At 43.8% G+C, this 72,089-nt stretch overlaps 4 protein-coding genes across 4 annotated transcripts; all 4 read left to right on the top strand.

Annotated features, from left to right (window-relative positions):
* The first annotated feature begins 13,407 nt into the window (after positions 1-13,407).
* On the top strand, positions 13,408-14,580 carry LOC137012292 (zinc finger BED domain-containing protein 5-like). The gene has a single exon (XM_067375420.1). The coding sequence runs from the start codon at positions 13,408-13,410 to the stop codon at positions 14,578-14,580; it is 1,173 nt and encodes a 390-aa protein (XP_067231521.1).
* A 23,042-nt stretch (positions 14,581-37,622) lies between these two features.
* Positions 37,623-38,552, top strand: LOC137012630 (olfactory receptor 10H1-like). Its single transcript, XM_067375984.1, has one exon. The coding sequence runs from the start codon at positions 37,623-37,625 to the stop codon at positions 38,550-38,552; it is 930 nt and encodes a 309-aa protein (XP_067232085.1).
* Positions 38,553-54,701: 16,149 nt separating this feature from the next.
* Positions 54,702-56,735, top strand: LOC137012601 (olfactory receptor 10H1-like). The gene is made up of 2 exons (XM_067375938.1): positions 54,702-55,610; positions 56,703-56,735. Exons 1-2 carry the CDS (start codon positions 54,702-54,704, stop codon positions 56,733-56,735), a joined length of 942 nt encoding a protein of 313 aa, XP_067232039.1.
* Positions 56,736-63,691: 6,956 nt separating this feature from the next.
* On the top strand, positions 63,692-64,627 carry LOC137012593 (olfactory receptor 10H1-like). Its single transcript, XM_067375927.1, has one exon. It carries the CDS (start codon positions 63,698-63,700, stop codon positions 64,625-64,627), a length of 930 nt encoding a protein of 309 aa, XP_067232028.1. The 5' UTR covers positions 63,692-63,697.
* Positions 64,628-72,089: the final 7,462 nt, after the last annotated feature.

The following is a 72,089-nucleotide window of genomic DNA, read 5'->3' as shown; positions in this document are numbered from 1 at the left end:
AGCAAGTGGGTGGTCGAGGCCATCTCACTTGCCTATGAAGCGACCGGTCAGCCTTCTCCATTAAATATCCGGGCGCATTCTACCAGGGGTATGGCAGCATCTAAAGCCTTGATTTCATCAATGACATCTGTGATGCAACTGGATGGTCATGCCAGCACACGTTTGTCAGGTTTTATAACCTTGATGTTGGCCCCTCTTTGGGGTCTTCTGTCCTGTCAAGATAACTTTGACAAGTATTTGAAGCTACGTCACAGTTGGGATAGCGTTCCCAATGCGTCTCCACACAGCGTCGACAGTTCCCACGAAAGGGAATGTCTCAGGTTACAGATGTAACCCTGGTTCCCTGAGTAGGGAACGAGACGCTGCGTCTCTTGCCGTACCCCTGCATACTTGCGAGTGCTTGCTTCAGACTTATCCCAGAAGCTAGCATTCTCTGCATCCGGGTATGCTTTATAGTTTCCTGGTCCGTGACGTCACCCGTCTCTGATGTCTCCCTACGTGATTGGTTAGATACATGAGTGCTTCAGAGACGACATCACGCAGAAGGTTCCCAATGCGTCTCCATGCAGCGTCTCGTTCCCTACTCAGGGAACCGGGGTTACATTTGCAAACTGAGACGTTTTCACTGTACAGGGCAGATGGCAGACAGCGTGTATGGCATCGTGTGGGTGAGAGGTTTGCTGATGTCAACGTTGTGGATCGAGTGGCCCATGGTGGCGGTGGGGTTATGGTATGGGCAGGCGTATGTTATGGACAATGAACACAGGTGCATTTTATTAATGCGATTTTGAATGCACAGAGATATCGTGACGAGATCCTGAGGTCCAATATTGGTTTTTAGCAGTTTTTTGAAAATGGCCAAGGACTCCGCTGCTCTGATAGAGCGTGGCAGGTCATTCAACCAGCCAGGAACAGACCCAGAGAAGGTCCGTGAGAGTGATTTTGTGCCCCTTTGGCATGGCACAACAAGGCCCTGTTCACTTGCAGAGCGCAAGCTTCTGGAGGGCGCATAAGTCTGAAGTAGTGAGTTTAGGTATAGTGGTGCATAGCCAGTTGTTGTTCTGTAGGCAAACATCAGAGCCTTGAATTGAATGCGAGCAGTTATAGGCAGCCACTGCAAACTGATGAAGAGAGGTGTGACATGCGCTCTCTTCTGTTCGTTAAAGACCAGTCTTGCTGCAGCATTCTGGATCCGTTGTAGAGGCTTGACAGTGCATGCTGGAAGGCCAGCCAAGAGAGCATTACAATAGTCCAGTCTGGATAGAACAAGAGCTAGGACAATAATTTGTGTGGAATGCTCTGATAGGAAGGATCTAATCTTCCTAATGTTGTACAATGGAAATCAAAACAATGGAGTGCAGTTCCTGAGATGCCCTTCGACATGAGTGTTGACAGGAGGATCTGGTGGTTTACTGTGTGAAAAGCAGCAGACAGATCCAGCAAGATGAGTACTGATGATTTTGAAGTTGCTTGTGCCAGTCTCAAGGCTTCAGTGACTGAGAGCAGGGCAGTTTCAGTTGAGTAGCCACTCTTGAAGCCAGACTGGTGGTTGTCAAGGAGGTTGTTCTGAGTGAGATAAGTAGACAGTTGGTTGAACACAACTCTCTCAAGTGTCTTTGCAATAAATGGAAGAAGGCATACCGATCTGTAGTTTTCTAAAAGTGCTGGATTCAGAGTGGGTTTTTAAGCAGCGGGGTAATCCTAGCCTGCTTAAAAGCTGTGGGAAATGTACCAGTGTGAAGAGAAGATTGATAATGTGAGTGAGTGCAGGTACAATTGAGGAGGAGATGGCCTGAAGAAGATGAGTGGGGATAGGGTCTAGCAGACAGGTAGTAGGGTGATTGGAAAGGATGAGTTTGGAAATATCTGCCTCAGAGAGCATGGAGAAGAAGGGGAGAATTTGTGTGTTTTCCTTTAAGATGTTATTGTCAATATGTGGTGTGGAGAATTGGCCGCTGATGGTTGTTATTTTATGTGTGAAAAATGTGGCAAAGTCATCAGCAGTGAGAGCTGATGTGGGAGGGAGGTGAGGAGGGCAAAGAAGAGAAGGTTTTGAAAAATGTGTGGGAATCAGTAGAATTGTTAATTTTATTGCGATAGTATGTGGTTTTAGTATTGGAGACATTTGTAGAGAAAGAAGAATGGAGTGATTGATAGAAGCTAAGATCAGTAGGATCTTTGGATTTGCACCACCTCCTACCTGCAGCCCTGAGTCTAAACAGATGCAGAGAGCATCGGATAGCCAGGGGGCAGAGGGGCTGGCGCAGGCTGGCCTGGATGAAAGAGGGCAGAAGTCATCTAAGAAAGATGTTAGAGTGGTGCAAAGAGTGTCTGTAGCACTTTTAGTGTCAAGTGATGAGAACTGATTAAGGGGAGGAACTGTAGATGAGACCAAAGAGGTTAGATGGGATGGAGAGAGTGAGCGTAGGTTTCGCCGAAAGTAACATGTGTTGGGGTGTGTGTTGAGTTAGGGGTCAGGTTGAGATTAAAAGTGATGAGGTCCAATTGGTTACCTGATTTGTGGGTGCTGTGAGGCAAGCAGAGTGTGGAAGTCAGCAGCCTGAGGTTTCTCTAGATGGATGTTGAAATCTCCAAGTACTAGCAGAGGAGTACCATCCTCAGGGAAGGATTAAAGTAACACATCCAACTCCTCCAAGAAGTTACCTACCTGACCTGGGGAACGATAAACAACTACAACATGGATTTTATCAGGGTAGGTGATGTAATTGCATGTGATTCAAATGAGCTATTGTCACAGAGAGATGGTAAAGGATTGAACTTCCATTCATTGGACATAAGCAGACCAGTACCACCACCCCTCCCATTCTGGCGTGGGGTGTGAGAGAAAGTGAAATTAGAGGAGAGGGCTGCTGGTGTGGCAGTGTCCTCTGGTTTGATCCATGTCTCAGTCAGAGCCATGAGATGGAGACCTGAATGAGTAGCAATAGATGTAATGAAGTCTGCTTTGTTTACAGCAGATTGACAATTCCAGAGCCCAATAGAAATAGAAAGTAATGTACTAGATGACATGGGTAAAATATGCAGGTTGTTAGGATTGCACTGCCTCCAACGTGTAGCACACGATTATTACTAACACGAGTGTTATCATTAGTTCGCGGACAAGCTACGCAATATCGCGTTCATAACCACATGCGATTCATCTGCGATTATGAACGCAATATTGCGTAGCTTGTCCGCGAACTACGGCTCTGTATATTAAGTGCCGCTCCATTTGAAAGCAGGTGATGGACATTTACCGCTAATCACAGAAACGGCTTTACTGGCTAGTTTATTCTGATTATTGTCAATATACAAACCCGATTCCAAAAAAAGTTGGGACACTGTACAAATTGTGTTGGGGGTAACGAGTCACAAAGTAACGGATTACAGTAACTATATTACTTTTTTGGGTAACGAAGTAAAGTAACGCATTACACTAATAATATTGGCAACTACACTACTTTACTACAGGAACGTGCTTTCCTGTGTTACCCAAGCCGTGTTTGCCTGTGTGTAAAGTTCTGTCTGTTTAAGTGGTGCGTGCATGCGTGTGCCTGTATGTGTGCCGTTGCCATAAGGATCGATTTGACATAGCTGCTGGTGCAAAGGGGAGCGGGAAATGGAGATGGAGACGGAGACATGGAGTTTCGGCCACTGGCGATATTCACATTACTTTTAGCTCAAAAGGACAAAAATATTCGTGTGAAATGCACACTATGCCCAGGCGACAAATTTGTGACTTGGTATGTTACTGCCGCGGGAAGCCACATCAAAGACTATAGAATAACACAAGATGTGTCACTCGTATTGTTTTGAATGGGAGAAAGTGTAATGCGCAATATGGCGGCATAAGCCCTGCCAATCGCCGATTGGTAAAGTCATCGCGTCACTGCAGCGGCCGTTAGAAGCACCGGTTTCTATAGAAACAGTCAGACGTGCACCTCCAAAATGAGGCACTAGAGACACGCATTTAGGTCTGCGCATTAGCTTGATCCAGCCTTAAAAATACAGTTTTTTTGTAATGATTCGAGTATTTGGAAAAAAAAATGCCCGAGAGCCGTTTCAAAGATTGCCGCCGAGTAAAATGACTTGTCTTAAAGTGCATATTGCAGGTTAAACATTTTTTTCGAGATGAATATATAACCTTGTTACTTGAATCAATTTCAGCACTGATGAATACAAATTATGTACACATGCATACAGTCTCACACTTACAGAAAACAGTTCTGAATTATGTGCTGGTAATGTAAATATTCCAATTTAATTCATTCCATGTATATACAGTACTGTAAATGTACATATACATTCAAGTTCACACAACTAAATAATCACTTCTTATACATCCTCACACTATCAGTGAATGGGCATGGAATAATCTCATAACACAGAATTAATGAATAAAGGATAACATTACATGAAACACATACAGTAACACTACTTTGTCCGCCTGCGGGAGACATGATCACGGGTCCATCAGAAATGCAGCTCGATGAACACGTGAAGTCTTTTTTTAAATTATTATTATTTTTATTATTATTTCATTTGCTAACTACCAAATCAGTCGTGATGAGAAACCGTTATATCACGTAACTTTAGTGTGGACGGATATTAACGCGTGTGACATACGCCTGATCAAGGTTTATTCGATTCTGTTATTATTTCTATACATTAAATCACTGAAGCTCTATCCTGCAGTATGCCCTTTAAAGGGACTTTGGCCACATCTCCAGGAGGCAGAGGAGAGTGAGCTAAGGGGAAAATGGGGTGAGGGTTTTTGGGATGACATGAATTTTCTGTTTAATTAATTAATTAATTTTCTATTTCCTTTTTATGGGCTTAAGTGCATTTTAAATTAAGATTTATTTTTTATAGGCTAAAGTGACCTTTATTTTTATATTTTTCATTGACCAATTTGTTTTTTGTTATTGCCATGAATCTAATAAAAAGCTGGTTTTGTTATCAGGAGAAGAGTTCCCTTTCATGGGAACTATCGACGCTATGTCGAAACGACGTGATGGGAACCCTCTGCACATTGCGTTGTGAAGCACTTCTGTATCCAACCAATGATGAGACAGGACGTCAGAGGCAGGTGACGTCACGGACCAGGAAGCTATAAAGCACACCCAGAACAAAGAACGCTAGCTTCTGTTGTCTTCAGTAAGCGCTATCTGTATCTTGTGTGTCTTATTTGGTGTTGTTTGTCTACCACGTTGCTGATATCTTCGTCTGAGGACAAGATTCAGTTAAAAGCACATCACTATATATATATATTGATGGGTGGGACTCCAGTGCTGATCATGGGCTGCACCTGTGGCACTCCTATTTAAGAGGCTTATGGATTTGAGCTCTTTCTCTCTCATTTTTGTTTCTGTGTCTTTGTTTGAAGAGTGGGTTGATATTTTGGTGTTCCCATTTGTTTCCAAAACTCCACAAACCCCATTTCCAACAGTTATTTGATTTGATGTTTCTTTTGTTATTCTTTAACATTTTGACCCTAGACATTATTTGATTAACCTGAAATAAATTTATATTTTCTTTATTGAAACTTATGTTGTCAAGTGTCCTCTTTATGTTGTGACTTTGAGCCGGGTCGTAACAATATATATATATATATATATATATATATATATATATATATATATATATATATATTTCAGTGTACAATGGCGGAGAAACAAAAAGACACAGCTCAGGATAAGCAGATTTTCAGAAAGTGTGTGCATCCCTGCACTAGATTCATCTTGGGTGGGGACACACACGAGATGTGCGTTATCTGCTTGGGAGCCGAACACACACAGGCAGCTCTCGAGGGAGCTGTCTGTGTCCACTGTGAACGGCTCACGTTGAGAGTCCTGAGATCACGGCGAGCACTCTTCGAGGAGAGTGCTGCGTCCCGTGTTCCCCGCGGGTCCGGTCCCGCTGTTGCTGAGGCACAGCGAAGGCTGTGTTCGTGGGGTTCACAGATGGATCTGGTGGAGGGGGTTGAGACGGGCTCTGCCTCATCTCTTCCCTTACCTGCCAGACCCAGTGTCTCTTCTCCGGCGGTGGAAGCACGCTCTGCGGTTTCTTCCCCCCGGAGAGAGGCACCGGCGCTTAATATATCTTCCTCCGAGGAGGTAGATGTAGTAAGCGTCGACCCTGGTGATGAGGGACCGCCATTCTCATCACCAGCATATGAGGAGCTGTTGGAGTTAGTGACGCGGGTGGTCGATAAGCTCAAGATCGACTGGCCTGCGGAGAGAAGCGACACAAAACAGAAAAGCAAACTCGATGAGCGCTTTCTCCAAGCTAGGGCACTACCACAGCATCGGGGTCCGCCGTTTTTTCACGATCTCCACACCGAGGTGTCGAGGTCGTGGAATCGTCCAATATCGTGTTTTCAGCCCCCAAACATCCACATATAGTAATATTATGGGGCTGAAACACTACGGCTATGGGGCGATGCCTCAGGTAGAAGAGACGCTTGCGAGCTATCTCTCGCCTGAGTCAGCATCGTCCCTCAAGACCCCGACACTGCCCACTAAGCCCCTAAGAACAACATCGGGCTTGGTGGGCAAGGCTTATTCGGCGGCAGGTCAGGCGGTGGCTTGTTTACATACTATGTCAATATTACAAGCCTACCAAGCTGACCTGCTAGGGGAAATCGATGAGAGTGGGGAAGCAACATTTGAAACGGTTCAGGAAATCCGTAAAGCCACAGATCTTGCTCTCCGGGCCACCAAGGAGACGGCCAAGTCAATCGGCCGCTCTATGGCAGCCCTGGTGGCCACGGAAAGGCATCTGTGGCTGAATCTATCTGACATCAAGGATAAAGATAAAAATGTCCTCCTGGATGCGCCGCTGTCTCCTGTGGGCCTGTTCGGCGATGCTATGTCATCAGTCGTCGACAGGTTCCAGGAGACACGTAAACAGTCAGCGGCCTTCCAGAGATTCCTTCCCCGCCGCATTAATCCCCCTGAGACTGCTGGGCGGGAGCAGCCTCGGCCGGTAGCCAGCTCCTCTGCTCGTAGAGAGCAACAAAAAGCCAGCGTGGCCACCCGTGCTCCCCCGCAAAAAGCTTGGGGACCGGGGCGGTCAACGCAAGCGAGGCCTTCCAGAGGTAGAACGGATCTGAGGACCGTTATTATCTCTCGGAAGGCCTCGAAGAAATCCTGACGCCAGTCGTCCAGGGTTTCAGAGGGCAGTCCCCTCCGGAGAGGTCCTGATATTAAAACACCAAGTGTCAGCGCCTCTTCGGTGCCCTCAAGGGGCCGTTCTGCCAACCCTGCCACCCAGTGTGCGACGGTGCAGCGGTTCCCACCGATCCTCCGGGGGTCGGTCACTTGATTCGTTTGTCTACCGGTGCGCCGGTCCAGACCAACGAGCCAAGTGCTCAAAAAACACCAGAGGCCAGTCTCGAGAGACTGGTTCCCTTAGTAGAATTTATGGAAGAATGGAAACTTCTCCCGAATATTTTGAAATGGGTGCTGCTCATTATAGAACAGGGTTACAGAATATAGTTCGGTTCTCAACCGCCCAGGTTCAATGGGGTTCTTCCCACAGTTGTAACCCCAGAGCAGTCTCTGGTTATGGAACAAGAGGTTATGACACTTTTGCAAAAAGGGGCTATAGAAAGGGTTCCTCCTCCCAGCAAGCTGTCAGGGTTTTACAGCCGCTACTTTATCGTTCCAAAGAAGGATGGAGGGTTGCGTTCCATAATCGATTTACGAATACTAAATCGTTCTGTACAAAAACTAAAGTTCAAAATGCTTACACTCAGACAGATTGTCCCACAGATCAGGTCCGAGGACTGGTTTGTGGCGATAGATCTGACGGACGCATACTTCCACGTATCCATCCATCCTTCTCACAGGAAGTTCCTCAGGTTTGCTTTCAGGGGCGAAGCTTACCAATACAGGGTTCTTCCATTTGGCCTATCCTTATCACCCTGCACTTTCACGAAGTGCGTGGATGCAGCTCTGGCTCCATTGAGACTCCAGGGCATCCGCATACTGAATTACATCGACGATTGGTTGATATTAGCTCAAACGGAGCAGCTGGCAGCTCAGCATCGAGATGTTGTTCTGTCACACATGAAAACGCTTGGGCTGAGGCTCAACGCAAAGAAAAGTGCATTGGTTCCAAGTCAGGTTACCAACTATCTAAGGGTAGTTTGGGATTCCACCACGATGCAGGCTTATCTGTCACCTGCTCGTGTGAATTCCATTCTCGGAGCCGTGAATGGGGTAAAGATAGGCCAGTCACTCACTGTGAAACAGTTTCAGAGACTGTTGGGTCTGATGGCAGCTGCGTCCGATGTGATACCTTTTGGCCTGCTGCACATGAGACCCTTACAGTGGTGGCTCAAGACCAAGGGGTTTTCTCCGAGGAGAAACCCTCTCCACACGTTCAAAGTCTTGCGGCGATGCCTTCGAGCTCTGGCCGTGTGGAGGAAGCCTTGGTTCTTGTCCCAAGGTCCTGTGTTGGGGACTTCTCGTCGTCGCAGAATGCTTACGACAGATGCTTCCCTCACGGGCTGGGGAGCGATCATGAGTGGTCGCTCGGCTCGGGGTCTCTGGGAGGACCATCAACGTTCCTGGCACATAAATCGGCTGGAAATGATGGCGGTATTTCTTGCATTAAAATACTTCCTCCAAGACCTGAGAGACCATCACGTGTTGGTCCGCACGGACAACACGACGGTGGTCGCTTATATCAATCACCAGGGGGGTCTACAGTCTCGCCAACTATACTACTTGGCACGTCAGATCCTCTTGTGGTCCCAGGGGAAGTTCCTCTCGCTCAGAGCGGCATATATTCCAGGGAATCAGAATGTGGGGGCAGACGCCCTGTTGAGACAGGGGCCGAGGCCCGGGGAGTGGAGACTCCACACCGAGGTGGCGGAGCTCCTATGGCAGAAGTACTCCATCCTCGCCCGGAATTATGGAAACTGTGGGCCTGGCCTCTGAGGGGGCCAGGTTCATAGACTCTGGTCTCTCAACCGAGGTTGTGGAGACCATTCTCAACTCCAGAGCTCCCTCCACGAGGAAGTTATATCTATACAAATGGAAGTTGTTCGTTGCTTGGTGTAATCAACACAGAACGGACCCTGTCCACGCACCTGTAAATTTGGTGCTTCAGTTCCTCCAGGAAAAATTCTCGGAAGGGTTAACTCACTCAACACTAAAGGTTTATGATGCAGCTATTTCTGCATTTCATGTTCCTTTAGGGGGTTCCTCGGTGGGTCGAGACCCCCTAGTAATACGCTTCCTCCGTGGTACTCTAAGACTGAGACCTGTGGTACGTTCTAGGACTCCAGCCTGGGATTTGGCTGTAGTGTTAGAAGGGTTAGCTGAGGCACCTTTCGAACCACTAGAACAAGTTTCTGCAAAGTTCCTTACACTCAAGACCATATTTTTATTGGCAATCTCGTCTCTTAAAAGAATTGGAGACCTGCAGGCGTTATCAGTTTTGCCATCATGTTTGGAATTTGCACCAGAAATGGTGAAGGCATTCCTACACACTAGACCGGGCTATGTGCCCAAGGTCCCCACTAATGTTCCGGGTCCTATTGTACTTCAGGCCTTTTGTCCCCCTCCATTTAGGAGTGCGGATCAGGAAAAACTTAATCTGCTTTGCCCTGTCCGGGCCCTAGATTCTTATGTTCACAGAGCTACCCTGTGGTGTAAGACAGACCAATTGTTTGTATGTTATGGGTCCCCTAAGAAAGGGGGCTCAGCGTCTAAGCAGAGGATGAGCAAGTGGGTGGTCGAGGCCATTTCTCTTGCGTTTAAAGCAGCCGGACAACCATGTCCTTTGGTGGTCCGGGCTCATTCTACAAGGGGTATGGCGACCTCTAAGGCCCTGGTGTCAGGAGTTCCCATGTCGGATATTTGTGATGCAGCTGGATGGTCATCCCAGCACACTTTTATTAGATTTTACAATCTAGATATTAACTCCACTCCAGGTTCAGCGGTACTGTCAACAAGATAACAGACATGTATTTGGCTGTACGGCCTAGTTGGGATAGCGTTCCCATCACGTCGTTTCAACGTTGCATCGATAGTTCCGATGAAAGGGAACGTCTCGGGTTACTTGTGTAACCCTGGTTCCCTGAATAAGGGAACGAGACGATACGTCACGTTGCCGTACCCCCGGCATACCTATGAGCGCTTACTTCAGACATATTCCAGAAGCTAGCGTTCTTTGTTCTGGGTGTGCTTTATAGCTTCCTGGTCCGTGACGTCACCCGCCTCTGACGTCCCGTCTCATCATTGGTTGGATACAAAAGTGCTTCACGACGCAATGCCCAGAGGGTTCCCATCACATCGTTTCGACGTAGCGTCTCGTTCCCTTATTCAGGGAACCAGGGTTACACAAGTAACACGAGACGTTTTGTTCTCATGTTTCCCAAAGCCTGTGTTTTGAAACCATTTTAAAATGACCCCACCATAGCCCTCTTTATCCTGTTGTTTCTGGATTTTACGGTGAGGAATATTTCTTTGGAAAAAGGAAAGTAAAGTAACAAGTAGTGAAGTTACCTTTCAAATGCAGTTACTAGTAAAGTAATCTCATTAAAATGTACAGATGTAACTAGTAACTAGTAATTAATTACAGTCTTTGAGTAACTACCCCAACACTGCTTATCAAATGTGGAAAGTAAGATATTTTGAAATGTCATGCCAAATATTGGCTCATTTTGGATTTCATGAGAGCTACACATTCCAAAAAAGGCCGGAAAAGTTAAATGTACATATAAGGAAAAGCTGGAGGCTTATTAGGTCAATTGGCAACATGATTGGGTATAAAAAGAGCCTCTCAGAGTGGCAGTGTCTCTCAGAAGTCAAGGTGGGCAGAGGATTACCAATTCCCCCAATGCTGCGTCGAAAAATAGTGGAGCAATATCAGAAAGCAGTTTCTCAGAGAAAAATTGCAAAGAGTTTGAAGTTATCATCATCTACAGTGCATAATATCATCCAAAGATTCAGAGAATCTGGAACAATTTCTGTGCGTAAGGGTCAAGGCCGGAAAACCATACTAGATGCCCATGATCTTCGGGCCCTTAGACGGCACTGCATCCCATTCAGAAATGCTACTGTAATGGAAATCACAACATGGGCTCAGGAATACTTCCAGGAAACATTGTTGGTGAACACAATCCACCGTGCCATTCACACAATCCACCGTGCCGGCTAAAACTCTATAGGTCAAAAAAGAAGCCATATCTAAACATGATCCAGAAGTGCAGGCATTTTCTCTGGGCCAAGGCTCATTTTGAAATGGACTGTGGCAAAGTGGAAAACCGTTCTGTGGTCAGACAAATCAAAATTTGAAGTTCATTTTGGAAAACTGGGACGCCATGTCATCCGAACATCCAAAGGACAAGGACAGCCCAAGTTATTATCTGCGCTCAGTTCAGAAGCCTGCATCTCTGATGGTATGGGGGTTGCATGAGTGCATGTTGCATGGGCAGCTTACACATCTGGAAAGGCACCATCAATGCTGAAAGGTATATCAAAGCCCTTGCAGAGCTCCACCTGGAGACGGAGCATAGAGAGCAGTTGGAAAAAGAATTCAGAGAGGAACTAACTGGAAAAATCCAACAAGGTAAAGCTCTCCTAGCAAGAGCAGAGATTGAACTGAAAGAAAGGGACGCTAAAGCCAGGGCCTATGATAATCATATTAAACAGGCCCGGAATGAGACCCTTGCTCTGAAACAACAAAAGAACTATTTAAAAGATGAACTGGACACTGTTCACAGAGAACTAAAATATTCTTATAAAACTGCAAAGTGACTTGGGAGGGAAAACACACATCACACAGCTTCTCCTGGCCAGTGGGCCCAAGTGCCCCAGTCAAGAATCCCTAGTTCAAGAGGGGGTTGAGAGCCCACTGCCCAAGATGTCCAGCATTCAAAAACCTTCATCAGCAGCAAAGGGTTGGGAACCTCTCCAGAAAACCTGTGCCACCAGTAACGGCATGGCTCCCAAAGAGCTGGACAAGCTAGCGAGGAATATTCAAAGGAATTTTTCCTGCAGGAGGCCATGACGTGTGCGCATACCTGCAGGACATTGACTTTCTGTTGCAAAATGTGGCCAACATGAATGCATGGGACAGATTGTATCTACTCAGAATCACGTCCACACCTTGATTGCGCAGTTTCGGCAGAGAGAAGCTGTCAAATCAGACTACCAGCAGCTGTGACAGGCTTTGATCAAAGAGTTTTCTGACCCTGAATCGGACCAAGGGTTCCTTGCTGCCATGGACCTTAAACAGGGCTGACTGGAAACCCCACAAGCTTACTACAACCGACTACGAATGGAGGAAGATTTCAACTTCAGAACTCTGTTTCTCCGAAATCTGCATCCTGAGGTGAGTCACCACCTTGGAGTACTGGCCTGCCCATGCAGCATGTCCACTCAACAGCTGCGAGACTTAGTCCACTAAGCGTATTCTAAACAAAAGACTGCTTCGGAAAAGACTATTAAAAATCCAACCATTTACCCGGTCTCTGTTTACTGTTCAGAGCTGGCCTTAGAGGGTGCACACACACACCACAGTGACAGACCATTTAACAGACAGTCAATACCATTCCCAACCAGCTGAGGGCAGCCTCACACCCAAAGCAAACCAATCCACGTCATCACACTGACGACCAAGACTCTAAGGCAGTGTTTCTCAACCAGGGGTACGCGGACCCCTAGTGGTCCGTGGCATAATTGCAAGGGGTCCGTAGAATCATTACCAAAATAAATAAATAAATAAATAAATTTGTTTTCATAAACTGACACGTTATTTTATCGTATATTCACAGTAAAAATAAATATAAAAACCAGAAAGGTTTTTAATAACAGCTCGTCGAGAACGACGCATGCAGCCAATATGGAGAGGTGGCTTTAAAAACTTGATGGACCGTCTACCAGTGGAGCTGACACAAACCAAGAAAATTCCGGCCCACCAGAAAAGATGAGAAAAATGGACAACACAAAAACACGTCAATATCAAACCAATTATAAAATGTTCGGGTTTACAGCTACAACGACTGAGCCCCCACAACCACTATGTTTTCTGTGTGGTGAGGTCCTGTCTAACCATGCAATGAAACCATCCCATTTGCAGCGACATCTGACAACTAAACATTCCTCATGTGTAGGTAAGACGGCAGAATTTTTCCACAGAAAACATTCTGAATTCCAGAAAAGTCAAGAAAAATTAAAAGCGGCAACACAGATGTCCAGTTCTTCCCTGCTTGCATCATACGAGGTATCACTGCTAGTGGCTAAATCTAAAAAACCATATTCAATCGCAGAGGAGCTTATTGTGCCAGCCGCAGCGATCCTCGCTGAAACAATGTTGGACAAGAAAGCAGCAAAGGCAATTAAAACGGTGCCTTTATCTAATGACACTGTATGCCGTCGAACTGACGATATGGCTGAAGATATCGTTACGCAGGTGGTGGAAAAGTTAAAACAGGCTACAAGTTTTGCTTTACAATTAGATGAGTCAACTGACATTAGTGGCGAATCACAATTAGTTGCATTTGTTCGCTATAAGGACAAGGATGAGATCGACGAACATATACTTTTCTGTAAGCCAATGCTGGGCAAAACCACCGGTGAGGATATTTTTAATGCTGTGGACTCGTTTTTCACGGAGCACTCATTGGACTGGCTGTGCTGCTTACACATATGCACGAACGGTGCAGCATCAATGACGGGGCGGATCCGTGGATTCGTCTCACACGTGAAACAGGTACACCCCGACATTAAAACAATACACTGCGTGATTCACAGGGAGGCGCTAGCTTCAAAACGAATGAGCCCCAAATTACACGAAGTCCTTAATGACGCGGTTAAAATAATTAATTTCGTCAAATCCCGACCGCTGAATGCCAGGCTATTCAAAAAACTGTGTGGCTCTGAGCACCAGCAATTACTGTTACATACTGATGTACGCTGGCTCTCGAGAGGAAAAACGCTTCAGAGACTGTTTGAGTTACGGGAGCAAGTCTGTGATTTTCTTTCTGAGCACTTGCATCCAAGCGCAGCACTGCTGAAGGACTACAACTGGCTGGCCCACTTAGCTTACTTGGCGGATGTTTTCAGCAGGCTTAATGACTTGAACTTGGAATTGCAAGGTAAAGACACATCTGTCCTACACCTGTATGATCGAGTTTCCAGTTTCATGAAGAAAATTGACCTCTGGGGTAGGAAATGTCAGGATGGGGATGTCAGTAGTTTCCCTCAGCTGAACATGTACATTTTAAATGGTGGAGCTGATAAAGTCGGCATTCTGCAGACAGTACAGACACACGTGAACAAACTTTCCTCTGAGTTTAAACCATACTTTCCAGACATTGAGGTTCAGAATCCTGAACTTGACTGGATATGGAATCCTTTTGCACCTACCAGCATCCAGACCGCTCCTGCTAGTCTCCAGGAAAGACTTATAGATTTGTCCTCAGATAGGGGTTTGAGACTTATGTTTTCAGAGACATCACTGACACAGTTTTGGTGCAATGCTGAGAAGGAGTACCCGATATTGGAAAATGTGCTCTGTATGAACTGCTACCCTTTGGGTCAACCTATTTGTGTGAGGTAACTTTTCAGCCATGACACACATAAAGACAAAACAGAGAAACAGACTCAGCCTGGAGAGAAGTCTTGTTGCTGCTGTTGCCACACTTCACCCCAGAATGCAAAACCTTATTTGTGATAAACAAGTGCAAATTTCACATTGAAAATAAAATTAATAAAGTAACAATCAGATAGAAATTTATAAAATATCTGTAATAAACTGACATTTCCAGCTATTAAAATTGAAAGTAGTATGACAGTGTAATAACTCCATTTCATGTTGTTAAAATATTGATCTGTAACAACAGCAACATGTGTAACATAAATCTGGGTTGATCAATTAATGCAAACTAGAATAAATGGTGTGTTTAATACCATTCTATATATAAATGTGTTTAAATCAAAGTTATTGTGTAATTCTAATGCAAATTAAATCAAATGACAAGATTAATGTATTAACATGTTATTTTAGTTGACAAAATTTATTAAATTGAACAATTATAAAATAAAATAAAAATCCATGAATTTGTAATCTAAAAAATGTTTGAAATGGGGATGAAAAATAGGTATGTGAAAAAGGTATGTGTAATGTTGTTGACCAATTAATGCAAACTAGGATAAATGCAGTAAAGTGTGTTTAATACTGTTCTATGTATTAAATTGTTGAAAAACATTAAAAAGAAAACAAGTATACATTTTTTGGGACTCCTTGAATTTGTAATCTTGAAAATGTTTGTGATGGGGATGGGGGTCCATGAGAATGGTTTGAGATGTGATGGGGGTCCAGTACTCAGAAAAGGTTGAGAACCACTGCTCTAAGGTACCAGAAAGTGCTGTTTTGGTTGTCTGCCTCCCTAACGAACCACATGAGACCAGCCCCATTTGCCGACCGGTCAGCACCCAAGCCCCGGTACCAAGACACCTGATCGAAAATGGGGTGGTCCAAAGACTGTACCTAGCCATCATTGTGGAAAATGACATGAGAATTGAAGCCCTGGTAGACACCAGAGCAGATCATCAGCCAACTCTTATGTCATCTGACCTTTTTTAAAAACTCAGAGCTGAAGCTAAGAGACAAAATCGAACTCTTATATCACAAAGATGTGAGCTAAATGTGTAATCGTACACCCAAAATGAGGTCCAACTGAGTCCAATGAGCTTGGTACACCCCGTGTACATTTCACAAATGGACCCATTTCCCCTGCTCATTGGTAAAGACTTGCTAGATTGCTTTGAGCCCTTATTGGACTTCAGACAGCTGAAAATTTGGGCTCAAGCGCGAGAACCTCTGTCCCTCCAGTCACTCAGATCACTGAGCCAGACTGTCAGGTAACAGAGGTCACGGGAAATTTCGCAGCTAGCCACAGGAACACCATCTCAGCACCAGAGCAAAGTTCAAGTTCGCTATTCTGCACTCTTCAACTCACCACAGACTCCTACTCCTTCTGGGTCTACTCATTGGTTCCCGGGGCATTGAACTGCAGTCCAGCCACATCCAAGCTATTCAAAACATCAAGCCTCCCACCAATGTCTCAGGGCTGTGCAGTTTTCTAGGTGTGCGCAACTACTCATGGCATTTCATAAAGAACTACTCTGACATTGCAAGACCTGTAACTGCTCTGCTGAAAAGGACTGCCCATTTGTCTGGACAGAAGCTCAAACAAATGCCATGAACGAACTAAAATGACAGAAGGAGTTCTACTTGGAAGCTGGATTCTCCAATGACTACCTGAGTGCTGGTCTTTACCAACGGTATGACTAAGACAAAAGAGTCATAGCACATGCCAGCAATACACTTCTGTCACCAGAGTGTAAAAACTCAGATTGAAAAGGCTTTGCTTTGTACTGTATGGACCATCCAAAGATTCTCCAACTACATCAGAGCACAAAAGATTATTATAGAGACCTGTCACCAGCTTGTCAAGTCAAGTCAAGTCACCTTTATTTATATAGTGCTTTTTACAATGTAGATTGTGTCAAAGCAGCTTTACAGTGATAACTGGTACATAATTTTGGCTGCACAGCAGTTCTTAAAGAAAATGGTGTCAATACAGGCAGATCAAAACACTGTTGAATATCAAAATTCAAGTCAAATGTCAAGTGTCCCCAACCAAGCAAGCCAAAGGCGACAGCAGCAAGGAACCCAAAGCTATTCTCATAACCCTTCAAATTGCCTCAGCCCATAACATCAGAGAACTTGCACAGAATTTGCACAGACTCAAACTATGCCAGACTCAGTTTCACATGCCACCTTCTGGGCTGGAAACAAAATGGTTTCAAGACCACAAACAACAAGCCGGTCCTGTTCCAAGCATGTAATGACATCACTCAAACACACAACATGATTGGTAACTGAAAAAAGGTGAAAGGACACTCAAAGCAACAAGGCCTTGACAAAGACTTGAATGACCAAACTGATGCCCTTGCCAAGACTGCCGCACTACATGGTAATCTATTGTCACCCCCAGGCACGTCCTGAAATTGGATAGGATGACAAAGGATGATAGGATGATAGGATTATTGATGCCACACTAAGGGGTGGGTGAGTGGGCTGTTGGTGGCATAACCTGATTTTGCTGCGTTCACCATGTTTCTGGGTCAACATATTTTGTTGATCCTGGAATAACATTCTAGTCTGAAAATTTAGTCTTAACTCTATTCCTACCCCTAAACCTAACCCTACCCATAAGTTATCCCAAAAATCAGAGGGAAATGATAGATGAATAACACTGATGTAGAAACACCAATTCACGATTTTAAGCCTAAACTTGACATAATCTGTAAACTTGTCCCTCAAATCTGATTGGTTTATTTGAGTGTTGTTCGAGGATCAACAAAATATGTTGACCCAGGAACATGTTGAACTCAGCAAATAAAAGTGAGTCAGCCCACTCACCCACCCCTTAGTGTGGCATCAATAATCATAAATTATGCACCAGATTCACGTGGTGATTGGCCAGTCAAAATGTGAACATGAACAATCGTGTCTTCATGAGGAGCTTGCTTTTACTTTGTTTCCCATTTCTTTTTCTTTTGACCAATCTTCATTTGTCCGCCCTAACTATCTTCCTTGGACCTGTGAGACGGACTTCTTCTTTCTTATTTTCCCAGCCATCTTATTTTTGAGTTAAACCTTGTTTGAACATCCCGCCGAAGATCCAGCTTGGTATGCACTGAAACCTCTGCAGAACGACGTGCATCTTTTGAACTACAGCATCCAAAATTGCCTATGCAAGTATAAGAAATATTACATTTGCTGAACTGATTCCGTGCTGGCTTTCAAAGGTTTTAACTGTTTGTAATTTGTCATTTCTTTGATCCCTTCTGTTTTTTTTTTCTTTACTTTCGCTTTATTCTATGTATGTTCCTTTGTTATGTTTTAGTCATATATTCATAGTTCGTATCTATTAATCCCATTATAGTTAAACTTTTATTGTCTCTGTTGCTGTTCATTTAAAAACCAAGACCCTTCCACATTTGATTTCGCTTGTGTTTTTGTTAGTACTCAGATCTGAAATTCCCTTTCGAAAGGGAACTCAACACTTTGAAAACGCTTATAGGGAATGCCATCACATGAAATGAAAGCAATTGTCAAATTTCACCAATCCTATTGGCCCGACAACAGGAGCACCTAGAGAACCAGTCAGTATCTCATCGTCTTCAGGGACTGCTTTGTCTGATTGTGATTACTTCGAATCTAGTAAAAGAATTTAATATGTCTGACAAACATTTCAGGAAGTGTTGTGCATCTGAGTCCCATAGTGTTGACATCTGATCACACACATAACTTTAACGTTGTATTTTAAGAGAACAAAAGAGCATGTACAGGCAATTCTTGTGGGATCTGTCTGTTTGTTATTGTAAGTGTGTTTGACTTGTAAAATGCTCCACTCTCTTCTGGTCATTTCCTCAAGAGGAGAAGGACCGGCATCTGCACCAAATGGTTCGGGTCTTACTCTTGCTGAAGCAGAGTAGAGACTAGATCATGAGGTTTTAGCAGGAGCTTGTTGAAGAGTTGAAGGGGTGAAATTCCCTGTGACCTTCAACTGCTGATGGGAGAGAGCTGTATGATGATGATGTGTTGTCTATGACATCATTAGATTCAGCAGCAGTTGCTCTTCTTGTTCTAAGCCAAAGAAAAAAAGAGAGCAGGAGATGGCTGATGAGGATGAAGATGGTGAGCAATGTTCCCTCTAAGCTGTGCGCGCGTGGCCTCGCACTTCTGATGCCGCAGCTGTGCAGAAAGAATAATTGCTGCACAGAGGATATCAGGCATGAAATCGTGTGGGGAAATAAATTAGATTTTAGTTTAAATGAGAAATAATTGCAGTGCTCTGGTCAACTGCTATAGAGTTAGAATCGGTGAATGCGGTTTACGGGTTTCATAGAAAGAGAATGATGTGAGCGCGTGTGAGCTGGTGCGGGATTGAGCCAAATCAATCGCGGTATGAATACTGTCGTCATGTTTGCGGACTAAATAGCTCAATACAAGAGGCAACGCAAAATGAAAATAAGTGTGAAATAAAACGTCATGTTTTAATGAAAAGTGGCGGAAATAATAGATGATGGGCACAGAATGCTAACAAAACTCTGAGACATTTACAATCACACACCCACCACAGGTGTAGCTTGCAAACTTAAAATACATCAGTTATATACCTCCGTTTAAATAGATTTTTGTGTGTGGTGGTGGTGGTGTGGGTTAGAGGGATGTTTAGATAACTATAAAAGAGTTAACATGTTCACTTTTCTATTAATATTTAGCTATCAGATCTGTTTAAATGCTTCAGTTTGTTTTCATATTATAATATATTAAAACAAATTGAAGCATTTAAACTGATAAAATACTGGATATCAGTTTAAATCCTTCAGGATTATATTATATTTTATTATATTATATTATAATGTAAGCCTAATAAAAAAAATGATCTCAAGGGGATTGTTTATGGCTCATTGCCACTAAAAATCTTGAAACCTCCTGGTACAGAAAATCTGGGAAATTCATAAGCAATAAACATGTAATTTTGATGGTTTAACACTGTCGGTTGCTAATAATTTACTGTACAAAAACATATTACTAAACCATCAGTGTAACTGCTCATATTATTATAAAGAATAACTGTCCTGCAGGAGATTTTTAAATTATTTTTTTAATAGAATTTCTCGGTAAAGACTGGTACAGTTAACACAGCAATGTGAAAAAATCTCAAGTAACCTAAAATGTGCTTAATTTAGTGACTGAACTGCTTTTTTAAAAAAAAAAATATGGTTTAAATATATCACTAAGTTACATCAAGGGTCAAATAAAATAGAATTGTCACATTAAAGTTAAAAGTTACAGTTGCCTGATAAAACGTTTTTTTTTTTTCATGTTTACATACACTGTACAGGTCTGATATAAAGGATGTTTTTGCTCAGGTGGCCAAAATGTGCGCACAACAGAGAAAAGTTTTGCTCAGCAAAAAAAATTAGAGGGAACATTGATGGTGAGCCTCCTGAATCCTCAAAGCCACCCTGCCCCCGCGAATGTACAGCTGTGTGAGATTATGGAACGCGCCTCTGGCATACTGCAGCTGCCATTAGAAGAGGTTAAAACCTCTCGCGGATTGTTTGTCAAACAGTTCCTTTTTTGCCATAATCCTCCAGCCACCATAAGCTTTCCATCCCTTCTTACTGAGATCAAGAAACCTCTGTGAGGTGTTGATGGAGTGAGTATGGATACGCGTAGAAGCCTCCTACTGATGAGATGAGTGCAACTATCTCGTGATTTATGTAGGCTCCAATGCACTATACATGGCAGCAGGTCAGGCAGGTGTTACTTTACACACAATGTCTGTGTGTAAGCATATTGGTTAGACCTGCTGAAATTGGCTTGGTAGGTCTCTTTATATTTATAATCAGTTTCCTGTATAAGATGCAGACTAAGGGCCCTGAAGTTCCATTAGGTTGGCTGGAACAATAAATTATTAGGGTAGTACTTTATTTGTCCTCTTTTTTGGATGTGTTGGCTTCAGATAATGACGTCATAGATGTTCATAGATGTTAACTAAGCCGCACTGTTAGCTACCTTTTAGTTATTTAGCTTTCTCTTCTGGTAAATTCTAGAGTTTTGAGATTAGCTTTCACTAACTTAAGATAGATAGATCTATGATAGATCTACGTTTAACGTTGGCAACTGTTCAGTATGGTTACCGGATGTAATGACGGTTAACAGCTCCGTGGCGTGTGTGATGGTGGGTAATTTCTGTCCGTTAAGGGCGAGAACAGTTATGGCGTGTTCCAAGGAGCGAATGGGTATGTGCAGTCGCGTGCCAGATCACAATCCATTATATTACCCTCGGCCCCCGAGTCGACCAAAGCCTGGCAGCTGTGATGTCCCGATACCCATTGTAGTCTCACCGGGAGGAGCGTCGCAGACGAGGATTTTTCCAGGGAGAGACCACCCGACAATAACCTCGGCCCTATTGTCAGACTCTGTTTTTTTATGGGGACATTCCTCCAGAAAGTGTCCAGCTCCACCACAGTATAAACACAGTCCCATCTCCCTCCGATGTATCCTCTCCTCCCGGGAGAGCCGAGCTCTACCCACCTGCATGGGTTCATGATCGAACGGGGGACCGACCGTGTTACCTTCGCTGAAATCCACTTCATTCAGTTCTTCAAAGCGTGCCACTGGCCTCTTACGCTCAGCTCGTTCTTGTAAACGGCCATCCACTCATAGTGCGAGCTCAATAAGTCCATTGAGAGTGGTGGGCAAATCCAACGGGTAGATCTCCTGTTGAACACGGTCGGCTAACCCATGCAGGAACATATCCTACTGCGCCTCTTCGTTCCACTTACATTCTGCCACCAGGGTGTGGAACTCAATGACGTAGTCTGAAACTGGTCGAATTCCCTGCCGCAGGTCCACGAGCTTGCGAGCGGCCTCCCGTCCCGCCACCGAACGGTCGAACTCCCGCCTCATCTCCTGTGACAGGGTCTGGAACGAGGAGTAGCACGGATGGTTGTTCTCCCACACCGCTGTTTCCCATAATGCTGCGCGTCCAGTCAAAAGCATCAAGCGACTTTAGTCCTCTCAGAAGAAAATGTATTAGGTTGCAGAGAGAAATAAATAGAGCACTTCATTAAAAAAGCATCTGGTTCTCCAGCATACCTCTATGGTGCAGGAATACATGGTTCTTGTAGACTGCTGATGCTGGCGAATGGTTGGGGAACAGACGGTGGAGCTGGCGCAGTGGGAGAAGAGAGATGTAAAACCTGGGTCGAGAGCTCGGCCACCTGCACCACCAATGCTTGAACGGCACGAGCAGTGGCCATCACCTGCTCGTCCTGCTGATCCATCCGTTGAGCGCTCCTTGCTCAAATACTCCTGAGAATTCGACGATCTTGCTGGATCCATTTTTGGTCAGTTCGTTCTGTCAGGAAATAAACACAGACAGAGGATCCAAGTGCAAGTATAACAATGTTTACTGACAGAATTCGCTGTACAATAACTTCACTCCAAATGGACAGGCGTTGCAGAGACTGAGGCATGCAGAATCTGCGGCATGCAGAGTGGTGATGAGATGGGTGACGCAGGGCTACAATGGGTATCAGAGACCAAGGATAATCCAGTCCAGAAAACAGGGCACACGACGACATAACAGTAATCCAGGAACCAAGAAGAGACAGACAGAGAGCACATAAAGACACACACAATATATAACAAACACTAACAAGACACGGCTGGCAACAGATCACAATCAGACCATATTGGGTGACGCCCACATAATCATTCACTCACACACATACACCCACAACAAACACACGAGGGGGAGTAAGTGAATCCATGAACCGTGACAGCTTCCTCTGTGGTACCCTGAGGTTGAGGCCTTCAGTTCATACAAGAACTCCGGCCTGGGACTTGGCTGTGGTGCTGGAAGGGTTAGCTGAGGCTCCCTTCAAACCACTAGAGGAAGTTTCAGAGAAATTCCTCACCCAAAAGACTATATTCTTGTTGGCTATTTCATCTTTTAAAAGGATAGGAGATCTCCAAGCACTTTGTTTGCTCCCTCGTGTCTGGAATTCGCACCTGGAATGGTCAAGACGTTCCTACACACTAGACCAGGCTATGTGCCTAAGGTCCCCACCAATAACCCAGGCCCTATTGTACTTCAGGCCTTCTATCCTCCTCCATTTGAAATTCCAGATCAAGAAAAAACTCAATATGCTCTGCCCAGTGAGGGCTTTGGATGCATATGTCCACAGAGCTGCCCTGTGGCGTAAAACAGATCAATTATTTGTATGTTACGGGTCTCCTAAGAAAGGAGGCCCAGCGTCCAAGCAGAGGAAGAGCAAGTGGGTGGTTGAGGCTATCTCACTTGCATATGAAGCGGCCGGTCAGCCATCTCCACTAGCTGTCTGCGCCCATTCTATCAGGGGTATGGCGGCCTCAAAGGCCTTGATGGCAGGAGTTTCCATCAATGATATATGTGATGCAGCTGGATGGTCATCCCAGCACACATTCATTAGGTTTTATAACCTGGACGTAGGCTCAACTCCGGGGTCGTTATTTCTGTCTACAAGATAACAGACAGGTGCTTGGTTCAACAGCGTAGTTGGGACAGCATTCCCACAACGTCATATGACGTAGCGTCGACAGTTCCCATGAAGGGGAACGTCTCGGGTTACTTGTGTAACCCTGGTTCCGTGAATAGGGAACGAGACGCTACGTCACATTGCCGTATCCCCGGAATATATGTGAACATCTTGCTTCAGCCATAATCCAGAAGCTAGCATTCTTTGTTCTGGGTGTGCTTTATAGTTGCCTGGTCTGTGACGTCACCCGCCTCTGACGTCTCGTCTCATCATTGGTGCTTCACGACGCAAATACGCAGAGGGTTCCCACAACGTCATATGACGTAGCATCTCATTCTTTATTCAGGGAATCAGGGTTATACAAGTAACCCGAGACGTTTTAACTACATCAGCCTCCTTGAGTCTGGGAGCTAAATAGCTACCTAGTATCTAGGTTGGTTCTTTTTTTTTTTGCTCCTAGAACCGTAATGGTAAAATAAGACTGCCACGAGCTGATGCCACGTGTCTGCTGAGGTCATAGGCCAGTCAAAGGCCTTCCTTAGCACATGTTGGCATACGTTGTACTCCTCTTGCTTTAAAGAGTAAAAAGGTTCTTTTACCAAGTACACTGCTCGTTGGATTGTGTTCGGTAGATTGTCATGTGGGCACTTTATAGTTTAACTACTGTCACTAAGTCATATGTAACCTACGTCCAGCAAGACAGGTGTTCTAGGTGGCCCTCACAGGCCACCATTGAATGTCCTTCTAATGTGGCGAAATGTTTTTCGTATATGATTATGTGCCCAAAGTATGGTCTACCTGTTAAGATGAGCTTTGTACCTCCCTGCTAGGGTTATTTGTGTAATAGTGCTTAGCTCCCTAAGCTGATCATGGGTGGTAGGCCTCCATAAGGCCTCCTCCTGAGGTTCAGCCCTAGGCTGGTTTGTGCTCCCCTGTATCAAGGTTTCTAGCACACAGCCTCCTCAGTGCAAATAATCAAGCACTGAGTAGATCCTAGGATGAGTGGATTATACTCCCCTCAATACGAGGATTTATGGCATTCAGCTGAGTTCTGCTCTCCAGGATGCTAGTCCTTACATGGCCATTAGACTAAAGCCGTATGTTTACATGTATTAGGCCCTCTGGGCCACCTTTTGAACATGCTGGTGTATGTAATAGTGTACTCCTCTCGCGGTGAGAGTTTCAGGTATTTTACAGAGTACATTTCTGGTTGGCCAGGGCCCCAGGTGATAATTTAACCTCCTTATGGTATGGTTAGTTGTCCTTCTTGGTGCTGGAAACACTGCCACAAGCTGATGCCTCATGTCTGCTGAGGTCATAGGCTTGTCTTTGGGGACTTCCTTAGTGTGTGGTGGCGTATGTTGTACTCCTCTTGCTTTAAAGAGTAAAAAGGGTTCCTTTTACCGAGTACACTGCTTGTTGGATTGTGTTAGGTGGACTGTTACGTGAGCATTTCACAATCTCATTTTGCTGTATACTGAAGTCATGTTTCTTGCTTCCAGCAAGATGGGTGTTCAAGGTGGCTTTCGCAGGCTACCATTGAATGCCCTACTGTCATGACAAAGTATTCTAGCTTATGTGAGTCTTTCTCCACATAGTACTACTAGCATGAGTAGGCCCTTCGAGTTGAGAGTTGAGAGTTTAACTCAACAAGAGTTTGGCATCAAATTGCATCTGGGGAGGAAGGCAGAAGAGATGTAGGATTAGTCAAGGTGGTTCAGACTACTCACGTCCTTCACTAGGCCTCTACCCTCACAAGCTTGTCTTGGTTAGAACTGGTCCAATGCCTGGGCTGTGGCATGTTCAGCACTCTGCGTCTGTTCACCTCCCCTGCTTCGCTCCTACTGTGGCTTTGTTATTCTCTTTTATGTGGCTGCTGATTAGGCCCAACCGCCTGCAGCTGAGGCTCCCTGTCAGAAGGGAAACTGTGCACACCTGTGATGGAGGAGCTATCCCTGGTCCTGAACATCACTGGGTGGCTCTGATGGTGCTTTGCATGGTGCTGAAGGTGACATGCTTCCTTCTGGCCATCACATATATACAGTGGGTACGGAAAGTATTCAGACCCCCTTAAATTTTTTACTCTTTGTTATATTGCAGCCATTTGCTAAAATAATTTAAGTTCATTTTTGTTCCTCATTAATGTACACACAGCACCCCATATTGACAGAAAAACAAACACACAATTGCTCAACAAGACAGAGACTCTTCCAACCCTTCACCCATGCCAGCTTCATAATATCTAGTTTCCTCACTGAGCACTATCACCCCATCTAAACCATTTGCTCTTTACACACACTTCAACGACACTTAGGAGACAGGACACTAGAACCATACATTGTCTATAAAACTGGATTCTTTGCTATTAATTCATTGACAACCTTGTCTAAATGAATGAACATGCATATCCCCAGTGCATTTTGTGCATTATATCTGTTTGTATATTGTTCTTTGGTATATTGTTAAATGTTATAAATGCATGTGATGATACTTCTTTTTGAATGTATTTCATCTTGGTGATGTTTACTATCAAATTACTCCTTGTTTGATGACTCACATTTTGGTGGACATCAAAATATCATAGAATGCATTGTTTGTTTGTTATATTTATCAGAGTATAAATGGACACAGACCTACATACCCAGGCAATCAAACTCACTTTCAAACAAAGGAAATCCCCCGCCAGAGAATTGCATCTTTCTCATTGGTCAAGCCATGACTCGAAGGTGTCTACTGTCTGGAGAATTCAAAAGCCCCGACAAAAACCACACTAGTAGGTTTACTTCTGGTTTTTCTCTTTGTTACTGTTGATACATCATGAGGGCCACCCAGCCCAAAAGGGCTGGTAGGCCTCCTTTTTACTTCAAGCCATGCACAACTGCAGTGACCACAAAAGAGTTGAATTAAAAGTGCAAAGTTTGTCTTCATTTTCTTCATTCAACACTGAAGATATTGATTATATCTTCTGTGTCAGCGGACTGGACCATCAAGGATTTCTCCTGAGCACTGGTGTCAAAAGTATTCACATTCATTACTCAAGTAGAGGTTTAGATACTAGGGTTTAAAAATACTTCTGTAGTTGAAGTATAAACTCAAGCTTTTTACTCAAGTAAAAGTGTAAAAGTAATGGTTTCAAAACTACCTAAAGTATAAAAGTAAAAGTAATGTAGGGGGAAAAAAGTGCCATTAAGGACAAAAGCTTAGGCCGCACCACAGGGGCCTATTGTACACTCCACCTCCTCAAAAACATTTTTCTAAAGGCCATAATGACTGTAATGATATGTTAAAATGTTAATGTTGAAAAATTTTGGATGCACTAGGCTACCCATTTCAACCACATATATGCCCATTGAAAATGAACACATTTTAGTACAATGCAAATACATTAAAGCACCATATATGTGTACTACTGAGCATTAACATGTGTTTCATGGAGTGGAAGATAAGTATTGTAATGGTGCAAAAAGTCAAAATTCAGAGGCATTAATAACCTTTATTGGAATGTAAATGTACATCCAAGCTTAACTGCAGGAATCTGTGAGGGCAACGGACAAGAAAAATGTGGGTAGTTTTGGTGTACCCAGGGCAGGCTTAGTAACAATCAGGGGTTGACATTTACACCCGCCAACCTACCAAATGCGTGTAGTTTTCAGCTGTTTCAGTTCACACCGCACCGACAAACGCCAACAAACTCGTCTGTTGGAGTTTGTTGGATATGTGTTATAACCCTGTTGCCGTTGGTCGGAGTCTGTTTTTACCACACTGAACATGTTTAATTGGCGTTTGTTTGGTCGTCTGAGCATCCAAGAAAAGGCAAGAAACTCTGACGTAATCTGACCTGGTCGTTGTCATGACGATGAGGCGAGTCCCCTGCAAAGACGTCTGTTTGATCACACCCGCGCCTCGCGCACACACAACAAAGCACTGGAAATGTGACATCGAAGCTTGTTCATTATAAAAAATAAAATACAGTTAAAAAAAAAAACATAAAAAAGGTACAATAGTGGAGGTTATGGAACACGCTTCTGGCAGGCTGCAGCTGCCATGTGAGCACGTTAGGAAAGAGGTCGCATGTGTATGGCTAGGCGAATAATTCCTTTCTGGTCATAACAATGCAGCCCCTGGGAGCCTTCCATTCCTTCCATGAGGTGGTAAAAGAGCTGCGCCGCACCACGGATCTGGCTCTCCGGGCCACCAAGCAAACCGCTGCTTCGATTGGGAGATCGATGGCAGCGATGCTGGCGAAGGAGAGGCACCTGTGGCTGAACCTGGCTGACATCGGGGAGAAAGAAAATGGTTTCTTTATACAGTTTATTGAACAACCAGAGAACGATGGCAGAGTGCAGGTGAGTGGAAACAAGTTAAGTTTGTGACTGAAGATGATACTGGATCTGATACTTGTCTTTATCTTTCCCAGGGATCATTGAAGCAAGCAAGCGTGGAGCAGACGGGACACAATGACACTTACAGAAGATGAGGAGACACTAGGAGTCCTTAAGGTAAGCATAAACGGTTGGTATGCTTTAACGAGAGCGGACAGTGACTGAATGTTCTGAAGTGTCTTTTATGCTGCTGTGGTGATGAGTGTTGATGAATGTCAGGTGTGGCTTGTTAATACTCAGGAGAGGGAGTGTGTTGTGATTGGGTGAGTGTAGAGCCTGGTGTATCTGTAACACAACAAGTATTCTCATCACTTTATAATATTAAAGTTGAACCAATGTAGCACAAGACATTTTAGGGCCATTTCAGGGTCAAGTTATGATGTAACACAAATAGCGACAGATCTTTTTTTTTTTTTTTTTTTTTTTATGTATTATGACATGCATCCAAATATAACATATTATCAGAAAAAAAGTAGGTTGGGGACTTGATTTTATACATAGGTTGATGATTGGATGGAGGCTGAACTGTCGATTGTAAGAAAAGTGGGCAGCTTGGTCTCATTGTTAATATGTATTATGTAGGTACATAATACATAAAATTTACAACTAAAACCTACATTTTTGTACCATTGGATAAATGCTGAAACGGGGTGTGCCTCATACATCCTGAAAAGTGAAACAGCAGGCTCTTTGATCGCCCCCTGGTGGCTGGATGCAGTACAAGTCATAAACCCCGCCCTCTAAATGCAAACGAATGACACTTGTCAAAATAAAAAAAAATAATAATAATTACACTTTACAATAATTTTTTCCGAAAGATGGTTTTGGTCATTTAAGTTAGCTGTTATCACGCTGATATATATTCAATAGTTCGTTTTTTATAAGTTTGATTTTAGCTAGCAATTTGATGCTATAGAAACGGGGCGTGTCAGTATGATTGACAGTTGTGACTGACAGCTTCTCTGAGGACTGTCGGAGCTTTGAGGGAAGATTGAAGATAAATAAATAACTATTATTTTTCAATTTCTGTGTTATTTCACACTGACAAAATGAGTTGTTTATTAGCCAAGATAACACGCCTAACATTAGCCATGACGGGAAAAAGCAGGTGATCATTATCTGAGTTACTAATTATTTTTATGGGTATAAAATAATAATTATCAATACAAAACTAATCCTACACTAGTTAATTAAAGAGCACTGTCTACAGCAATCGATCTGCTGTAAAATTAGTTCAACTTGAACGCGGTTTCAAAAATATTATTGCTCTAGAAACAGAATATTATTTTACAGTTAGAATTTTAAATTGTGTATAATTTATATGTTTAAAATACATCAATTACGATATATTGTTTTGACCTAGTTATCAGTAATTTAGTTTAAAAATGAACAATGTGCATTAATAAACATTCAAATAAATGTAAATTCCCAGGCTCCAAAACAGACGTTTTTAGTAACATGTCAACGCCCATCATCGTCCGTTTTACGTTCAGTTCATTACAATGGAAGGAAGCGGCATCGCATTGTCCATCTTTTTTTACAGTCTATGGCTGAAACATACAATAGTGATGTATTGACAACATTTAAACATAAACATTATTACATATTCACAGCTAAAAAAATAAAAAAATAAAAAATTATATCATAAAGATATGGCAGTGGCTATTTGCAATAAGTGCAAATAGATGTTGTGTAAATAACAGTTAGATGTTATTTACACTAAGTGAAAATAGCATATTTTCTTAATGATAGATGCTATTTACACTGTGCAAATAGTGATAAATTCTGTTTACACTAAGTGAAAATAGCATATTTCATAAAAAAAATAGCGAAAGATTCTATTTACACCATGTAAAAGTATTAGTTCTTTGCAAAAGAGTAAATTCTATTTATACTTTATTGCCAGATACAATTTGCACCTCAGAATTTTTGTACATTAACAGGATGCAATAACATCATAGAGTGTAAATGATTATATACATAAATTATATAAATATATATATATACATATATATATATAAAATATATATATATATACATAAATTATTAAATGGATGCTGCCTTATTGGGAGAATAAAAACCCTCACCTTCCACTAACCCTACACAATAAACACTTTTAATATTATTAAACACTTGTTTGCAGTTTAATTTTCATTGAAAATAAATGCAAGCTCGGCAAAAGGTGTATTATTTTGAACCCATGTTGATCAAGCTGAGACCAAACCTACGCCCATGATTTGATCCCATGTTGATCACGTTAAAAGCCAGGTCTGCGACCCTTTCTCGCTACTGCTGCACCACTGAAGACTTTGTGTCACGTGAAAAGAAGACTGGATGCAATAGCAAGTTATTCACTTTAATAGTGCTTCACGCCAGGTAGTCAGATATATACACACAGTACAGTCACAACACAGACAGCAGGAGAGATGGTAACACAGGGACTGGATGGGCGCTGGTGTCCGTGGTGAGTGGTGCTCCGTGGTGAGAATCCGTGAGATGAGATGAGCAAGGTAAATCCAGAACGAGTATCCAGGGGAACAGACAGGAAACAGCAACGAGAACTCCAACTCCAGGAAACAAGAAACACGGTAACACAAGACAACACCAGGACTCCAAAACAACGATCTGACAAACATGAGACGAAAGACAAGGCGTTAAATAGGCAAGATCTAATAACCACCAGCTGCCGCTGATCAGTAATCAGCGGCGACGCCCACACAGAACAATCAGGTGACACAACCCACACACAGACAACAGAATGACACAGTGGATCTGCGAACCGTGACAGTACCCCTCCTCCTAGGAACGCCTCTCGGTGTTCCCACCACTCCTTACCTGTTGATTGTAATCATCAATAAGGGAGTGATCCAGAATGTCCCTCGCAGGTACCCAACTTCTCTCCTCCGGACCGTAACCTTCCCAGTCCACCAAGTACTGGAATCCGCGTCCCCTCCGCCTCGAGTCCAGAATACGATTAACCGAATAAGTTGGTTCCCCGTCTACGAGCCGCAGCGGTGGAGGAACCGGAGCAGGCGGATTAAGTGGTGAATGAAAAACTGGTTTGATTTTGGAAACATGGAAGGCGGGATGAATCCTCCTGTACGCCGGAGGCAATTTGAGGCGGACTGCCACTGGACTAATGATCTTAGTGACAGTAAACGGGCCAATGAATTTGGGAGCAAGCTTATTAGCCACGGAGCGGAGCGGAATGTTCTTAGTAGAAAGCCACACTTTTTGACCAACGATGTATACGGGTGGCTTTGACCGGTGGCGATCGGTCTTAGCCTTGGTGCGCACCCTCACTTGCAACAGAGTCTCGCGGGCTCTGTTCCAAGTGCGATGGCACCTCTGGACAAAGGCGTGGGCAGAGGGGACCGCAACTTCGGGCTCCAGACTGGGAAACACAGGTGGCTGGTAACCTAGGCTACATTCAAACGGAGAAAGGCCCGTAGAAGACACTGGTAACGAGTTGTGAGCGTACTCAATCATAGAGAGTTGTTGGCTCCAGGAGGAAGGATTCTTGGACGCCAAACATCGCAACATTCGCTCTAAATCCTGGTTGGCTCTCTCGGTCTGACCATTGGTCTGGGGATGGAACCCGGAGGAAAGACTAACCGTTGCCCCCAGTAACTTACAAAACTCTTGCCAGAATTTGGACACAAATTGGGGACCCCTGTCAGAAACCACATCCACCGGGAGGCCATGTAGCCGGAAGACATGATCAATGACAGTAACCGCTGTCTCCTTAGCAGAGGGTAATTTGGCTAAGGGTATAAAATGGGTCACCTTCGAGAACCGGTCCACAACGGTCAAAACAACCGTATACCCTTGGGAGGGTGGGAGGGCGGTCACAAAATCTAGCGCGATATGGGACCAGGGTCTCGAAGGGACAGACAGCGGTTGGAGTAACCCATCTGGAGGGCGGTTGGAAGTCTTACCAGTAGTACAGACCGAGCAAGCCAAAACAAAATCGCGAATGTCGCGAGCCATACCTGGCCACCAGAATCGTTGCTTGACCAAAAATCTGGTTCGATTAACCTCTGGATGGCAAGCCACGTTAGAACAATGACCCCACTTGATGACGCAGGACCTTAACTCATCCGGCACAAACAAACGGTTCGGTGGGCATGCGGACGGAGGCATTACCCCTTCTAAGGCCGCCAGGACCTTCGATTCGATCTCCCATGTAAGAGTGGAGACCACTAATGTCTCGGGAAGAATACACTCGGGAGTAGACGGGCGTTCGGAGGGATCAAAAATGCGAGAAAGAGAATCGGGCTTGATGTTCTTGGAGCCCGGGCGGTACGATAGAGTAAAATCAAAACGACCGAAAAAAAGTGCCCACCGAGCCTGCCTGGAATTGAGTCTTTTAGCCGATCGTATATACTCTAAATTCTTATGATCAGTCCAAACGATAAAGGGTACCCCTGAACCCTCTAACCAGTGACGCCACTCTTCCAACGCTAATTTGACAGCCAACAACTCTCTGTTACCAATATCATAATTGCGTTCAGCGGGAGACAAACGATGAGAATAATACGCGCAAGGGTGCATCTTGTTATCTGAGGGAGAACGCTGGGAGAGAACTGCACCTACCCCCACCTCTGACGCGTCGACCTCCACCACGAACTGACGCGAAGGATCAGGGGCTATCAGAATGGGGGCCGAAACGAAGCGGCCCTTCAGTTTGGCAAATGCAGCCTCGGCTGCATCTGACCACCTGAAGGTCGTTCTGGAGGAGGTCAAAGCGGTCAGAGGTGCGGCTAGTTGGCTGAAATTGCGAATAAAACGCCGGTAAAAATTGGCGAACCCCAGAAACCGCTGTAGGGCCTTACGGGAATCTGGACTTGGCCAATCCACCACAGCCTTAACCTTGTCAGGATCCATGCGAATTCCCTCAGACGAGACGATGTACCCTAGGAAAGAAACAGATTGTGCATGAAATTCGCATTTCTCCGCCTTGACAAAAAGCCCATTCTCTAACAGCCGCTGAAGCACTCGTCTGACGTGTTGAACATGCTCCTGGAGAGACGATGAAAAAATCAATATGTCGTCCAGGTAGACATATATGAACTGGTCAACCATGTCTCTCAACACGTCATTGACGAGTGCCTGGAAGACCGCGGGCGAGTTGGACAGCCCGAAGGGCATGACCAAGTATTCAAAGTGCCCTCTAGGGGTGTTAAAAGCGGTCTTCCACTCATCCCCCTCCCTGATGCGGACCAAATGATATGCGTTTCTTAAGTCCAATTTAGTGAAAATGGACGCTCCTTGCAACCTCTCGAAGGCTGAAGACATCAACGGCAAAGGATAAGTATTCTTTACCGTGATGTTGTTCAGCTCCCGGTAATCAATACAAGGTCGCAAAGACCCGTCCTTCTTCCCCACAAAAAAGAACCCCGCCCCCGCTGGAGATGAGGAAGGGCGGATTAACTTGGCTGCCAGGGAATCAGAAATATATTTCTCCATGGCCTCCCTCTCGGGAACAGATAGAGAGTACAACTTGCCTTTAGGCGGAGACTTACCCGGAACTAAGTCTATTGCACAATCGTAGGGACGATGCGGAGGGAGAGAAGCAGCTCGGGACTTACTGAACACCTCCTTCAGGTCAAGGTACTCCTTGGGCACGTTAGACAGATCCACCGCCTCATCCTGCAAAACAGAAACAGACACCGTGGGACAAGCAGACAATAGACAAGACTTGTGACACTGGGTGCTCCATTCAGTAATAGTTCCGAGTTGCCAGTCGATGTGAGGGTTGTGTTTGGTGAGCCAGGGGTGTCCAAGAACGACAGGTGCGTGAGGGGTGTCCATGAGGAGGAACTGTGTTTCTTCTGAATGGTTACCGGAAGTGACGAGGGTGATGTAATCCGTAGTGTGGGAGAGACTGGAAAGAGACTGTCCATTGAGTGCGTTGACTGAAATGGAGTGCTCAAGGGATGATGTAGGAATTCCATGTTGTCGTGCAAACGTGATGTCCATGAAACTGCCCTCCGCCCCAGAATCCAAAAGTGCGCTACAGGTGATGTCGTGTGTAGCCCATCTCAGTCTAACCGGGAGGAGGGTCGATGGCGAGGACTTCTCGGCGGAGATCCCGCCCGATAGTAGCCTCGAGTTTACTATCGGGCTTGGTCTTTTACCGGGCAGTTCTTGATGATGTGTCCCGATGTCCCGCAGTATAAGCAAAGACCAAGGGACCTCCGCCGCTCCCGCTCCTCCCGAGAAAGCCGAGCTCTCCCTACCTGCATGGGCTCAGGATCGGGTGCTGGGCTAACCGCATCCACCGGGCTGACAGGAAGACCGCTGTGCCTCTCTCCGGATTCCACTAGTGACTCCACTCGTCGGAGGCGAGAATCAACTCGAAGCGCCAGCTCAACAAGCCCGTTGAATGTCTCTGGAAGGTCCAACGTGTATATCTCCCGGTGGATACGATCAGCCAGCCCATGCAGGAACACGTCCCACTGCGCCTCCTCGTTCCACCGACACTCTGCCGCGAGGGTGCGGAACTCGATGGCATAGTCAGCGACCGTGCGGTTGCCCTGCTTGAGAGCGGTGAGTTTGCGGGCGGCCTCTTTTCCCGCAACCGCACGGTCGAACACCCTCCTCATCTCGGCGGCAAGTGCCGTGAACGAGGAGCAGCACGGGTCCTGGTTTTCCCAAACCGCCGTTCCCCATAGCGCCGCCTTCCCGGTGAGCAGGGTCAGTACAAACGCCACCTTGGACTCCTCCCTCTCAAAGGTGCGTGGCTGCAGGGTGAAATGGAGAGAACATTTATTCAAAAACGCTCGACAAAAATCTGGCTCACCGGCATAGTTCTGAGGAACGGGAAGGCGGGGCTCCGACAGGTCTCTTTGTACGGGTGTTGGTGGGGGAACGGACGGTGGGGCTGGCGCAGTGGGAGCGCGAAGTTGTTGTAGCTGCTGGGAGAGCTCGGACACCTGTGTTACCAACGCCTGGACGGCGTGTCCGGTGGATGAAAGACTCTCCTGCTGCTGGTCCATACGATTAACAGCATGACTGATGAACTCCGTGAAAGCTGCTGAACTCGCTGCATCCATAGTAGATGGTCAGATCGTTCTGTCACGTGAAAAGAAGACTGGATGCAATAGCAAGTTATTCACTTTAATAGTGCTTCACGCCAGGTAGTCAGATATATACACACAGTACAGTCACAACACAGACAGCAGGAGAGATGGTAACACAGGGACTGGATGGGCGCTGGTGTCCGTGGTGAGTGGTGCTCCGTGGTGAGAATCCGTGAGATGAGATGAGCAAGGTAAATCCAGAACGAGTATCCAGGGGAACAGACAGGAAACAGCAACGAGAACTCCAACTCCAGGAAACAAGAAACACGGTAACACAAGACAACACCAGGACTCCAAAACAACGATCTGACAAACATGAGACGAAAGACAAGGCGTTAAATAGGCAAGATCTAATAACCACCAGCTGCCGCTGATCAGTAATCAGCGGCGACGCCCACACAGAACAATCAGGTGACACACCCCACAACCCACACACAGACAACAGAATGACACAGTGGATCTGCGAACCGTGACACTTTGCATTCCACGCGTCTTTTTTAAAACTTAAGTGGCCCAACAAATCTTTTATTTGAAGGCCATGTTTCTAGCATCTGTAAAACCGCATTCTTCCATCTTAAAAATATATCTAAACTACGACATATGCTCTCAATGAAAAAATGTTCATGCATTCATGACCTCAAGGCTAGATTACTGTAACCCTCTACTGGGTGGTTGTTCTGCTCGCTTGATCGCTAATTACTTACAAAGCACTAAATGGTTTAGCTCCCCAGTACCTGAGCAAGCTCTTAAAGCATTATAGTCCTTCACGTCTATTGCGATTTCAGAATTCAGGCCAGCTGATAATACCTAGAATATCAAAATCAACCGCAGGTGGTAGATCCTTCTCCTATTTGGCATGTAAACTCTGGAACAGCATTCCTAGCATTGTTCAGGAAGCAGACACACTCTGTCAGTTTAAATCTAGACTAAAAATGCATCTTTTTAACCTGGTATACACATAACACATTACCAATTTATACTTTCAGATCCATTAAAGGATTGTTAGGCTGCATAAATTAGGTCAGCTGGAGCCGGGAACACTTCATATAACACTAGATGTACTCGTTACATCAGAAGAAGAATGGCATCTATGCTAATTGTAACGAGGTAGACTCAGAGAGATCCATGTGCAGCTTTATTGTATAATCGTGGTCTTACAGGGTGGAGTCAGACAACAGCAAGGGCAGTATCAGAGACAAGACGTAATCAGTATCGGGAACAGGCAGACAATCAGGGCAGGCGGCAGGCAAGACAGGGTAAACCAGAGAGCAGGCAGTAATATCACAAGACAGGCGGCAAACAGAGTCAGAGGAGTCAAGGCAGTCCAAGGTCATACACAGAGAAACTATACACAGGGATAAACACTCAGAAATGTTAGCCGTGGCAAAACAAGACTTCGTGGAGCATTGTGGGTCAGTGGGTCTTTTATAGTCCAAGGTGATGTGGAACAGGTGGAGAGGTAATCAGTCCAGATATGGAGTGTGGGAAATGTAGTTCGGGAATGGCTTAATACTCGGTGAAGGCGCCATCAGGTGGCGATCGGAGGGAGCCACAGAGGTCGTATTTGTGACACTAATATTAGTCTCTCTGTTTATCCCAAGGTTTACCGTAGTCAACCTGATCCGGGCCGTATCCAGGTGAGATCGAGGACCTGTGCCTTGACACGACCACAACGTAGCCCTGAAGTATCAGCAGAGATTGAGTCAACTAGATCATCCACTGTGAAGGCCTCATTGACACGACAGCCAGTGGCACAGTTCCTCAACAAACCGCCCATACCGACGTGATGAATACGATCCTCAACTGGACAGAACTGGAATAAATACTTTGAATGTTGCGATCCCATTTGACTTATGATAGTTACCTGAATCGTAACAAAGCATTGTTTGACAGGAGAACTGGCCCCCCGACTAAGCCTGGTTTCTCCCAAGGTTTTTTCTCCATTTTAACACCTGTTTGCCACCTGTTTGCCATCTGATGTCACCTGTTGGAGTTTGGGTTCCTTGCCACTGTCGCCTTCTGGCTTGCTTAGTTGGGGACACTTGACATTTGACTTGACATTTGATAATTCAACAGTGCTTTGATCTGCCTGCATTGACACAATTTTCTTTAAGAGCTGCTGTGCAGCCAAAATTATAGAACAGTTATCACGGTAAAGCTGCTTTGACACAATCTGCATTGTAAAAAGCGCTATATAAATAAAGGTGACTTGACCTGACTTAAGTAAGTTCATCTGTCATAATCACCACAAACTAAGCTTCTAATGACAGATTCGAAAGCTGCAGATCCAACCACAATTTTGCAATGCTGTTTGCAAATATATACTAGAATTATGGTTTTGAGAAACACCAAATCACTGAACTTCGATGGTAACAACAAAACCTGCAATCATAGCTGGCTAAAAATGCCTTTGGGAAACAAACCCCTGGTAAACAGTGCACCAATCATACAAAAGAGAGATACAAGTGTATTTTCACTCTTGGGGTATAATGACAAGACTTAAGTTGTGGTGACACATAAATAAAATGGTGATGCCTGCTTAAATCAACTCAGAGACAACCAGGTTGTGCTCTTCATAACTAATGATAATTCATTAACACTGACTAATAGAGTTAGATGCCTCTGTAAATTAAGTGACATTTATATGAAGTGACGTGACAACTGTGTATCTATTGGTCACTTTCCTTGGTAAGTAAAGAATATTTCAGATGTAGTCATATTATATCAAACTCGTATTACATAACTGAACAGTGATCAAGAATATTTCTTGAGTTCTGTTAAACAAGTGTAAAAGAAAAAAAAAAGGTCAAATTCATTTGGTAAAATTAAGCAGTAACCTTTCTACAGAAAGAAATAGATAATAAAGATTGACATAACAAAGAAAACCCTAGTATGTTTTTTCAACATTAGTATAAAATATGACTACTCTCTGGAAGCATAAATAATCTACCTGTAGCAACGCTTTGAGATATTATGTTGTTAATACAAGTGTTTGTCACTTAATCTGTGTTTTTAGGTCACAAATGGACAACCTGACATTTAGATATAGTGTACTCTTAGTGGAAGGACTGCAAGTTACACCTCAGTCAAGCCAGCTTACATTCATTTTTCTGTTGATGGCTTATGTCTTTGCAATGGTGTTTAACATTGGGATTTTGATTCAGATCTTAGCAGAAAAAAGTTTGCACCAGCCTATGTACATTCTTTTCTGTCATTTGCCAGTGAGTGATATTATAGGAATAACTGTCCTCGTACCGCGTTTACTGAAGGACTTAATGACAGACCCATCTGAGCGCTACATCACATATGTGGAGTGTGTTTTCCAAGCTTTTTTTGCACATTTAAATGGAACAACATCCCATACTATTCTAATGATCATGGCCTTTGATAGATATGTGGCCATATGCAATCCACTGCGATACCCAACTATAATGAGCAATAAAATGATTGTAAAACTGTCGGCAGGAGCCTGGGGTGCTGCAGTAGTTCCAGTGTCAATTTTGATCGGCCTCAGTGTGCGTCTCTCTCACTGCAGATCATTCATTGCAAACCACTTTTGTGACAATCCTTCACTATTTAAACTGTCCTGTGAAAATACAGTGATTAATAATGTATATGGATTAACTTTTACTGTGGTTTTACTCACCTCCTCACTGGGGTGTGTGTTACTGACATATCTCAGAATAATGATGGTATGTATAAAAAGCAATAACAAAGCAACCAACAGCAAAGCCATTAAAACCTGCAGCACTCACTTAGCTGTTTATATAATCTTGCAGATCTGTGGATTTGTTCCCATTGTTCTCCATCGTTTCCCTGTATATGCTGAGACTAGGAAGTTCGGGGGTATAATGTTTCATGTTATACCACCTGGATTGAATCCCATAATATATGGTTTACAATCCAAGGAAATAAGACAAAGGATGTTAAAAATGTGCAAAAATAAAAGTTAATTCTAGCTGATTTTTATTTATTTGCACATTTATTTATGCAATCAAACAGCTAATGATGTGACCATTTTCTTTAAGTGCAAATTTTAAATTTCAAATACTTCAATACATATTTGGTAACACTTTATAATAAGGTTCATTAGTTAACTACATTAGTTAAAATGAACTAATAATGAACTGCATTTCTACAGCATTTTTTAAATCTTTGTTAATGTTAATTTCAACATTTACTAATACATAATTAAAAGAGTAAAAAGAGTTGTATTTGTTATCATTATTTAATGCACTGTAAACTAACATGAACAAACTATGAACAGCTGGATTTTTATTAACTAATGTTAACAAAGATTAACAAATATAGTAACAAACGTATTGCTCATGGTTAGTTTATGTTTAGGTAATACATTTACTAATGTTAACAAATGAACCTTATTGCTACCACATGTTTTAATTTCTTTGAATTTCCTCTGTATAGGCATATCTGACAAAGCCGGCAACATGTATAGATGTATAACATAAATATGTGATAACAATCAACATTATTAATGAAGGCATATTTTGTAGCTGGTGTACACTAAATAAATATTAACAATTATTGTTAATTTGTTCTTTTCATCATTCAAGTGTTAATAAAGTGTTAAGATATAATTTATGCATTAAGCAATATATGTAAATAAAAATATAGAGTGAAGAAAATGGAATAAAGCAACATTTGCGCATCAGCATTTGCACATGCACAGAAAGCAAGAATTTATAATGCTTCGTTGAGCATAATTTGAGCCAACCATAGATTGTTAGCATTGTAAGGGTGGAACTCCTATACAGCGGTTCAGAATGTAAGGTTTACCGAGCGACTAAATAAACTTTATCAGTAAGATTTTAGAAAACTGTACATTTCTTGTCTATTACCACCCACTGCAACTTATACCAACGACGGAAATAAGCGCAGTTACAATAGCAAAATATGTGGGAGAGCGTTGCTATAGTGTGACAATATTATATTGCAATAGGGAGCACATTAATGTTACTAAATCAAAACTAGTTAGCACATCATTTGTAATTGAAAGGGTTTAATGACAATATCTGATTATGGTTACACTTAAAATAATCACAAAATAGATGTATGAGATCATAAAATCATATACCATTAATCGTACACAGCATGTATTAAAAAAGTTACCAGAGAAAGAGAAAGAGAGAGAGAGAGAGAGAGAGAGAGAGAGAGAGAGATTTATTTTTAGAAAAAAAACTTTATTACAAATAACCAGAAAACAAAATACATTATTTTACAAAATTACGTTTTTTCTCCTCTTTTTTGTATTAACTCAAAAAAAAAGAGTTCATCAGCAACAACTGTACACAAAACACTGCACTTATACCATTTTAAATCAAAAGTAGAAAGATCAGACATAGCTTTATAAAATCTAAAATCAACCAAAATTCTTGCTTTAAGTAAAGACTTAAAGACAACAATAATGTCATCATTACTTTTTTGTTCTATTTTGCTCTTCCTACTCATGTAGATTGCCAACTTAGCTTGCCCAAGGATAAAGTTCAATAATTGAAACTTAACACGCTCTTTTTGTGCATATTTAAAACCAAAAATAAAAGTTTCAGGATAAAAAACATACTAAACTTAAACTTATTACACAACTCTTTTACCATTACAAGCAAAGGTTTAAGTCTGAGGCATTGCATAAAAGCATGAAAAACAATCTCTTTTTGAGAACAAAAAGGACAACCTGAGTTACTCTTAGAATCCAGAACTGAAACAAAATAATTCACCGCAATAGCTCCATGAACTATTCCCCACTGTAAATCTCCTGTTATTTTTGATAATGGTGGCTTGTACAATACTCTCCATTCAGGTCTTACCTCATCACCTACTTTTAAAACAGAACGCCGCAAGGGGTATCAACTCTCTTATCAAGTGTCTTTTTGTTAAATAAGAGCACACACATTTTATATAACTCTTTCCCCACACATGAAAAAAAAATCAACAGATGAAAACTTTTTAAAATCAAAGAAAAAACCTGTACAACCTTCAAAATTCGGTTGGATTAACAAACAAGGAAACAGATCTTTACTGTCAGGGACATTAGTCCCTAGAAAGAAATCCTCTAACATCATTTTTTCAACTTTAACTTAGTCAGATATCGATTAACTGACTGAACAGACCTTATTCCCAGTCTTTCACTAACAGCCTCCACATTCTCAAAGTGAGGCCCAGTTAGGCACATCAACTGATTTAAAACAAAAACTCCAGAGTCTTTTAATGTCTTACTGAATCCTGGTAAAAAAATTGGACATAGAAAGATCTAATCTTGCTTTAAAAAACAAAGGTTCATTCAGCAACCAAAAAATAGAATGGAAATTTTCAGTCCTTTCAATATGAAAAAAAACTCCAACTCTTTAAAAGATGTTGATAAAAAGACGACAGCTTTGAAAAATCCAAGCACTTATCCATCCCCAATTTTCCAACAGTTCTCAGTAAAACACAGCTTATCGCCCTCCAACTAACATCCATGGGTCCATCAAGAAGTCTTTGCAAAAAATGTAGCCGAAACGCTGCAGTCCTGCTCTGGAGATGGACCAGTCCTTGGCCCCCTTCTTCTTTGGGTAAAAATAAAATACTCTGTGGTATCCAATGAAGTTTGTCCCAAAAAAAGTCAACAAAAACCGCTTAAATCTCAGCCATCAATTTCACTGGAGGATCAATACAAACCAATCTGTGCCATAAAAGTGAAGCAACCAAATTATTTACATTACGTGTTCTTCCCCTATAAGACAGGTTGGGCAGAATCCATTTCCGTTTGTCTAAACGACCTTTAACTTTTTGCAACAAACCATCCCAATTTCTTTGTAAAACATTATCGTCTCCTAAAAAAAACTCCAAGGTATTTCAAACCCCACCTATTCCAACAAAAACCTTCAGGAAGACTTGGTTTCCCCTCATTCCAATTCCCTAATAAGAGAGCTTCACTTTTTTTCCAATTTACTTTTGCTGAAGACCATTTACCAAATTCCTCTATTAGTCTAGATAAAACATTTATATCACTTTGTTTATTAATAATTATTATAAGGTCATCAGCATAAGCTGATAAACAAAATTTAACATTACAAAGTGATACCTTAAAACCATCTAAGTTATTCCTGATTGTTTGTAGAAGTGGTTTAATAGCAAGAGAATATAACATTCCTGATAGTGAACATCCTTGTCTAATACCCCTTCTGACCTTGAATGGAGCACATAAGCCACCATTAATCTTAATAACACTCTCAATGTCACTATAAAGAATTTTAATCATGTTTAAAAACTTTTCAAAAAAAAAAAAAACAAAGGCTTCAAAAACATTCCACAAATAAACATGCTCGACCCGATCAAAAGCTTTCTCTTGATCAAGAGATAACAAACCACAATTGATATTAAATATTTTGGAAACCTGTATATTGTCTCTAATTAAAGAAATATTGTCAAATATTGACCTGCCAGGTACGCAATAAGATTGATCCGGATGGATCACCTGTCCCATTACTTTAGTCAATCTATTAGCTAAAGTATTAGAAAATAATTTATAGTCACTGCACAGAAGTGAAACCGGCCTCCAATTCTTAATCTCAGTTAGATCTCCTTTTTTAGGAAGAAGAGTAACCACTGCCCTTCGGCAGTTCAATGGCAACCCACCCTTCATCAAGCTGTCATTGAGCACCTCCAGCAGGTCAACTCCCATTTCTGACCAGAACGCTTTCAGAAAATCCACTGGAAGCCCATCTACACCTGGAGCTTTTCCAGACTCCATATCTTGGAGTGCCTCATACAGCTCTGCCAGAGTTAGGCCACATTCCAGTTCTTCATTGGATTTTTCTGAGATCTTTGGTAGATCATCTATGAAAGGAGATTTTCCTTCATTGTTTGGCCCAAGTTCACTACTGTACAGAGACTGATAAAACCGCATACCCTATCACGAATCTGCCTGGGAGTAGATAGCAAAGTACCATCCTCAGAACGCAGAGCATGAATAAAACGTTTTTGCCCATTCTTCTTCTCATGACCAAAAAAAATACTTGGAAGGTGCATCCATCTGATCAATATTTAAAAAATGTGCACAAACTAATGGTCCTTGTGCTTTATGCTCTAACAACTCTTTAAGTTCAGCTTTTTTCTTAAAAAAGGTTTCCATAAAATTTTTATCACTTGAGGTTTGTGTCACAGACATGTCAGGTTCCACTGCACTCCCTTACCCACACACTCAATCACCGGCATACTAATCATCGCCACCTGCACCTCATCAGCACTTCAATCAGCACCAGTATAAAACCTCCACACTCACACACATTCACTGTCCGGTCTCGTTTGCACTACTATGATATGTATGCTTACCTCAAGGACTGCAAACGCTATACTTACCTGCTCCAGTCATCTCCATCGTCTCCATCGTCTCCTTCGTCTCCTTCGTCTCCTTCGTCTCCTTCGTCTCCTTCGTCTCCTTCGTCTCCTGTTCTCCTCCTGTTCTCCTCCTGTTCTCCTCCTGTTCTCCTCCTGTTCTCCTCGTGTGCCTACCTGCCTGTGTGTGTGAGTGTCTCCGCCATCATCCTCCAACGTCAGTCTCCATTCACATCTGTAATACAACACAAGGACAGTATTACCCTCTTATCTTCATTCAAGAACTGCTTTATCTTCACTCCCTTACCTGTTGCTCTGCTGTGTCATCAATAAAACAACTATTGTTGCTTTTACATCTGCCTCCGGTGTCTCCATTGTAACAGAAGACCGGACCATAACAACAGTCAACAGCATGAGCACCACCGACCCGTTCCAGGAGCTCGTGGACACATTCCGCCGAGCACTCACACCACCACCAGCTTCACCGTCATCCACCAACACTGCAACTTCCGAACCCACCATCACCGCTCCTTCTCCAGCGTTCACCGCCAGTCCCATGGCCAAACCGGCGCCCTACTCAGGATCAGCGGAGGAATGCAGCAGATTTCTTCTCCAATGTGAACTGGTCCTGGAGATGCAACCGCACCTCTACCCCACCGATACGGCTAAAATTGCGTTCATCATCTCCCAACTGCAAGGCAAGGCCCTTCAATGGGCAGATTCTCTGTGGACCCAGAAAGGCTCTGTTGTGAAGTCATATTCAGCGTTCGTCTCCCACTTCTGTGAGGTCTTCAGGAAACCTCTGGCAGATTCATCGACCGGTGAGAAACTTTACAATCTAAAACAAGGAAATGCCTCTGTTAACGAATATGCCTTGCAGTTCAGAACGCTAGCTGCCACCGGCGGATGGAATGAACAAGCCCTCATCACCATCTTTCATCAAGGATTGGAGCCTAATGTGCGGTTGCATCTCGCTGCATACAAGGACTCCATAGGACTCGAACGCTTCATCCAACTCGCCATCCGCGTGGGTTCTCGTATGCAGTCGTGTCTCCTCAAGCACCAGGGCCAGCCACTCTCCAACATCCTCCTCTGTCGGTCCGAACACGTCAGCTCTCCAGAACCAGCATGCGAACCAATGCAAGTGGATCATTCACGTCTCACTACCGCTGAAAGACAGAGAAGGCTGACCCTGAATTTGTGTTTATATTGTGGATCTCCGGGGCATGTCATCTCCACATGCCCAACTCGTCCTCCTCGACCCGTGGTGAGTGCAATCATTCCCTCCATTCAAAAAATGAAACCACTCACTACTATTGTAAACCTTACTGCTGCAAATGCCTCTATTCCAGTGGTGGCGCTCCTCGATTCAGGGTCAGCAGGAAACTTCATCTCCGGCACCCTCTGTCGACAGCTCAAGCTCCAGACCTCCCTGTCCCCGCTTAACTATCAAATCCACTCCATCTCGTGCAAACCCCTGAGCCGTAAGATGGTCCGTCGCTGTGTGGGTCCTCTGCAACTAAGAGTCGGAGTACTTCATACGGAGAACTTCCATCTGCTGGTTCTGGAGGAATCCACCGCTGACGTGGTTCTAGGGCGCCCATGGCTTGAACAACACAGTCCCACCATCTCCTGGCGCACAGGCGAAGTCCTGAAGTGGGGCGACCACTGTTTTTTCGACTGCTTCCTGTTCCGAACTCTCCACTCTCCAAGACTCTCTCCATCAACGCCACGTCCATCGTCCAAGTCCTGTAGAGAAGCGTTCCATGGATGTTCCACCTGATTACGCCCCCTTCAGCGACGTCTTCTGCCCGCAATGTGCCTCCAAGCTACCTTCACACTGGCCATGGGACTGTGCCATCGATCTGTTACCGGGTGAGCCAGTGCCCAGGGGACGCATTTACCCCCTGTCATTAGCGGAGGAGAAGGCCATGGAGGAATACATCAAAGAGGCCCTTAACCAAGGTTACATCCGCCCGTCTACTTCCCCTGCTGCTTCAAGCTTCTTCTTTGTGGCTAAGAAGGATGGAGACTCACGGCCCTGCATCGATTACCGTGCCCTCAACAAGATCACCATCAAGTTCCGCTACACACTTCCCCTCGTCCCAGCGGCCCTGGAACATCTCCGTGGTGCCACTGTGTTCACTAAGTTGGACCTCCGCAGCGCGTATAACCTCATCCGGATACGTGAGGGGGACGAGTGGAAGACCGCCTTCGTCACGCCCACCGGCCACTGCGAATACCTCGTCATGCCGTATGGCCTGGTCAACGCCCCCTCCGTATTCCAGGATTTCATACACGAGGTGCTCCGGGAGTTCCTCCACAAGTTCGTGCTGGTGTATATAGATGACATCCTCATTTACTCCCGGAGCTTGGCCGAACATCGCCACCACGTTGCTGAGGTCCTCCAACGCTTACGGCAATACCACCTGTTTCTCAAAGCTGAAAAGTGCTCCTTTCACCAGTCCTCTGTCCAGTTCCTGGGATACGTGATCGACCACAGTGGCATCCGGATGGACGAGGGGAAGGTTTCCGCAATCCAGACCTGGCCCACTCCTACAACCATTAAAGAACTCCAACGCTTCCTCGGATTCTCCAATTTCTACCGTCGCTTCATCAAGAATTACAGTACCATAGTCAGCCCTCTCACCAAACTACTACGTCACCAGCCCAAGTCTCTGTCCTGGTCCCAACAAGCCACCAATGCCTTTGAGACACTCAAGAGAGCCTTCACCACCGCTCCCCTCCTAGTCCATCCTAACCCGGACTTACCTTTCGTCGTGGAGGTGGACGCCTCCACCACCGGAGTGGGAGCGGTCCTTTCATAGCAGTAGGGGACGCCAAGTAGACTCCATCCATGTGCCTTCCTCTCCCGCAAGCTCAACCCGGCAGAGGTCAATTACGACATCGGTGACCGTGAGCTCCTGGCCATCAAGCTTGCCCTGGAAGAGTGGAAGCATTGGTTGGAGGGGGCTAACCATCCATTCCAAGTTCTTACTGATCACAAGAACTTCGAATATCTGAAGGCTGCTAAAAGACTCAACCCTCACCAAGCTCGCTGGGCCATGTTCTTTTCTAGATTCAACTTCTCCATCTCCTACCGTCCAGGTTAAAATACGAAAGCAGATGCTCTGTCCCGTCTCCATGCTCCAGAAGAAAAAGCTGAAACTCCAGAAACCATCCTGCCCGAATCGATCTTCGTTAGCCCAATCCAGTGGTCAGAAGAGACCTTACCCTCCTCCAATGCCTCCTCACGCACTCCGCCGGGTTGCCCCCAAGGCTTGCAATACGTCACACGGGCACGTCGCACTCCACTTCTGCACAACGCTCACTCTTCACTTGGCACTGGCCACCCGGGGGTCAATGAGACCCTCTCGTTGCTCAAACTACGCTTCTGGTGGCCCAACATGGCCAACGATGTCAGAAGGTACGTGCAGGGCTGCAGGGAGTGCGCCATTTCCAAGAGTCCACGCCATCTTCCCACCGGCAAGCTCAATCCTCTGCCCGTTCCTAAGAGACCCTGGTCACACCTGGGAGTGGACTTCGTCACCGATCTCCCCGAGTCTGATGGTCACACTTGCATCCTGGTGGTTGTAGATCGCTTCTCTAAATCCTGTCGTCTGATCCCCCTGGAGGGTCTATCTACCGCCATGACCACAGCTGAACTGATGTTTAACCATGTCTTTCGTCATTATGGAATCCCCGAAGACATTGTTTCTGACAGAGGGCCCCAGTTTATCTCCCATGTCTGGAAGGCGTTCTTCTCCCTCCTGGGTGTGACTGTCAGCCTATCATCCGGATACCATCCTCAGTCAAACGGGCAGACAGAACGGAAGATCTAGGAGATAGGCCGCTTCCTGCGTACCTTCTGTCACGGCCACCAGAACTCCTGGAACCAGTACCTGGGTTGGGCCGAGTACGCACAAAACTCCTTCTGACAAGCCACTACTGGACTAACACCGGTTCAGTGCGTACTCGGTTACCAACCCCCACTGTTCCCCTGGGATGGGGAACCCTCCAACGTTCCGGCAGTCGACTACTGGTTCCGGGAGAGCGAGAGGGTTTGGGACTCGGCTCATCACCAACTGCAGAGAGCCCTGCGCAGACGCAAGATGACAGCCGACCTTCGGCGCTCTGACGCTCCTATCTACCACCCGGGGCAGAAGGTCTGGCTGTCCACCAGGGACATCAGGATGCGTCTGCCCTGCAAGAAGCTGAGTCCCCACTTCATTGGCCCGTTCACCATCATCCGACAGATCAACCCTGTCACCTACCGTCTCCAACCCCCTGCACAGTACAAAAGAATGCCAATATGCACTTTTATGCTTTACTGAATTAACAATAAATTTACAACTTACCATACTATGATCAGTAAAATACAAAGGTGTGATAAAACATTTGTTAAACACAAAGCACTTTGGGGAACGATATACCCACGCCGCCATGCTTGAGGAGAGTGCATGCCAAATAATATATTGAAGGAAACGCTTAGCAACTCACCCTCGGTTCACACCAGGCTGTCAGTGACAGCATTCCCTATGGCCAACAGCCCAAGCTGAGCCAACAGAGGCCTTCCAGAGATAGAAGGCCTACTAAGGCCGCTAGAGGCATCTGAAACCAACTTTTCCACAGACAAAGTGGTTTCTTTAAGGGAATGAGGCCAGGGAACTGAAGGGAACCCCGTCCAGTCACTAGAGGGGAACGAAGTTACCCCTAATGCCACCAGGGAGGCCGAACTGGTCTGTCATAGGACAAACTTAGTCTTGGCCAACCCTGTCTGAGTACAGAATCTCCATAACACATTCTTCATAGAAGAGAGCAGGTAAGAGTGACTGCAGAAAGGCAGAAGCAACTCAGACCCACGCGTAGAGATGGGCATCCTGGAGAGCAGAAATCAGCTGAGTGCTATGATGAACCCTCCTATTGAGGGGAGATAATCCACTCATCCTAGGATCTACTCAGTGCTTAATTAATGCACTGAGGAGGCTGTGCGCTAGAGAACCCTGATACAGGGGAACACAAACCAGCCTGGGGCTGAATCTTAGGAGGAGGCCTGATAAGGCCTACCACCATGATCAGCTTAGGGAGCTAAGCACTATTACCACATAACCCCAAAGGGGAAGTATCAAGCTCACCTAACAGGTAGACCATGCAATGGGCACGTACTCATGGAGGCCAAAGAGGAGCCTACAGCATGATAGTAACTATATGTGAAACAGAAGTATATTCAAAAAGTGGCCTGAAGGGGCCACCCTGAACACCTGTCTGGCTGCAACTTCAACGGCAGCATGGGAGACTGCAAAGCGCCTGTATGATAATCTACCCAACACAATCCAACAAGCAGTGTACTCAGTAAAAGCACCTTTTTACTCTTTCAAGCAAGAGGAGTACAACATACGCCGACACATAGTCGAGGAAGGCCCGTGCGGGCCTATCACCTCAGCAGACACGTGGGCATCAGCTCGTGGCAGTGTTCTTAGGCACCGAAGAACGATAAATAACCGACACCAAGGAGGTTAAATATCATCTGGGCACCTGGCCAACCAGAAGTGTATATAAAGGTTCTCAGAGAGAAATACACATCAAGGCATAAGTCCAGTGGCCATCTCTAGGAGCATGAATAGATCCATCTTAGACCTCTAGGTGGCTATTAGCTCAACTAGCGTAAGATCAGGCTCAGGGAGACGGATGCAGTTCAAACCAAACCTCAGTAAGGTTTAACCACAGCATACATCCTGAGGGGCTAGCCACTCAAGTACTCGGAAAAGCACCATAAATTCTCACAGCGAGAAGAGTACGCAGCTGAACTCCAAATGCTACACCAGAGGCCAAGAAGAGGCCTACCTTAGTAAACATATGGCTTCAGCAAGCGGCTGCCATAACCAGTCCACCCAAAAGCCATGTATTTAGCATTGAAACTTCCTCAGACGAAATACATAGAATGCTGCCACCCAACGTGAACAGGCCTGATTAGGGTCTATCTGTCGAGGTAGGACGTGGCCTTTTAAGGTGGTCAGGTTTTTTCAAAGCATCCTGCCAACAAATCAACTAAAAAGGAGGCGTAGTGGGGCCTACAATCTCAGCGACAAGCAGCGTTCAGCAACTGTTGAAATGAAACACAGACTGTGCCAGCATGTGAACTGGAAAAGAGGCCTGTTGGGGCCTACCATTCTAATGACACGTGGCTTCAGCTCGTGAAATGCTGTAAACTATGTGAGTAAACTATGATCAGCTAACAGCACTTGTTATAAAAACAATTGCTAACTAGAAGGAGGCTAATTAACCATAAGAGCCTACAATCAAAGTTATATGCAATATAGCTGTTAACAAGATCACAAAAAGGGAGCTACTACAAACCAGCTTTTCTCTCAAAGATAAGGGCCTACCACCTGAGATAACAGCATCAGGGAGTCTAAAAAACTGTCTACAACCTAGCTGTTTAAACTCAACAATTGCACCTACATAGCAAGGGGATAATGGGCATACGGCCTGACAACTCCCTCAGGAGGAAACCAGAACTAGGAACTATACAACCTATACAGGAACTATACAGGCCGCTGTTTGTTTTCGTGTCTTCTGAAACCTGTCGACGACAGTTGACACTGTGTCGCCGAACAGGCCACCAGGAGACAGCGGCGCGTCCATGAGCATGTTTTTGTCTCTCTCTTTGATGTCTAAGAGGTTGAGCCAGAGATGTCTCTCCGTGGCCACCAGGGCTGCCATAGAGCGGCCGATGGATTTGGCCGTCTCCTTGGTGGCCCGGAGAGCTAGATCTGTCGCTTTTCTCAACTCATGTATTGCTTCAAAAGACGCTTCCCCACTCTCATCAATTTCCCCCAGCAGATCGGCTTGATATGCCTGTAAAATAGACATGGTGTGAAGGCATGCAGCCGCCTGACCTGCCGCCGAATAAGCCTTGCCCACTAAGCTAGAAGTTGTGTTTAGGGGCTTGGTGGGCAGCGTTGGGGTCTTAAGGGACGATGCCAATAGCCGTAATGTTTCAACCCAACTGTATTACTGTATAGTGATGTCTGTGGGCTATACAGTCTGTACTGGACTGGTCTCTTCAACGACCTCGACACCTTGGTGTGGAGGTCGGGAAAAAACGGCAGACCCCGATGCTGAGGTAGTGACCACGCAGGAAGAAACCTCTCATCTAGCTTGCTTTTGGGTTTGCTTTCAGCTTTCTCCACGGGCCAGTCAATATTTAATTTTTCAACTGCCCTGGTCACTACCTTTAACAGCTCCTCATATGCAGGGGATGAGGATGGCGGTTCCTCATCGACACTCTCCACATCAACCTCCTCGGAGGAAGATATGTTGAGCATCTGTGCCTCCCTTCGGGGGGAAGAAACTGTTATGCGTGCTTCTGCCACCAAAGGAGAGACACTGGGTCTAGCAGGTAAGGGAATTTAGGTAATTTGTGGAAAAAAACCCATTCATTTAAGTGGCCATTGTACTTTTAGTAAGTCGAAGGGAGCGCTGCAACAAATGGACGCCCGTTTCCTTCTTAAATGAGCGGCCAAGTGTACGTTTTTCTCCGTACCCCTGGCATACGCCGAAAGGGGATAGAAAGGACGTTCCTGTACGGGGCGCCAGTGCTAGATAGGACGTTCCTGTACGGAATGCAAATGCTAGGGGGCGGTGCGGGGTGTCCACAAACGGCGTTCCACGGCGTGCAAAATAGGCCGTTGCGACACCCCCAAGCAAGGGTACTTCCCTAAGGCAGAACAGCACCGTCAACGCTTCCGCTCCTTGGAGTTGGGTGAGTCCGGTCAGCCCTTCGTGATGGCCCAACAGCTCCGGGACTCGTGCCGCAAATGGCTGGAACAATGTATCACTCTGCTCCCAAGGAAAATCGCTGGACTCGGCCATCCAACTAGCGGAGGACCACATGGTGGCATGCCCAGGGGTCGGCGAACCCCTGCCATCTATCTCTCTCTCTCCCTCTCTTCCCCCTTCCTCCTCCTCTCTCTCTAGACATGTCCCTCTCCCCAGGTCTCGTCCGCCCGGCCCTCCTCGTGTTCCGCCCAGGGGGCAGGGCAGGACTGAACAGGGACAGTTTTCCGGGCAGTGAGCCCCGCCCAGGGGGTGGGACTGACTGCTGCCGTGCCGGACCACGCTCCTGCTTCTCCCCTCTCTCCACGCCAACCAGTCGTTATTCAATTCAGGGGTCAAAAGCATAACGTTGAGGTGGCTGTTAACCTGCACCTTCGGCATCCGATAATTCTGGGAACGAATTGGCCAGCATTTAACAAATTATTGGATTGTCTTGTCGTGTATGTCAGTTGGTGAATCCACCGGCCGCTCCAAAAGCGCCTTTGCACCCCCTCCCATTAATGCAGGTCCCCTTCGAGAGAATTGGTATGGACCTCATCGGGCCATTAGAACAATCAGCGAGAGGGCATCGCTTCGCATTAGTCATTGTGGATTATGCAACGCGATATCCTGAAGCAGTGGCTCTCCACAACATTTCCGCTAAAAGGGTTGCGGATGCACTGTTTAATCTAATCTCCCGAGTGGGGATTCCGAAAGAAATCCTCACTGATCAAGGCACGCCGTTTATGTCACGCACATTACGCGAACTTTCCGAGTTATTGGACGTTAAATCGATTCGTACCAGCGTCTTTCACCCACAAACGGACAGGCTAGTCGAACGTTTTAACCACACGCTTAAATCCATGATTCGTAAATTCATTCAAGAGGACGCCAAAAATTGGGATAAGTGGTTCGGACCCCTGTTATTCCCTGTGCGAGAGGTCCCGCAAGCCTCAACGGGTTTTCCCCCTTCGAGCTTCTCTTCGGACGCCACCTCCGCGGTGTGCTGGACATCCTAAGAGAGACTTGGGAGGACAGACCGTTTCAGGTTAAAAACGAAATTCAGTATGTGCTGGACTTGAGAACAAAACTCCACACCTTGGGGTGGCTATCCATGGAGAATTTGTTACAAGCCCAGGACAGACAGAGCCGGCTGTATGACAGGGGAACTAATTTGCGTAAATTTTCACGGGGAGATAAAGTGCTTGTATTGCTCCCCACTTCAAGTTCAATATTACTTGCAAAGTGGCAAGGACCATTTGAGGTTACACGGCAAATTGGTGAGCTCGGTTATGAGGTGAAACGATCAGATAGGAGAGGAGCATGTCAAATTTACCACCTCAATCTCCTGAAAAAAATGGAATGAGGCAGAATCAGTGATACTGGCGACGGTGATTAGCGGAGAGGATGATCTCGGGCCGGAGGCAAATGTCAAAAAACAATCCCTCGCTCTGGCCCCAGGGGGAGATCACCTTTCTCCCTCCCAGCTCACTGATTTGACTAAGTTACAAGCAGAGTTTGCTGACGTGTTTTCTCCCCTACCGGGCCGTACAAACCTCATTCAGCACCACATCGAGACAGTGCCGGGCGTGGTCATTCGCAGCCGGCCATATAGATTGCCTGAACACAAGAAAAAGGTAGTACAGGCAGAATTAGGAGCAATGCTTGAAATGGGGGTAGTACAAGAATCCAGCAGTAACTGGGCGAGCACGATAGTTTTGGTTCCCAAAACAGACGGCTCAGTACGGTTCTGTGTGGATTACCACAAGGTGAATGCTTTGTTGAAATTCGACGCGTATCCAATGCCACGTGTGGAAGAACTGCTTGATTGGCTCGGTACGGCACGCTTTTATTCGACATTGGACCTTACGAAGGGATATTGGCAGATCCCCTTTGTGCCATTATCCAAAGAAAAGAAAGCTTTCACGACGCCGTTCGGATTACACCAATTTGTTACACTTCTGTTCGGGCTGTTTGGGCACAACAGAGGCACCAGATACGGTCCAGTGGATGGAGCCGTGCCAGCAGGCCTTTACCCAGGTGAAGGCTGCTCTATGTGGCGGGCCATAGCTTCACTCTCCTGATTTTTCTCTCCCCTTTGTGTTGCAGACTGACGCATTGGACAGGGGGCTGGGTGCTGTCCTGTCCCAGGAGATAGAGGGGAAGGAAAGGCCGGTGCTGTACATTATCCGTAAGCTCTCTAAGGGAGAAGCTAAGTACAACACCGTGGAGAAAGATTGTCTAGCCATCAGGTGGGCCGTCCTCACCCTCCGCTATTATCTCCTGGGACGGGAATTCACCCTCTGTTCGGACCACGCTCCTCTTCAGTGGCTCCACCGCATGAAGGATACCAACGTTGCAGGCCGGACGGCTCCCCGGCCTGAGTCGGGCGGTGGGGGTATGTGGCGAGGGGGGCATGGTTCAGCTGAGTCTGCAGCGGGAGAGAGAGTCGGGGGACGCATGGTGAGTGAGTGGGTTAAATGTAAATCACGAACACTTGTTTCTCATTCCAGTAATTGGCGCGGAGCCAGGATGACACGCCAGGAGAAGCAGGAGTGTGTGTGAGAGAGAGGGACTGCTGACTGAGGATGCTGGACTGATCCTGTGGATGTTACTGGAGTGAAGCCCTTCTGTGGATCTGTATTTTGTTATTGTTGTGTGTTGCACAGACTTTTGTCCTCTTCCTTCCCTAAGAACTTTGAACTTGTTACAATCAATTTATACTTTCAAGTCCGTAAAAGGATTGTTAGGCTGCATAAATTAGATGAGCAGGTACTGGGAACACTTCTTATAACACCAGATGTACTCGTTTCATCAGAAGAATAGCATGTACGCTAATATTAGTCTCTATGTTTAGCCCGAGGTATACCGTAGTCAACCGGATCCGGACCATACCCAGGTGAGATTAGCAGAGATTTAGTCAACTAGATCATCCACTGTGAAGGCCTCATCAACACGACAGCCAGTGGCACAGTTCCTCAACAAACTGTCCATACCGGTGTGATGAATACAATCCTCAATTGGATGGAGCTAAGAGCTGCTGTGCAGCCAAAATTATATACCAGTTATCACTGTAAAGCTGCTTTGACACAATCTGCATTGTAAAACGCGCTATATAAATAAAAGTTCACCTGTTATACTAACCACAAACTAAGCTTCTAATGACAGGTTCGAGAGCTGCAGATCCAACCACAATTTTGCTATGCTGTTTGCAAATATATACAAGAATTATGGTTTTGAGAAACACCAAATCACTGAACTTTGGTAACAACAAATCCTGCAATCATAGCTGGCTAAAAATGCTTTTGGGAAACAAACCCCTGGTAAGCAGTGCACCAATCACAGAAAAAAGAGATACAAGTGTATTTTCACTCTTGGGGTATGATGACAAGACGTATGTTGTGGTGACATATAAATAAAATGGTTATGCCTACTTAAATCTACTCAGAGACAACCAGGTTGTGCTCTTCATAACTAATGATAATTCAGTAACACTGACTAATAGAGTTAGATGCCTCTGTATATAAAGTGACATTTATATGAAGTTACATTTTTATGAAGTGATGTCACAATTGTGTATCCATTGATCATTTTCCTTGGTAAGTAAAGAATATTTTAGACGTAGTCATATTATATTAATCTCATATTACATAATTGTACAGTGATCTGTAAAGCAAGCAGTGAGCAGTGTAAGCAGTGAGTTCTGTAAGCAAGTGTAAATGAAAAAAAGGTCAAATTCCCTTGGTAAAATTAAGGAGTAACCATTCTACAGAAAGAAATAGATAATAAAGAGTGACATAACAAAGAAAACCCTAGTATGTTTTTCAACATTAGTATAAAATATGACTGCTCTCTGGAAGCATAAATAATCTACCTGTAGCAATGCTTTGAGATATTATGTTGTTAATACAAGTGTTTGTCATTTAATCTGTGTTTTCTTTAGGTCACAAATGGACAACCTGACATTTAGATATAGTGTACTATTAGTGGAGGGACTGCAAATTACACCTCAGTCAAGCCAGCTCACATTCATTTTTCTGTTGATGGCTTATGTCTTTGCAATGGTGTCTAACATTGGGATTTTGATTCAGATCTTAGCGGAAAAAAGTTTACACCAGCCTATGTACATTCTTTTCTGTCATTTGCCAGTGAGTGATATTATAGGAATAACTGTCCTTGTACCGCGTTTACTGAAGGACTTAATGACAGACCCATCTGAGCGCTACATCACATATATAGAGTGTGTTTTCCAAGCTTTTTTTGCACATTTTTATGGAACAACATCCCATACTATTCTAATGATCATGGCATTTGATAGATATGTGGCCATATGCAATCCACTGCGATACCCAACTATAATGAGCAATAAAATGATTGTAAAACTGTCGGCAGGAGCCTGGGGTGCTGCAGTAGTTCCGGTGTCAATTTTGATCGGCCTCAGTGTGCGTCTCTCTCACTGCAGATCATTCATTGCAAACCACTTTTGTGACAATCCTTCACTATTTAAACTGTCCTGTGAAAATACAGTGATTAATAATGTATATGGATTAACTTTTACTGTGGTTTTACTCACCTCCTCACTGGGGTGTGTGTTACTGACATATCTCAGAATAGTGATGGTATGTATAAAAAGCAATAACAAAGCAACCAACAGCAAAGCCATTAAAACCTGCAGCACTCACTTAGCTGTTTATATAATCATGCAGATCTGTGGATTTGTTCCCATTGTTCTCCATCGTTTCCCTGTATATGCTGAGTCTAGGAAGTTCGGGGGTATGATGTTTCATGTTATACCACCTGGATTGAATCCCATAATATATGGTTTACAATCCAAGGAAATAAGACAAAGGATGTTAAAAATGTGCATACATAAAAGTTAATTCCAGCTGATTTTTATTTATTTGTAGATTTAGTTATGCAATCAAACAACTAATGATGTGACCATTTTCTTTAAGTTCAAATTTTATATACTTCAATACATATTTGGTAACACTTTATAATAAGGTTCATAAGTTAACATTAGTTAACTACATTAGTTAAAATTAACTATTAATGAACTGCATTTCTACAGCATTTTTTAATCTTTGTTCATGTTAATTTCAACATTTAATAATACACTATTAAAATCAAGAGTTGTATTTGTTAACATTATTTAATGCACTGTGAACTAACATGAACAAACTATGAACAGCTGGATTTTTATGAACTAATGTTAACAAAGATTAACAAATACAGTAACAAATGTATTGCTCATGGTTAGTTCATGTTATTTAATACATTAACTAATGTTAACAAATGAACCTTATTGTTACCACATATTTTAATTTCTTTCTATGATTTTCCTCTGTACAGGCATATCCAACAAAGCAGACAACATGTATAGATGTATAACATAAATATGTGATAACAATCAACATTATTAATGAAGGCATATTTTGTAACTGGTGTACACTAAATAAATATTAATAATTATTGTAAATTTGTTCTTTTCATCATTCAAGTATTAATAAAGTGTTGAGATTTAATTTATGTATTAAGCAAATATGTAAATAAAAAAAATAAAGCAAAGAAAATGGAATAAAGCAACATTTACGCATCAGCATTTGCACATGCACAGAAAGCAAGAACTTATAATGCTTCGTTGAGCTTAATTTGAGCCAACCCTAGATTGTTAGTATCAGAAAATTCTCAACTCCTCAACAGTTTCTCCAGTTCTAAGAATGGAATTTTACGCTTCACCTTTTCCATTGTGATTATACAATATCAGTAGAGGGCATTGCTATCTATAAGTAGTTACATTCAAAATAAGCTACCCAAATCCTTTGGAGACTTTAAGTTGCATGACATACTATAGACAATTCTCCATCAGGTTTATGATGTGCCAAATGTTTTCTATGGGTGAAAGATCTCAACTCAACTCAACTTTATTTATAAAGCACTTTCAACACCACAAGTGGAACCAAAGTGCTGTACAGAAAGTATAAAAGAGAAACATAAAAAACAAAAAACAGACATATGACATACACACTTACAAAGCATTGTCAAAAGCTAAAGAAAACAGATAAGTTTTAAGCGCACTCTGAAAAACACCCAATGAAGGACAAGTTTTCCCAGTTTTCCAAAAAGAACTTCAAATTTTGATTCGTATGACCACAGAACAGTTTTCCACTTTGCCTCAGTCCATTTTAAATGAGCCTTGGCCCTGAAAAAACGCCTACGCTTCTGGATCATGTTTAGATATGGCTCTTTTTTTTTACCTATAGAGTTTTAGCCGGCAACGGCGAATGGCACGGTGGATTGTGTTCCCCGACAATGTTTTCTGGAAGTATTCCTGAGCCCATGTTATGATTTCCATTACAGTAGGATTCCTGTATGTGATGCATACAGGGCCCGAAGATCACGGGCATCCAGTATGGTTTTCCAGCCTTGACCCTTACGCACAGAGATTGTTCCAGATTCTCTGAATCTTTGGAAGATTTTATGCACTGTAGATGATGATAACTTCAAACTCTTTGCAATTTTTCTCTGAGAAACTCCTTTATGATATTGCTCCACTATTTTTCACCCCAGCATTGGGGGAATTGGTGATCCTCTGCCCATCTTGTCTTCTGAGAGACACTGCCACTCTGAGAGGCTCTTTTTTTACACCCAATCATGTTGCCAATTTACCTAATAAGTTGCAAATTGGTCCTCCAGCTGTTCCTTACATGTACATTTAACTTTTCCGGCCTCTTAATGCTACCTGTCTCAACTTTTTTGGAATGTGTAGCTCTCATGAAGTCCAAAATGAGCCAATATTTGGCATGACATTTCAAAATGTCTCACTTTCAACATTTGATATGCTATCTATATTCTATTGTGAATAAAATATAAGTTTATGAGATTTGTAAATTATTGCATTCCTTTTTTATTCACAATTCGTACAGTGTCCCAACTTTTTTGGTTTGTAGTAAGAGGCCGAATGCTGGACAGCGTTCAAATTTGCACCATGAGCCAAGGTCTGTCCTGGAATTTGCCTCTACAAGTCCAGCAGCAGTTTCACAGATATTATCTGATTTGAGTTCTGTTCTGTTTAGGGAAGCAGTAAAAAAGATCAAGAGTACTCTGTGGTTGTTAATGAGTTATCGAGGACACTTACCGTGATGCAGGGGAGAATGTAACCAGGTGATGGTTAAAGGTACAATATGTAAAATTTTTGCAGTAAAATATAAAAAAAACACTAAGCTAGTGTTATATATTTTGTCCAGCTGATTACTAACAATATCTCTAATGTTTTCAACGACTTGTAAATCATGAGAAAATTCCCTTTCTAAACAGTGACACGGGGCAGTGCAGTCGACTGTCAATGACGTCAGTTACCTTTGTTACCGCCTTTACTGACGTAGAAACCACATGACAACAGTGCCGTGGACAAATGCGGAAGTAGAGTCTAGCGTCCAGCAAACCACCAGCTTGCTTCAAGCAGTTCCTTATTTACTTCTTGCACGTTTTATGGTGGATTGTGTTACTTATTTATGGAACATAATTACTGTTTACCATCTGCCGCTGGTTCTGTCGACAAGGACAGCTCCCGTAAACTCATGACCGGAAAAGCGGAAGCGGCGCCGGCGACTGTGTCATAATAAAAGTCCTGCTGCTCGTGAGCTGTGTGTTGATCAATCGCTCCAGCTCCTCGTTCAGCTCCACAACACTCGGTCCTGCTCTGCTTCATACTACAGTAACGTTAATAATCACATCCACGAACATGAGTCCTTCCAGACTCCAATCCCTATTCTTTTGCACCGTCCGTTGAGATGGAGACCACATATCCCAAGTTTCCGCTCTAAAACTTGGCGTCATCACACTACGCCTTTGTTTTGAATAGGCTTCTAGCGACCTCTAGCGGAAAAAAATATCACAAATTGTACCTTTAAGGGAGTTTAAATACTTTTAAAGGTGCTAAAGAGGATGTTTTGTTTTATACATTTTTGCAATATTACTTGAAACTGTCTTTACTAACTGATAAAAGACTATTTATTAGGTGCACTGAAAGGAATAATATTAATATACATCATCTGTGCACAAGGTGATCATCGCATAAACGATTGGCCCTCTGGCTTGTCAATCACTGCCATGACGTTCCTTATGAGAGATGAGCACGGCTGCACGCTCCAGTAACTTTCCACACTCCACAGGCGCCGCATGCAATGTTTTTGTCAGGAGACAGGAGTAACAACTGCAGATTATGAGTCACCTGCGGTGAGTCCGACATAATGAATCCACTAACACAACACAGCAAATGCCGGTGGTAAACACTCGTGTTCCAATACGAGTGTTTACGAGTTTTGGGAGGCGTTCCTTAAAAGGAGGGGGGTTGTTCTTACGCATGCGCTCATTTCAAAAACTCAGTAACAGTCTTTGTTTTCTCAATCGACGAAAAGATCCTCTTTAGCACCTTTAATGTTTGTGAAGTATATATCTGCGGAGAATCTAATTAGAGGTTCCTTTAAGAAACGTCAGGTGGTATCATCACGAATCTGTATGAACATAGTGAGTTGGATGTTAACGCAGGATTGTGTGCATGTGAGTGTGGCTGAGCTCCCCCACTGCATGTACAGACGAGGATGTTTGCATGGAAGAAGTGTTATATTAGTGTGTAACATCAGAAACACAGGAAAAAGTGATTAATATGCACACTGTCATTTCAGATGTATTTAGTGAGTGTTATTGTAGTCTAAATGTCTGTGTAGTTTTAAGATGTTATGTTTTCTTTATAGAGTGCCACTACCATATTATTATTACTGGTGTTTTGTTTTTGACATTGTTCTTTATTATTGCACACAAGAAGAGACAACAAATTGTATTTTATATTATCTTTATTTTGGGTTGAACAATTTGCTGTGTGATCCAAAGATATTCTGACATCGTATTTTGGTTTGTTCAGCTCCAGGTGACGGGTCAGGAGCCGTGGACAGCCATGGCGGGTACATGGAGTGGGCTCGTGGGCTGGTGGAGTGGACCTGTCGGCTGCTGGAGCTCACTTATGGACTGCTGGAGCTGACTCATGGACTGCTGGAGCTGACTTGGGAACACCTGGAGCAGACTCGTGGGCAGCGGGAGCGGACTCGTTGGCAGCCGGGGCGGACTCGGCGTGGGCTGGAGGGGGCTTGTGGATGCCTGGAGAGGAGTCTGGAGACGGGATCCAAGACATGCCCTCGTATTCTATTATAAGCTCCACTGGTACTGGAGCGGGCTCGTGGAAGCCTGGACCGGCCTCGTGGATGGCCGGTGCGGGCTTGGCGAAGGCTGGAGCGGATTTGGCGAGGGTAGGAGTAGGCTCGTCAAGGGTTGGAGAGGGGTCTGGAAACGGGGTCCAGTCCATCCCCTCATACTCAATCAAAAGACCTACTGACACTGGAGGGGGCATTGCCAGGAGCGACGGCTCAGACTCAGAGGCAGAGAATACTGGGGACTGGGGCTGTTCGAAGACAGCAGACGCTGGGATGTTCGGCGGCCTTCTTTTTCTTTCATGGCCGTTTGGGCCTAGTGGATGATCTTTTCTTTGCCGGCTTGGGGTTTTGGTCCGGCAGGACACCAGGGAAATGGAGGGGTAGGCAGAGGAAACTTGCCATTGGTGAACTGGCCATGCTGCTTGTATTTCTGTGGGGACTGGACGAGGAGTACACGATTTTTCAAGAACCTCTTAAATAACAAAATCAGAACAATTCAGAAACTGAATCATATCAATTGTCTCGACTAAATCTATAGAATGCACTGCTTGTATAGTTTATTTTTATAACTTACTTATAAGTAAGTTCATCTGTTATACTAACCACAAACTAAACTTCTAATGACAGGTTCAAGAGCTGCAGATCCAACCACAATTTTGCAATGCTGTTTGCAAATATATACTAGAATTGTGGTTTTGAGAAACACCAAATCACTGAACTTTGGTAACAACAAATTCTGCAATCATAGCTGGCTAAAAATGTTTTTGAGAAACAAACCCCTGGTAAGCAGAGCACCAATCACAGAAAAGAGAGATACAAGTGTATTTTCACTCTTGGGGTATGATGACAAGACTTAAGTTGTGGTGACACATAAATAAAATGGTTATGCCTGCTTAAATCTACTCAGAGACAACCAGGTTGTGCTCTTCATAACTAATGATAATTCAGTAACACTGACTAATAGAGTTGGATGCCTATGTATATGAAGTGACATTTATATGAACTGTGTATCTATTGGTCATTTTCCTTGGTAAGTAAAGAATATTTCAGATGTAGTCATCTTATGTCAAACTCGTATTACATAACTGAACAGTGATCAAGAATATTTCTTGAGTTCTGTTAAGCAAGTGTAAAAGAAAAAAAAAAGGTCAAATTCATTTGGTAAAATTGGTAAAAAAAAAAAAACAGGCAGGTTCTTTAAAACGAATCGTGTCCTCATCCAGCCCCGCCAGAAAACAGGCGTTCAACGGGGCATCTGGCCAGTTCACCAAATAAGCAAGCTCAGTAAACTCCTCCACATACCTCTCCAGCGGGCGACCGTCCTGCCAGAACCCACACAGGCGATCCTCTGCTGAAGCTTTCTGGGGAGACACGGGAGAGCCAGGAAACTTGAATAAATCCATCTTTTTTTTTTTTTTTTTTTTTTTTTTTTTTAGGCGGTTGGGTCTGTTCTTCTGTTATGTGTGGTTGCAGTAAGGATGAGGTGAGTATGGAAATCTACAAAATATAGTATCTTTAATCAAACAAAGGAGCAGACATACAACCAAACACTGTAAACTAACCACAAGAATGGACAGGGAGTGCTAGGAGTGAGTCCAACTTAAAGGGAGTGCTGACAAGGATAACAGGTGCAGGGAATTCAAGGAAATGGCGGAAGTCTGATGAGGGAAGTGAGTTCAGGTGTGCAGACAAAGAGGATACTAGAAACTGGAGTCCGGGAAGGCGTGGTTGTAACAACAAAACTTAATAAAAAAGTCACTGACTTTGTGCAGCGGCAGTATGCTATGCTTAGCAAATTCAGATCATATTTGTGATTGTAAATATATTATCAGCAGCAGCACACAAAGCAAAGTCACACTACAACATTGCAAAATGTATTTACAGCAACAGCACATAGTGCAAATTCAGTATTGCATGTAGTAAATATCATTAATATCAGAAGTAACAGTCTACACTGAACAAAATTATAAACGCAACACTTTTGTTTTGGCCCCCCATTTTTCATGAGTAGAACTCAAAGATCTAAGACTTTTTCTATGTAAACAAAAAGCCTATTTCTCTCAAATATTGTTCACAAATCTGTCTAAATCTGTGTTAGTGAGCACTTCTCCTTTGCCGAGATAATCCATCCACCTCACAGGTGTGGCATATCAAGATACTGATTAGAGAGCATGATTATTGCACAGGTGTGCCTTAGGCTTGCCACAATAAAAGGCCACTCTAAAATGTGCAGTTTTACTGTATTGAGGGGGTCCGGGGGGCTCCGAAAACCAGTCAGTATCTAGTGTGACCACCATTTGCTTCACGCAGTGCAACACATCTCCTTCGCATAGAGTTGATTAGTTTGTTGATTGTGGTCTATGGAATGTTGGTCCACTCCTCTTCAATGGCTGTGCGAAGATGCTGGATATTGGCAAGAACTGGAAGACGCTGTTGTATACGCCAATCCAGAGTATCCCAAACATGCTTAATGGGTGACATGTCCAGTGATTATGCTGGCCATGCAAGAACTGGGATGTTTTCAGCTTTCAGGAATTGTGTACAGATCCTTGCAACATGGGGCTGTGTATTATAATGCTGCAACATGAGGTGATGGTCGTGGATGAAAAGCACAACAATGGGCCTCAGGATCTCGTCACAGTATCTCTGTGCATTCAAAATGCCATCAATAAAATGCATCTGTGTTCGTTGTCCATAACATACGCCAGCCCATACCATAAACCCACTCCCATGAGCCCATGGGCCACTCGATCCACAACTGCTCACCCACACAACGCCATGCACATGCACGCCTGCCATCTGTCTGCCAAACCGGGATTCATCCGTGAAGACAAAACCTCTCCAAAGTGCCAGACGGCATCAAATATGAGCATTGGCCATCTCAAGTTGGTTACGACGAAAATCTATAGAATGCACTGCTTGTATAGTTTATTTTTATAACTTACTTATAAGTAAGTTCATCTGTTATACTAACCACAAACTAAGATTCTAATGACAGGTTCAAGAGCTGCAGATCCAACCACAATTTTGCAATGCTGTTTGCAAATATATACTAGAATTGTGGTTTTGAGAAACACCAAATCACTGAACTTTGGTAACAGCAAATTCTGCAATCATAGCTGGCTAAAATGTTTTTGAGAAACAAACCCCTGGTAAGCAGAGCACCAATCACAGAAAAGAGAGATACAAGTGTATTTTCACTCTTGGGGTATGATGACAAGACTAAAGTTGTGGTGACATATAAATAAAATGGTTATGCCTGCTTAAATCTACTCAGAGACAACCAGGTTGTGCTCTTCATAACTAATGATAATTCAGTAACACTGACTAATAGAGTTGGATGCCTATGTATATGAAGTGACATTTATATGAACTGTGTATCTATTGGTCATTTTCCTTGGTAAGTAAAGAATATTTCAGGTGTAGTCATCTTATGTCAAACTCGTATTACATAACTGAACAGTGATCAAGAATATTTCTTGAGTTCTGTTAAGCAAGTGTAAAAGAAAAAAAAAAAAGTTCAAATTCATTTGGTAAAATTAAGCAGTAACCTTTCTACAGAAAGAAATAGATAATAAAGATTGACATAAAGAAAACCCTAGTATGTTTTTTCAACATTAGTATAAAATATGACTACTCTCTGGAAGCATAAATAATCTACCTGTAGCAACGCTTTGAGATATTATGTTGTTAATACAAGTGTTTGTCACTTAATCTGTGTTTTCTTTAGGTCACAAATGGACAACCTGACATTTAGATATAGTGTACTCTTAGTGGAAGGACTGCAAATTACACCTCAGTCAAGCCAGCTTACATTCATTTTTCTGTTGATGGCTTATGTCTTTGCAATGGTGTCTAACATTGGGATTTTGATTCAGATCTCAGCAGAAAAAAGTTTACACCAGCCTATGTACATTCTTTTCTGTCATTTGCCAGTGAGTGATATTATGGGAACAACTCTTCTCATACCACGTTTACTGAAGGACTTAATGACAGACCCATCTGAGCGCTACATCACATATGTGGAGTGTGTTTTCCAAGCTTTTTTTACACATTTATATGGAACAACATCCAATACTATTCTAATGATCATGGCCTTTGATAGATATGTGGCCATATGCAATCCACTGCGATACCCAACTATAATGAGCAATAAAATGATTGTAAAACTTTCGGCAGGAGCCTGGGGTGCTGCAATAGTTCCAGTGTCAATTTTGATCGGCCTCAGTGTGCGTCTCTCTCACTGCAGATCATTCATTGCAAACCACTTTTGTGACAATCCTTCACTATTTAAACTGTCCTGTGAAAATACAGTGATTAATAATGTATATGGATTAACTTTTACTGTGGTTTTACTCACCTCCTCACTGGGGTGTGTGTTACTGACATATCTCAGAATAGTGATGGTATGCATAAAAAGCAAAAACAAAGCAACCAACAGCAAAGCAATTAAAACCTGCAGCACTCACTTAGCTGTTTATATAATCATGCAGATCTGTGGATTTTTTCCCATTGTTCTCCATCGTTTCCCTGTATATGCTGAGACTAGGAAGTTCGGGGGTGTAATGTTTCATATTATACCACCTGGATTGAATCCCATAATATATGGTTTACAATCCAAGGAAATAAGACAAAGGATGTTAAAAATGTTCATAAATAAAAGTTAATTCTAGCTGATTTTTATTTATTTGTAGATTTAGTTATGTATGCAATCAAACAGCTAATGATGTGACAATTTTCTTCAAGTGCAAATTTTAAATTTCAAATACTTCAATACATATTTGGTAACACTTTATAATAAGGTTCATAAGTTAACATTAGTTATAATTAACTAATATTGATATAATAATGAACTGCATTTCTACAGCATTGATTAATCTTTGTTAATATTAAGTTTAACATTTAATAATACATTATTAAAACCAAGAGTTGTATTTGTTAACATTACTTAATACACTCTGATCTGTCATGAACAAACTATGAACAGCTGTATTTTTATTAACTACTGTTAACAAAGATTAACAAATACAGTAACAAATGTATTTCTCATGGTTAGTTCATGTTATTTAATACATTAACTAATGTTAACAAATGAACCTTATTGTTACCACATATTTTAATTTCTTTCTACGAATTTCCTCTGTATAGGCATATCCGACAAAGCAGGCAACATATATAGATGTATAACATAAATATGTGATAACAGTCAACATAATTAATGAAGGCATAATTTGTAGCTGGTGTATACTAAATAAATATTGATAATTATTGTTAATTTGTTCTTTTCATCATTTCAAGTGTATGATATAATTTATGTATTATTTCTCCAGTTCTATTTCATGCTTCACCTTTTCCATTGTGATTATACAATATCAGTAGAGGGCATTGCTATCTTGCTATCTATAAGTAGTTACATTCAAATTAAGCTACCCAAATCCTTTGGAGACTTTCAGTTGGATGACATACTATAGACAATTCCCCATCAGATAAAATTCATTCGTCTGGAATTTATCTTTTAATATTGGTTAATATGTACATTGCTTTAATATACTGTATATCTTCATTCTTTGTAATTTATATAGATAGATAGATAGATAGATAGATAGATAGATAGATAGATAGATAGATAGATAGATAGATAGATAGATACTTTATTTATCCCGGTGGGAAATTCACAGTTTCCAGCAGTATACACAACTGATATAACATACAGTAATACCAGAATATAAAAATAATAAATATAATTTAAAACAAAGCCCTGTGCAAATCAAATTGTATGCTACCTCATGTACAATGTATAATCCAGTTCAGTTCAAATCAATGACAAATATCCGCCTTGAGTGGAGTTAAAAAACCGCATGGCATGATGAAGAAACGACCTTCTCAGTCTGTCTGTGGAGCAGGGTAATGACAGTAACCTGTCACTAAAGCTACTCCTCTGCCTTAAGATGATAATGTGCAATGGATGCAATGGATTGTCCATAATTGACAGCAATTTACTCAGTGCCCTTCGCTCTGCCACAGTTGATAGGCTATCCAGCTCTGTGTCCCACCTTCCTCACCAGCTTATCCAAACGTAATGCATCCTTTTTCTTGATGTTGCCTCCCCAGCACACCACTGAATAGAAAAGGACACTCGCCACCACAGGCAGCAGCTTTTTACAGATGTTGAAGGACGCCAGCCTTCTGAGGAAGTACAAGCGGCTTTGTCCTTTCCTGCACAGAGCATCCATGTTAGCAGTCCAATCCAGTTTCTCATCTAACTGCACCCCCAAGTATTTGTACATCTTTACCAGCTCCACACAGTCGCCGTTGATGATCACAGGCTCCGGTTGAGGCCTAGGCCTTCTAAAGTCCACCACCATCTCCCTGGTCTTGGTGGTGTTAAGGTGCAGGTGATTTAAGTCGCACCACCTAACAAAATCCTGAATCAATCTCTGTACTCCTCCTCCTGTCCACTCCTGATACAACCCACGATAGCAGTGTCATCTGCACGTGGCAGAACTCAGAGTTGTATTGAAAGTCTGACATGTACAGGGTGAAGAGGACCGGAGAGAGCACAGTTCCTTGTGGCTCTCCCGTGCTGCTCACCACCATATCAGACCTGTAGTCCCCCAGTCGCACTTACTGAGGTCTGCCTCTCAGGTAGTCTGTAATCCACGCCATCAGCTGTAAGTCTTCTTCCATCTTTGTCAGTTTATCTCTGAGGAGCAGCGGTTGAATGGTGTTGAAGGCACTGGAGAAATCCAAGAAAGTAATTCTCACAGCCCCGCTGCCCCTGTCCAGATGGGTGAGGGATCAGTGTAGCATGTAGACAATAGCGTCTTCCACTCCCACCTTATCCTGATATGCAAACTGCAGAGGGTCGAGGGCGTGGCAGACCTGTGGCCTCAAGTGGTTTAACAGTACCCGCTCCATAGTTTTCATTACATGTGACGTCAGGGCGACTGGCCTGAAATCATTCAGTACCCCAGGGTGTGATTTCTTTGGGACTAGGATGATACAGGATGTTTTCCGTAGCTGAGAGACCCTCTCTTGTTCCAGGCTCATGTTGATGATACACTGTAGTGGGTCTCCCAGCTCCAATGCACAGGCCTTCAGCAGTCTTGGAGATACTCAATCTGGACCCGCTCCTTTACTGGGACAAAGCATCCTTAGCTCTCTGCACACCTGAACTGCTGTAATCATGGGAAGGTGATTATTCTTTTCCTTTGTGATTATTTATTCCTTCTGTACTGCTCCTTTGCTTCCCTGATCTGGACTCTGAGTTCTCTCTGCACACGTTTGCACCCCTGCTGATCATTGTCTCTAAAGGCTCCCTTCTTCTGGTTCAGAAGACCCTTGATGTTACTCGTAATCCAGGGCTTGTTGTTAGCATAGCACCGTACAGTTCTAACTGGAACAACAGCATCCATACAGAAGTTGATGTAATCAGTAGTGCAGTCAACACCCTCTTCAATGTCCCCACTCTGCGACCCCTGTAGTGCATTCCAGTCTGTGGTTTCGAAGCAGTCTCTCAGAGCTTGCTCTACCTCTGGAGACCATTTCCCAAAAGAGCATGTGGTTATGGGTAACCTCTTCACTTTTGGTTTGTAGTGAGGCTGAAGCAGAATAAGATTGTGATCTGCTTTCCCCAGTGCAGGCAATGGAGTGGCACTGTATGCATCCTTTACGTTTGCATACAGTAGGTCAATAATCCTTTTCCCCCTGGTGTAACAGTCCACATACTGTGTGAAAGCAGGTAAAATTGTGTCCATAGTCACATGATTAAAATCCCCAGAGATGAACACACGTGCTTCGGGGTGCTGTGTCTGTAACTTAGCAACAGCGGAATAGATGACGTCACACGCTACCTCCGCGTCAGCGCACGGGGGATGTAAACAATGACCACAATTGCGCATCCAAACTCTCTGGGCAAGTAATAGGGATGCAAACTTACAGCCAAAAGTTCAATGTCCCTGTAACAGCTGGAGATTTTAATGCTCACATGCCCAGGATTACACCATCTTGTGTTTATGTATAAGGCGAGTCCACCTCCTTTCCGCTTCCCGCTGGCTTTAGTGTCTCTATCCGCCCTGACTGTTCTGAAGCCAGGTGGTTCAAACTGCACTCTCTATAGATCTTAATATTTTTTACCAATGCAGCCAGTTCGTCAAACTTATTCGGTAGTGAGTTCACATTTCCCATGATCACAGAAGGTACCGACGGCTTATATCTCCACCTCTTCGTCAGCCGCTTAGCCTTTAGCTTAGAATTGGCTCTGCAGCCACGATACAGCCTTCTCACCTCGTCAGGTAAATGGGGAATCATACTGCCGTGGGATTTTGTTTTCAGAGCAAGTAATTGATTTCTCAAATAAACAAGTGCAAATCCATATCCATAGGATAGATAGTCCTTATAAATCCTTATAAAACACAACGAGACACAAAAACAAACACTAAAACACTAAAAAGGTAAAGAAAACAGTTGTTGTGAGTCGGCAATTCGGGGGGGCCAGACAGACTCAAAAGATGTGCCTCCAACCTTTGACCAGTTGTTGCAATGTGCTGTGGGTATGTGTCCTGTACTAGAGCTTTCAGTTTGTGGTGTCACCACTAAAGGTCTATTGGACACAGGCAGTCAGGAGAGCACAATATATATTGGAGCAATTTTTTAGAGACCATTTGTATGGTAAAGATGACGACATCCCCTCCATGGCTGGCTGGCTGACATACCCTACCCGGGTTACTTAGAGCTTGAGGTGGAGGCCATGGGAATTAAGATGCCAGATTGTGGCATCCTAGTGGTCAAAGACGTTTCTAGCCCTGGAAACACAGTGCCGTGCATCCTAGGAATTAATATAGTCAGCCGATGTAGACAGCTAGTCCAGGCAGAACTTGATACAACTTTAGAAGGAAAATTAGATTCTGATTGGAGACATGTTTTCCAGAAAGTCCATTTTCGAACAGAAAATCCATTGTGCGTCTAGCCAGAAAATGGACAGAGAACCTGCGGTATCAGTTGTGACAAGTAAAGCAACAGGCTTCAATAGGGGCATTGGGGAAGGAAGTCCTATGTTGTTAGAACCTCTTAGTACCCCAAAAAAAGGCCTTTCCCTTACCTCGAATAGATGAAAGCTTTGATGCTCTGTGGGGTGCGCGTTATTTCTCAACAAATGATTTAGCAAACGGCTATCATCAGGTGGCCATGGCGGAAGTGGACCTTCAACCTTCCAGAGACTGATGCAGGCCACCATGAATGATCTTGTTTTCCAGAATCTGTTAGTCTACCTAAAGTAGTCAACATTTGAAGTGGATCAAAAAAGTTCATCAAGTTGTCCTACGAACTTAGTTGTCCTAAGAGGAAGGTTTTAGGATAACTTTGATGAAAGGTTTTGATCCACTTCAAATGTTGACTACTGTAGATGATATCTTGGTGTATTCCTCAACATTCCAGGAGCACTTGGTTAGGCTGGAAACGGTACTTAGGAGGCTGCAGGACAGTGGTCTCAAGATAAAGTTAAAAAAATGCCACTTTCTTCAGTCAGAGGTTGTGTTCCTGGGACATCAGATATCGGCCGATGGTATTGGCAGAGAACCTCAGACGGTTAGTACAGACGGTTTATTCAGGGGTTCTCAAAGATAGCTGGCCCACTTCATGACGTGGTGAATTCATGTCTGACCACTGAAATCACCAGCAGAACTAATGTCCTTTTGGGGAGTCTGTGGACTGAAAATTGTCAAACCGCTTTTGATAAGCTTACTAGTGCGGCTGTCTTAGGGGTGGTGGACTATTCAAAACCCTTCATCGTGAAGACAGATGCGAGCAGTCAGGGACTGGGCACCATTTTATATCAGCAACAGGTAGATGTAAAATGTGCCATTGCCTTTGCAAGTAGATGGCTTAGAGATGCGGAAAAAAATGATAGAAATTACAGCAGCATGAAACTTGAGCTCCTTGCTCTCAAGTGGGCGATTGTTGAGAAGTTTCGGGGGTATTTGTTGGGGTCCAAATTTACTGTGATAACTGACAATTATCCTCTGTGCCACTTGAAAACAGCAAAGTTTGGAGCGATTGAACAAAGGTGGCTTTCGCAGTTATCCGTCTTTGATTTTAATGTCCAGTGTCATCCAGGGCATCGAAACACAGTAGCTGACACATTATCTAGGCAGCCGTTCACATGGGAGCCTGAGCTGGGTTTGGAGGATGATGGATGTGTGGCAGTCTGTGGTTGGATTCACTGTGGTACAGAACTAGACCCTGCACTTGTGGCTGCTGGGATATACAGCTGTAAAGTGAGGCAAATGCGAGCTGCAGTGTCAAACTCCCTGGATGACGGTAATGGACTGGGTCAGGGAAATATTCATACCTTTCCAGGCTATTCAGCTTCCAGCAGCGAGACTTTGTAATTAGTGGATTCAGGAAGTTTTGGGATCAAAAGAGAAGGCATCATGGGAAAGAGCTAAAAGCTCTGCCAAAACCTGCTTGGTCAATGTTGAGTGCCAAGGTCTACTGTACCGTGTCTTTGAGGATGTCAGACAAGGGGAATGTTATCAGTTCTTGTTACCTCTCAGCTTGAAGAAGTCGGTCCTTGAGTATGTGCACAATTCTATGGGGCACCAAGGTATCGAGCATACCCTCCACTTGTTGAGGCGGAGGTGATTTTGGATAGGGATGCACAATGATGTGGAGAAGTGCATAAAAGATTGTCAACAATGTGTGATGACTAAGCTGCCGCAGCCATGAGTCCACCCTCCCATGAAATCGTTTCTGGCTTCTAGACCTCTTGAGGTAACCTGCATTTGACGGTCGGGAAAACATTCTTGTAATCACAGACATCTTTACAAAGAGAAGCCTAGCCAAGATCAAAAAGCAGACACCACTGCCAAGGTGCCGCTTAGGGAGTGGTTCATGAAGTATGGCATTCCGACACGTCTGCATTCTGATCAGGGTTGTAATTTTGAGAGTGAGGTGGTGGCTGAACTTTGTAGGCTTTGTGGGCTGAAAAAGAGCCTCACCATGCCATACCACCCCACTGGCAATACTCAGTGTGAGCGGTTCAACAGGATGCTAAATGACCGGTTGAGAATGCTGCCACCTGAAAAGAAACATCGATGGATAGAGTCTATTGCCCAAAGATTGAGATTGGGGTGTTGGTGTACCTGAGGAACAGACCAGTGGGCCATCACAAAATACAGGATACCTGGGGGCCAATCGTATATCGGGTAGTAGGGATTGTGGACAACACCTACACAGTGGAGCCTTTGGAAGGAGCGCCTGCAAAGAGACTTAACAAAGTTGATATCAGGCCCTGTGTGAATCATCCTAGTCCCGCTCCTAGGAGAATGCCAAAGGCACGAGAGGACAAGTCTGAGTCCCATAGTGAAGTGGAGTCCGAGGATTCGGAAGGGGTGTAGTTTTAAGGGAGAAAAGATCATGTGCACCTGCAATAAGAAATCTTAGTACCCAGTCTGTTGTCAAACAGGGTAGGGAGCATGCGCCCAATGTGGTACTCAGCAGAGAATCGGTTGATTCTGCTCATGTCAATGTTTTATCAGAGCCTGCTGAGGCCTTGGAGACTGAGGAAAGGCTGGATTCAGTTACTAGTGTGTTAACTTGTCCTGTTGCTGCACCACGCCGATGTAGTAGGAGGCCAAATGCTGGACAGCATTCAAATTTGCACCATGAGCCAAGGTATGTCCTGGAATTTGCCTCTACAAGTCCAGCAGCAGTTTCACAGATATTAGCTGATTTGAGTTCTGTTCTGTTTAGGGAAGCAGTGAAAAAGATCAAGAGTACTCTGTGGTTGTAAATGAGTAATCGTGTAATGGCAAAATGAATGTTTGGAAATGTGAACGGATATTTCCTATTGACACACTACAACAAAAGATAGAAATAACTGGCTTAAAACCCTTTTTGGGGGGTGAAAAGACATGCCTAAAACTTTTGCACAGTACTGTACCTAAACAAAAAGAAATAGAAACTCCAATTATAAGGAATAAATTATGAACCTAACTCATATTTGTTGGTCCTGTGTATCATTTTCCTGTGGCCACATTTAGTAGTAAGGAAATTTCACGAATGGTCTTATTGCACAGGTGGCAACCTATCACAGTACCGGCTTGAATTCACTGATATCCTGAGAGCAAC

This window comes from Chanodichthys erythropterus, chromosome 22 (assembly GCF_024489055.1).
Source record: "Chanodichthys erythropterus isolate Z2021 chromosome 22, ASM2448905v1, whole genome shotgun sequence".
Classification (NCBI taxonomy): Eukaryota; Metazoa; Chordata; class Actinopteri; order Cypriniformes; family Xenocyprididae; genus Chanodichthys; species Chanodichthys erythropterus.
Note: the sequence above shows the minus strand (reverse complement) of the source record. Positions and strands in the feature narration are given on the sequence as shown.

Coding starts and splice junctions, on each gene's coding strand:
- LOC137012601 (XM_067375938.1), top strand. CDS start 54,702: ATGGACAACCTGACATTTAGATATAGTGTACTATTAGTGGAGGGACTG. Junction 55,611..56,702: donor TAAGACAAAGGATGTTAAAA/ATGTGCATACAT, acceptor TTTCAACACCAC/AAGTGGAACCAAAGTGCTGT.
- LOC137012630 (XM_067375984.1), top strand. CDS start 37,623: ATGGACAACCTGACATTTAGATATAGTGTACTCTTAGTGGAAGGACTG.
- LOC137012593 (XM_067375927.1), top strand. CDS start 63,698: ATGGACAACCTGACATTTAGATATAGTGTACTCTTAGTGGAAGGACTG.
- LOC137012292 (XM_067375420.1), top strand. CDS start 13,408: ATGGCTGAAGATATCGTTACGCAGGTGGTGGAAAAGTTAAAACAGGCT.